General features: G+C 39.4%; 2 protein-coding genes and 1 long non-coding RNA gene across 4 annotated transcripts; 2 read left to right on the top strand and 1 right to left on the bottom strand.

Annotated features, from left to right (window-relative positions):
- Positions 1–20,393: 20,393 nt before the first annotated feature.
- On the top strand, positions 20,394–45,852 carry LOC101469570 (uncharacterized). Of its 2 annotated transcripts, none has more exons than XM_076877349.1 (7): positions 20,394–20,468; positions 26,222–26,268; positions 27,794–27,904; positions 28,653–28,766; positions 28,888–29,041; positions 30,050–30,210; positions 30,304–45,852. In XM_076877349.1, the coding sequence occupies exons 1-7, from the start codon at positions 20,411–20,413 to the stop codon at positions 44,923–44,925; spliced, it is 15,267 nt and encodes a 5,088-aa protein (XP_076733464.1). In that variant the 5' UTR covers positions 20,394–20,410; the 3' UTR covers positions 44,926–45,852. The 2 variants fall into 2 exon arrangements, with proteins under 2 accessions (XP_076733464.1, XP_076733465.1); XM_076877350.1 differs by lacking the exon at positions 20,394–20,468 and adding an exon at positions 23,813–23,938.
- LOC143413918 (uncharacterized) lies at positions 20,467–27,876 on the bottom strand. Its single transcript, XR_013094479.1, has 3 exons — positions 27,779–27,876; positions 22,376–22,505; positions 20,467–20,794 (listed from the first exon to the last, which is right to left on the bottom strand). It is a non-coding gene; the product is annotated as an uncharacterized LOC143413918 (long non-coding RNA).
- A 1,479-nt stretch (positions 45,853–47,331) lies between the features above and the next one.
- Positions 47,332–59,059, top strand: LOC101470134 (protein LBH). Its single transcript, XM_004554738.5, has 4 exons — positions 47,332–47,549; positions 54,841–54,919; positions 56,811–56,985; positions 58,007–59,059. Exons 2-4 carry the CDS (start codon positions 54,842–54,844, stop codon positions 58,072–58,074), a joined length of 321 nt encoding a protein of 106 aa, XP_004554795.1. The 5' UTR covers positions 47,332–47,549; position 54,841; the 3' UTR covers positions 58,075–59,059.
- The last annotated feature ends 13,030 nt before the right edge of the window (positions 59,060–72,089 follow it).

Raw genomic sequence — 72,089 nt, 5'->3', positions numbered from 1 at the left:
CCTGGATGGGATCGAAGGACAAAACATCACGGCATACAAACGGATAAAACCCACGATGTGTCAGATTAAAATGCAGCACAGTATGGATATTCTGCTACATTCTTCCCTCTCTCAGCAAAATTATGGGTTTGATCTCAGCCCAGGAGAGAAAGCAGTAGAGTAGATGTTGTGAGTGAGAGGCCTCTGGTGCAGGAATTCAGGGAGTGGCCACACACAAGGAGGAGCAACACGTGCACCACTGCACACAGCCACAGCCAATACTACCATTTTAACACACCAGAACTGCACATCCATCCATCCATCCATCTATCTATCTATCTGTCGGTCTGTCCACCAAACCAAAGATTTTGTGAAAGTATAACTGTGTATCTATGGCCCAGCAGAGTGCTGTGGTGTGTCAGTCTGGGTTTACTGTTTCTCTGCAGGCAGGCATCAGTCTGCTACGGTGCAGTAAACCCAGGCTTTGGCTCAGAAAGCCTCGGTGTACCAGGCTGACTCAGCACAAACGCACACACACTTACACACATTTGCACAATAAACCGCCTGTTCTGCTACAAAACAATGGGATGGACCAAAGAGCGATGGGCAGATAGAGCCAGTAGCACTTCATAATCTATTTTATTTTCTTTAATGCAAAAAAAAAAAATAAAAAAAATAAAAAATAAATCAACAATTTATGTGAGGTATGAGGTGCACAGTGGGACTGCATCTACAGTCTTCTCTTTTATTCTCCGCGCTTAAAATGCATAATGGAAAATGACTCAACCAGCAAAAGGCTGTAAGTTGTCCAAAAAGCTGTTAATGCTTGTATGTTAATTAGTTTATACTATCAACACAGCAAAACAGTAAGCTAATAAATAATTATTATTCAGTGACATTCAGATATTTTTTCAGAAAGAATGCGGTGTCTAGCGGTACATTCCTCATATTGTAATTTTACAGACGTATTAGTCCTATATGTTTTCACTGACTGCACATGCTCACTCTAGCAGAATATTATTATGAAGCTAACTGACTGCTATTTTTTACATCAAAGCTCATACACCAGATGACAACTTCAAAAGAAAAAAGTTCTCTATTCTACTTTGTGAATTATACTTTGTATCTAATATGTGAAAAAAGCTTTATTTTTCTCCAGGAGTCACATGGATCAGGACAATTTCAAATCATTTTATTTATACAGCACCCAATCACAACAACAGTCAAAGTGCTTTATATTGTAAGATAGACCCTACAATAATACGTACATAGAAAAACTCAACAATTATATGACCCCCTATGAGCAAGCACTTTGGTGACAGTGGGAAGGAAAAACTCCCCTTTAACAGGAAAAAGCCTCCAGCAGAACCAGGCTCAGGTTCAGACAATATAGTAAACATAAAAATGAAATTTAACTCTTTACAGAAGAAATGTAGGCTATCAGTTCTAAATGACATAAGCTGTGAAACAAAAACACGTGTGCCTTGCATATAATTTGGCCCCAAAATTCTCATCAACCACACGTTCCCTCTGGGAATAAGTGAAATAACCAGCACGTATGCTGCATCAGTCCTCTGCACTCTTGTGCACCGTCACGTTCTTTTGCCTTCTCCTTGCTACACCACCGCACATGGTTATTCCCCTTACTCTTCCATCAGCAGACCACTCTTCCAGTTTTGGGGTTACACTTCCTCCTGCTGCTGTGACTACTGGGATCACTGGGACCGCCCACCTCTGCTTTTCTATTTTCTTGTGCTCCTTCTAACTAATGTTGGTATTCCCTGGGGTCTTCCTTGTCAACCACCACTATGTCTGGTTTGTTGGCCAGCAGCTGCTTGTTTGTCTGGAACTCTCTCATTGTGTCTCCCATTGGTACTTGGGACCTTCTAGTCTATTTCTACCACAGATGCACCTGTGCACTACCTCAGCCACTTGGTTGGTTCTTTTAGTGTGTACAGTCCTAGCTTGTATCTTACATCCTACTACTTTGTACTGCATAGTCTCTGGGGCACCAACTTGGGTCCTGTTGGCTGTGGTAGACTCCTGTCTCTATGGATCTGGGGCTTACGGCCTGTTCTTGTGCTTTCATGATCAGAGTCTCTGTGCTGTCCTTTATACTGGCCTCTAGCAACTTCCTATATCTGTTAAATGTACATCCCATGCAGGGGCTTGGTCATAATGATAATTCTTTAAGCTTCTGTGTTCTTGGAGGAGCTCATTTTGGTGGGAGGGGGGATCTGTTAATATTTTCTTGATAAATTTATTGTTTAAAGCATAAAATGCCAGGAAGCAGTTAAAACACTTTGTTTTGACTAATAAACATTCGTAAATCACGTAACTGAAAGCAAAACAGCTAACTCTTAAGAATGGATAATGGAAAATGGATAGTTCTTTTGTTTGCAAAGTGACTTAAACATCCATACACATATTCAAAGACACACAATATGCATGCTTACACATAACACTGCATATTCTTAAACATATTTTTATTTTGGGTAGGAATGTGGGGGATCAGAGTAAATAAGTGATTCGTGTGCTCTGCTTGAGCAATACTTGTTTTGATTCAGCCTTAGTGTTCAGCAGAAGGGACAGACCCAAGTAAGTAAAGTAGTTACACAGGCTAAAGACCAGCCTGCTAAAACTGTATCAAAAAGCTCTTTTATTCAGCTCTAAGGATGTAAAGTAGGTTTGTTAGTCAAAGAAAATATTAGTACAATATTACTACAGCAATTGTTAGCAACTATTAACATTTAGCTACAAGCACCATTGTGCTTACAAAATCAGAGATGTGTGTTACATTGTTAAACCCATTAATAATTATCTCTAAGCAGTTTCAGAGAGTCGGTACTGTTGAACTAACGACTACCTTTTTTCAATAAGACCTTGATTTGGCTCAATACTTAAAGGGATACAGCTGCACATTACACATCTCTACTGCTCAGTCTAATCAGTGCAATGCATTCCACTGAGCAGGAAATGAATTATTTCTTAATGCACACGACATGACTTCATTCTCCAAACACATAAAATCTTAACTGTGGAAAGAAACATGGTCAAACTCCTGCTGTGTCATGCATGATATGGATTGGTATGGCGGTGAAAAAAAGTCAGATGGTTTCCTTTAAGTATTGTTATTTATAATATGGTTTGTAATTAATTAGCAAATAGGATTTCTAGTATCTCAAAATATTATATATTGTCCTAATTTAGTATAATAATCAATGATTTAAAGTTCTATAATAGACTTTTAGCCAAGTCAACATTTTTATCTGTATCAAAGGTGAGCTGGCCACGACCATTTTATACAGATTTGCATTCTGAGAGCAGCATCTTAACTTTTCTAAAAGGAAAACAGTGACTGACATCTTTTTACTTGCCATTACCTCTGCAGGCGATTTGAAAAGGTTAAGCATTTTATGCCGTTATTGTTGACTGCATTCAGGTTTTATTGACAAAGAAAGCTAGACAGGTGCACAGAAAATGGTCCAAATAACTCTTTAACCGCCCCCTAAAGGGTGTAATGACTTCATTTTAACGAGTATAGTCTCAAAAATACTCAACCTGCAGTCACTTTTGTCACCATCTCTCACGTGCCTACTTTATGTTGGTCGGTGACACATGCTGGTAAAAACCCCCAAACATCTGTTATTTGAATGTGTCTCATCTACATGCGACCACTGGCAGACATGGTAATAGCTTCTACTCTGCCTTTAATTACCCACATTTATAATTCATTTGCAGCTAATTAAATTGAACTGAGTAGCGAGTAGCAGGCATGCATGCAGCACAGTATCACTCTTGTTCATAGACTTTGGTTGGTTTCCAGTCAAAACCTTCCATCTTCATCATTATTACTGTCATCATGTGAAAACCATGTAACTTGATTCTTATGGATTCTTATGTTGTAAATTTGAGAAATCCTACAGCTGTTGGTTTAATTAAAATTAAAATATCACAAGTTAAGCGGAAAACAAGTCAATTTAGAGCAAATAATCAAATAAGCGAGTCGCTGACTGAAAGAACATTAACTGGAAACTATTTAATTAACCCTTGAAAATACATCTTCAAACAAAATTACCCCAAATTTGCTTGATAATTTGATTTTTATTTTATTACTTTATAATTAAAAATGAAATAAAACAGCTGACTTGTGAGTTTGTAGTCTTGTAATCATGTTTGAACCTCAGGGCTTTCATGTTGTAGCAACAGTATTGATCAGGGCTTAAAGTAGTTTATGTTGGTTTATATTAACTAACCTCAAAAGGACTTCTGTCCGTGCTATTAACACAAAACTAATGAGATCTTTTACCTAGATCGTGGTAACAGTATGTCAAGTTTAATTTACTTCATTGTGAGTGTAAGTCATACATTTAAAAAAAAAAGTCAAACATAATTATACTTAATGACACAACTCTTAAAAAATATAAATGTACACAATATCCAGTTACTACAACCAATACAGTTAGTAGAGACAAAAAGCAAATATTTCCATTTTAACCCTGGAGAACCCATGGGGTCAGATCCGACCCCATGGGTTCTCCAGGGTTAAATGTAAAACAAGTATAAGTATAATCACCTACAATTAACGTAAATAGTTGGGTAAATGTAAAACATCATAAACTGAAAATCCAACAATAAAGCTGTATTTCTTGATTTTTGTTTGTCGAAATGTAAATACTTTCTGGCAGGAGTCTTAGTGACTGACCGGGTCACTAACTTCTCCTTATTTCCCGCTTTTCAATTAGCTGGTCCACATGGTCTGAGGTCAAAACCTTTCCAAAAATGCCCTGTTACAAATCACCACAATCTGTGCTCTGTCTTACAGTCAGTATGTACTGGTAGTCTAGAAAAACAACATACCAGCAGCTAATTTGTTTCCCCGTGAAAAATGAATGGGGGTCTATTTATTGGGACGATACCCTTTCAAATGAATTTCTACTTAAACAGGAAAGGTCATGTTGCATCTTGGGCCTATGCTTGAATCAGCGCACTGTCCAGAGGACCTTGGCGAATAAGCAAACAAAGCGGAGTTTATCCTTCAGGGACATGAGGTTTGTGGACACATTCACATCGGTCTTCATCTGGAAAGAAGTCAAAAGTGAGGCATTACCAAGCGGGTCACAAGATTTCCGCTGTCACATACGGATACACTTGTTTCATCTCAGACTGGTCACCTGATTAGGTTTTAATGCTTTCCTGTTTTTGATTTTCTGTGATCGTTCAGTGAGTCGCTTTATTCATGTCACATTTGAAACCTTATGTATGTGTGTAAATGGATTTAAACCACATTTAAAAAAGAAAGTGGGGGAACGTTTCTTGAACAATGCATTTCAAAGGTACAGGTGCAAATAAAGGACAACGGGATGAAAACATCTGGAAAACTATTAGTCAATCAACAAACTAAAAGCAAACAAACAAACAAACTACTACATGTGATGCTGGCTTTCTCTGGTATCATCAGGTCTGCATTTCACACTAGCAACATGTTCTTCTCTGGGAACTGAAATGCACTCAGCTTTTCACAAAATTGCTCATTAACTGCATCAAATCCATAAGCACGGCTTCAAAACAAGAATTTGGCATCTTGAATGTGTCATGAGCCCAACAGAATGTGCTATTTTTATTTGTTTTAAATGTTTAAGATTCTAAAGTTGGTACATTTTCAACATTATCGCTTGAGTTTACTTGGAAATACTCTTTTAACTTGCACTTTAAAGCAGCCACAGTCATCAGCATATTAAGCTTATACTATACAAACAAATTTTGGGCCACTGTAACAAGGGCGGCTTTTTACGGCAGGATTTACAGTGAGGCATTTATTTGCCCATATAACTCTACAGCTATGACAATGACTCACACGTCAAGCCTTTTTCACAGCACAAACAATCACTCCTTCTAATGACAATTGGCAGCCTTAAATACTCTCAGCTGTTAAGGACTAACCCATTATTTTACTGTCAGGTGAGTTCACCAAATTCTAACCTTCCACCAACATTCTACATCACACCATTTTATTAAATAAATATATACATGCACTTGACCATTTTCATATGATTAAATATTTTACATTTAAACTTACACCTTAACAATTATTTTAAAAACACCAACAACCCCATGCACAGAGATTCCCCCACACTCCCTTAACCCGTGGTTCTCCTGGAACCTTTAAATGGTGTCTGGATCCCTGGGGGGAAGCATTTGCCCAAACACCCTGGAGAGGGCACAGAAACAACAGGTGAGTAATCACATTTCAACGGCCACTTCTTTGCACCACCTTTACCTCTCGACTTTGCACACTTTCTCCCTAATGGTAAACCTTATTTGCTCCCAGTGTGGAGGTAAGCATCAACGACACAGCTCTCAGTTCTCACTCCTTCTTTATTCGTCTCCAACATCAACTGCGCATATCGCGCCACAAAACACAGGAACACACTTCCTCTACACTGGGTGTGAGTGGAGCCCTCTAGTGGTCCACCACACATGCCCCCCCCCCCGAACACCCAGCAGAACTAGTCCAGGACCCGGGGCTTAAGCAAACGGCCGGAGCGGCTGAACTGGGCGGGTGGGGAACTGACAGAGGGCAACCCAGCCCGGGAGCGAGGCTGGCACTGGCGGTCAGAAAAAGCTGAAGACGACTCGGACTCCGTTGATTTTGGGTCGCTCCTGGGGGAAAAAACAGAATCCATCAGCCCGGTGGCAGGTGGGCGGCCGCGGCGAGGGGCCTGGGCCGGGACCACCTGATCCTCTTGCATAACATGTGCAGGCTTAAGTCTGTCGACAGAGACAACTTCCTGCCGACCGCCAAAGTCCAAAACGAAATGTTTGTTGCCTGGTTTAAGAACCCTGTATGGCCCGTCATATGGTGGACGCAGCGGAGTCCTATGGGCATCGTGCCTGACGAAAACGAAACGAGCAGAGTCCAATGAACTCGGAACAAAGGTGTCAGGCAGGCAGTGGTGCACAGGACCAGGAACAGGAAATGAGTTTCTTGGGGGGCGAAAAGGCAACAAAGAGGTATCGAAACATGGGGGAGGGCTCTCAGGTAAGAATTCCCCGGGGACCCGGAGAGGCTGGCCGAGGACCAGTTCAGCCGGGGAAACCCCGAGGTCTTCTTTAACCGCGCTACGCAAACCCAGCAAAACCCACGGAAGACGGTCGACCCAGTCGCCACTTGTCAAGGAAGCACGGAGCGCGGCCTTAAGTGACCAGTGAAACCGTTCGCACATCCCATTAGCTTGCGGGTGGTATGCTGTGGTGCGGTGGACCTTGACTCCCAGGCCGTCAGCCATAGCAGACCAAAGCTCGGAAACAAACTGGGGGCCCCTGTCCGAGGTAATGTCAGCAGGGGGGCCGAAACGTGAAACCCACGTTGACAAAAATGCCCTGGCCACCGTCGCCGCTGTCGTGGACGCCAGGGGTACCGCCTCCGGCCACCTGGTTGTGCGGTCCACCACAGTCAAAAGGTGCGTGAAACCCTGTGACTGCGGCAAGGGACCAACCAGGTCCACATGAACGTGATCGAAACGCCTACCCGGGACACGGAAAGGTTCGAGGGGTGCCTGTGTGTGCCGGTGGATTTTCAAGCGTTGGCATGGGATACAAACTGCCGCCCATTCTTTCACCGTCTTGCGAAGGCCCGGCCAAACAAACCTGGCGCTGACCAGCTTGACCGAGGCCCGGACGCCGGGATGAGAGAGGGCATGCACCGAGTCAAAAACACGACGACGCCACGAAAGGGGAACCACCGGGCGGGGGCGGCCGGTGGAAACGTCGCAAAGAAGGTGCGGACCGCCGTCCCACACAGGGGTGTCCTCCAGCACGAGGCCCGTTTTTGTTGACTGAAGGGCAAGGACGTCCGGGTCAGCACGTTGCTCGGCGGCCATGGCAGCGTAGTCGATGCCGACATACACCGGAGAAACCAACACACGTGAGAGACAGTCAGCGACGTGATTGGACTTACCAGCCACATGCTGAATGTCTGTGGTAAACTCAGAAATGGCCGCCAACTGGCGCTGCTGGCGTGCGCTCCATGGGTCAGAGACCTTGGACATCGCAAACGTCAAAGGTTTGTGGTCAACGTACGCAGCAAAGTTGCGACCCTCGAGGAAAAAACGAAAATGCCGTGTCGCGAGGTGCAGGGCCAGCAACTCCCTGTCAAAAACACTGTACTTGCGTTCAGCATCCCAGAGCGTACGACTGAAAAAGGTGAGCGGTTGCCAGAGACCTGAAACCCGCTGTTCCAACACTCCGCCCACTGCCACGTCCGAGGCGTCGGTGGTCAACGCGATCTCCGCCGACGGAAGCGGGTGGGCCAGCAGGGCGGCGTCAGCCAGCGCAGACTTGGCTGCGGAAAACGCACGGACGCGTTCAGGCAGCCAGTCAACCGGATCTTTGGCTGTTTTACCTTTTAAGGCAGCATAGAGTGGCTGTAGCAGGTGGGCAGCTCTGGGGAGAAAGCGGTTGTAAAAATTTATCATCCCCAAGAACTCCTGCAACGCTTTAACCGACGTGGGACGCGGGAAAGCCGAAACGGCCTGGACTCTGTCGGGCAACGGAACCACACCTTCAGCGGAAATGCGGTGCCCGAGGAAATCCAGAACAGGCAACCCAAACTGGCACTTGGAAGGGTTGATGATCAGGCCGTGCGCTTCCAAACGCTGGAAAACCTGGCGCAGATGGGACTCGTGCTGGCTCGCTGAGCAGCTGGCCACCAATATATCGTCCAGATAAACAAAAACGAACGGCAGCCCACGCAAAACGGAGTCCATCAGCCGCTGAAAGGTCTGGGCGGCACCTTTCAGGCCAAACGGCATGCGCAAAAACTCGAACAAGCCGAAGGGGGTAATGACAGCAGTTTTAGGAACGTCTTCGGGGCGCACGGGAACCTGGTGATACCCCCGCACCAAGTCAATTTTAGAAAAAATCGACGTTCCGGCGAGATTGGCAGAAAAATCCTGAATGTGGGGGATGGGGTAACGGTCATTCTCCGTGGCATTATTTAAACGGCGGAAATCTCCGCATGGCCGCCACCGACCGTCCGATTTGGGCACCATGTGAAGCGGAGAGGCCCATGCACTGTTCGAACGCTGTACAATGCCAAGGCGCTCCATGGCTGCAAACTCTTCCCGAGCGACGGACAGTTTCGCGGGGTCGAGGCGGCGCGCGCGCGCGCGCGAACACCGGGGGCCCGACCGTGGGAATATAATGCTCAACCCCATGCTTCGTTACCGTGCTAGAGAAATTAGGGACAGACAGCGATGGAAACTCTAAAAGCAAACGCTGAAAAGCATCCCCGGAGGTCACTATATTAGCCCGAATCAGGGGCTCGGCGGCCCGAGTAAAACAGGATAGCGAAGAAAACGAGAGAGCATCGATTAAACGTCTGTTAGCGACATCGACAAGTAGTCCATGAGCACACAGGAAATCAGCACCCAAAATAGGTACAGAGCTAGCAGCAACAACAAGGTTCCACTGGAAATCCCGGCCATGAAAACAAACAGTCACCAACCTTTCCCCAAACGTTTTGATGGGAGAGCCGTTAGCTGCAATGAGCTGCGGCGAAGGAAGAGGTGCTCATGCACGAAGAAGAAACCACCGTCATCCGGCCCGAGCAACGATAGCATGTTCTCCATGAGCTCGAGCGCGGTACCGCCACCCAAGCCTGACAGGTTGAGGAGCTTTTCGGCTCGTTCGGCGTCGGAGAGGGCATAGCGCCGAAGAAGCAGCTCTTTGAGGGCGGCGTATTTCCCTTGGGTGGGTGGGTCCCGGAGGAGCGCCATCGCGCGACGGGTGGCCAGCGGGTCAAGCGAGGCCACCACATGGTGATACTTCGTGTCGTCAGCCGAGATGCCGCGAAGGGCGAACTGAGCCTCCACGTGTACGAACCATGACGGAGGGTCATGGAGCCAAAAGTCCGGCAGTTTCAGCGCCACAGCGAACGTAGCTGCAACAGGAGGCGGAGGTCCGGCGGCCGCTGATGCATCCATAGCGGAGTGTGCGTTATCTACGGCCCGTTGCATGCTCGAGTCAGGGGTCACCAATGTGGAGGCTCAGTTCAGTTAACAATTCTTTCCTCCTCTCAGATGACCACCACATTTCTTGATGAGGAGCACCTGTGCAGGAACTGGAACTAAAGGCTACTTCCTAATTATTAAAATACTCAATAAATATGCAATAAACAATTAAACCTCTAGTGTGCAAATATTATTGATGTGCAAATCTATGCTTAAAGTGCAATGCTAAATAAGTGCTAGTTAAAGTGCTTTTAATAAAGTGCAAAGGTGCTCCTAAAGTGCTGTATAAGTTATAATACAAATAATAGTAGGTAAGGGAGTCCTCTTCCTTACATCACCTGCACATTACACCTGTGGGATCTGATTGGCCATGGAAACCCACACTATGAAGCTCCTGGTGCAGAGTTTTTGTGCTCTTCTGACACCATAGCTCCAAACTCTGACATTAACATCGTCAGAGTTTGGAGCTATGGTGTCAGAAGAGCATTGGTGACTCTGCCCACTATGCGCCTCAGCACTCGGTGATCATGCTCTGTAACTTTACGTGGTCTGTCACTTTGTGGCTCAGTTGCTGTGGTTCCTAAACACTTTAACATTCAGTAACACTACTTCAGTAAAACGTCTTATAAACACTCATCATATGTCTTTTTTTTTTTTTTTTTTCACAACTTAAGTATTTTTTTTTTGTAAAATATAAAATACAGTATTTACATTATGTGATTGACCAGTAGCACCTAGACTACTTATAGGTGTAAATGTGTCTCTCTACGTTTGAGTGACATCATGTCAGAATGCATCTCTTGTTAAAATGTAAGTTCCAGCTTTAACCACGACCTTCTAAAGGATAAGCAGGTGTTTATGTACGGATGACTACAAAATAAACCATCAAACTGCAGATTTATATTTCATTTTTGTCATTTGTGAACAAGGACTGGTAGTTTAGAGAAGTCCCAGTAAATGTAATTTGTTTTGCTTTTTTAAATGTATTTTTGCTGACCTACAGCTTCAGGCTGTTTACATAAAATCAATACTGAGTGTGAATGCTGAAGAGATTTCCAATAAAGTTGAATACTACAATCTGAGTGGTTCATCAGGTAGGGGTTCCTGCAGTTTGCCTGAACAGACAGTTAAACTGTACAGTGCGTAACAAATTTATTAGACTATAATCCAATAAAGCCACAGCTGCCCCAAATTAGCAGCACTGATAATTAGCAAAACCATGTTTATGCTTCTGTGATTATTAGTCCAGCAGTATGCATAAGGACTAAAATATATTCAGTGCTAAAGTATAACCATTGTTGTAATGCACTTATTTTAATAATAATAATAATGATAGTCATGACATTTACTTGCAGTCTTGAACAGGAAAAATAGTTTTAGTGGTCGGGCGTTATGGTTGATTAATTTATGACCAGTGTTGGTCAAGTTACTTGAAAAAAGTAATCAGTAACTAATTACTGATTACTTGAAAAAAGTAATCAGTAACTAATTACTGATTACTTCCCCCAAAAAGTAATCCCGTTACTTTACTGATTACTTATTTTCAAAAGTAATTAATTACTTAGTTACTTAGTTACTTTTAAAAACACGATTTACAACCTGAGCAGGTGATAAAGCGATAGATCTTTCAGCCCAATTCTACTTTTTCTACATAATCCATCATACAAAATGTAATCAAATGGAAAAGTCTCTTTTTAAAACTTGTTTTATTAGTTTTAATCTTTTAACTTTATGCATCAAGCAAAAATTTAATTATATGCAACATTCTCTGAGTTGAATAAATTAGTTTAACATTTAAACCTATTTTCTGCACATTCCAGCACATAAAATAAAATATTTTTTGTCTTTACACTCACTCTTTCAAATAGATGCAAGTAAAACACAGCAGAAAATAAATAAAGTCAAAGACTCAGCGGTCCTGTTGCTCTATTTTCACCTGTAAAGCAGGAGCAGGGTAGGCGGAGGTTTACCCTGGTGCAGGTGTGCCGCGGTCAGTTGAAGAATCCGCGAGTTTCTCTGTGAGTTTCCCATTACGTCGTTGCGCACTCGGTGCTTGTTTGGAAGTTTAGGGTTTTTTTCGCTGTAAAAAGAAGTTTTCTTCCCACACACGATGGACGCTAATGTTTTTGTCACTTTTTATGGAATCAAACTCAAAGTAAGGTCAGTACTTCCACGCTTTAAACGCTGCACGCTCATACTCTCTCCCACAATCGATATATGATCCATTGTTGATCTGCACACAGCTGTTGTCACTAACGTCGCACTCGCTTACGTCACTGTCGTGAGACATTCTCACAAAAAAATCACGGTTTTAGTAACGTGGTAACGCAGCGTTCCTACGGGAAAGTAACGGTAATCTAATTACCGTTTTTGCAATAGTAATCCCTTACTTTACTCGTTACTCGAAAAAAGTAATCAGATTACGCGTTACTGCCCATCTCTGTTGTTGACTAATTTATCGTTCCGTCTTTTGCTGCTAAAACCTGGCTGTCCTGTTGACCCCTGAAGATGTGCTGTGGTATCAACCAGAGGTGTGGACTCGAGTCACATGACTTGGACTCGAGTCAGACTCGAGTCATTAATTTTATGACTTTAGACTTGACTTGAAAAAATGTTCTAAGACTTGACTTGGACTTTTACACCAATGACTTGGGACTTGAATTGGACTTGAACCGGTTTACTTGAAAAGACTTGATATTTTACCCCAAATATAAAATTTAACATGCATATTATATAGAGATTGAAAATGTGACGTCATTCACGGGTAGAACCGCAAAGGATTCTGGGAACTCGTGGCAAGCGGTACTAGCGCACGCAGGCTTTCAATTAAAATCAGTTACACAGCGATAAAAAGAAACACAAAAATGTCAAGAAGCCGTTTTATTATTAACTGCAATAGCCGGTCGCATGACAGCCACGGGAAGCCGACGGGTAAAGAGATCGGTTGTTATCGGATTACGTCGTTGAAGAGAAATTGTTCGAGCCATGTTTCCGAAGTAACAAAGACGCGACGGATGGCCTGGATTGCAGCCATTCAAAGACCAAATATAACGTCCCAGAACCCTCCAGCTCACAGGTTAGTCTGCTCCAAGCATTTACACGAAGGTCAGTGTTTTTTAGTAGTTAATGCGTCATTTTCATAACATAATTGGTGATATAGGTTACAAGCAAGTCTGGCGCTGAACAGAAATTGTCGCGCTATGCTCCTTTATTTATTGTGCATAAATAGTGAATTGTCCTGACACAATATTGCGTTTCGCTTCTGTTATTATGGTACATTGACAAAAACATATACTTTTATTCACAGGATAAAACAGGTTTGTATCACTAATTGCCCAGTACGATTACAGCATACAGTCTTATTGTCACTGCTACATTTCTGTGATGCTACCAGAAATTATTTCCACTGCTAATTAATTACCGTTAAGCTCAAAGGTTATATTAATAAACGGTTAACGAATGTGTATTTATGACGACGATTTGTGAGACTGGTAAACTTATGATACGTACGATGGTCTTTCGTTCTACACGGTACATTTCAAGGTCCTGCACCCATCCGTTGGTAAACTGTACCTGGGCTTGTTGCAGTGACCTGAAGTTACTAAACTTCACGAGTGTATGCACTCACTCCAAGAACCGTATGATTATAAATATGCATATAAATATGCTACAATGAGATGGCTGACTTCATCTAACTAGCAAATGTTGTCCAGGCTACGTTGGTGATACAGTTTTTTTTAATGTGTATGATATTTTTGTCATGCGATTTTAAAGCCGGTCCTACAACCGCATCCAAGAATAACATGCAGCTTATCTCAGAACTGTCGGTGAAAATTATTCTTGGAGCTAGGTTTAATTGAGCTGCATTTTAAAGAGGTGCAATTTCACAATTTGTGTATATTTTCTAAGTTCACTATTTTGTCATGTGTTGAGAAAAACACAGATTTTAAAATTACATGGTCTAATATTTACATTTAGCATAACTGCAACATTATTTTTTCGTTTTTTTTTTTTTTTTAAAGACTCGAAAGGACTTGAAATTCAAAGTTTCAGACTTGTGACTTGACTCGGACTTTTACACCAGTGACTTGAGACTCGACTCTGACTTGCCTGACATTACTTGAGACTTGACTTGAGACTTGAGGATAAAGACTTGAGACTTACTTGAGACTTGCAAAACAATGACTTGGTCCCACCTCTGGTATCAACACCAAGATGCTAGCAACAGATCCTTTAAGTCCTGTAAGTTGTGAGATGAGCCTCCGTGGATCAGACTTGTTTGTCCAGCACGTCCCACAGATGCTTGCTTGGACTGAGATTTGGGGAATTCAGAGACCAAGTCAACACCGTGATTCATCAGACCAGACAATGGTCTGATCCCCTTATATTGGGAGTCAGCTGAAAAAAATGCAACACAAAAAATCAGCTGGACCAGGAATCAATGAGTCCCCTTGTACATTATAATGTTATGCTTAAAATAAGAATTGGGATGAATTGTAAAGGTGATTACCTGATGTGTTATGTAAAAAATGACATGGTCTGACTCTCATCTTTATGTCTCATGTAGCATACTTGAGATGTATACTAATACATATCTAGAAAATAGACAATAATCCTGAATGTGGGGGCTCATTTTCTTGGAAATGACAAAGAAGACTGCAGCTGTTTAGCTTGTGGTGAAGTTTTTTTTTCATCTTCTCTGCAACCAGAAATTGATTTAGGTTTGGAAATGTTTTTTTGAACCTGAGCCAAAGCTAAATGCTGTGTCATTTTGGCTGCTCATAGCCAAGAACACAGAAAAGAGATGCAGAAAGATTATTCCTCTGTCTGAACTTGCCCTGACTCGACTGTAGATTCAGATTTAAAGAATAAAAAAAAAGATAAAATGATGAAATAAAAAGAAACCTAAGCTACAATCAGGAAAGGGGAACTGTATCAGATACTTCCCTATTAAATTAGTTTTAGTGACCAGTGCTAAGTGGGATAAATTAATGGCAATTATTGTTGCTCAATCGATTCATTGCCATGTGAAGTAAATGCTTTCAAAGTGAGCAAAGATTAAGTCTGCACCTAAAAATATTTGTCCTGATACCTGATATCTTTGTTCCTTTGCTGGAGGAGACATGCCTATCCAGACCTGTAGACACTGGAAACATGATCTGGAAAAATTACTGCAGTCTTCGTTTTCTACTTGTTTTTTCAAACTATTCCTTTTCAGCTATTTTGCACATATGTAAAGCTGAGTTCTTTATCTGACACAGGACCCGGACAACCTAAGAAACCTGATACCTGCACTGCCAGTCACACAATAGTGCTGCCTTGCATTTCTGTAATATTGATCTGACTGCTTGTTCCAACAAGGCTAATGCACCACTACCTTCACTCTCAGGTCCAAATGTCACTTAGTGTTGACGATCAAGCACAAAAGCACCCAAGCAAGGGGTAAACGCAGAAGTCCTTTGGTCATATTTGTATGATACTGGCCAGCAGGCAGGTGAAACGTCCAAAGAGTCCTCGTAAAAACCTGATGCTGACACAGGGGATGTGTGCAAATTGAGGGATGTCAACCTCTGACGCACTACCTGGGAAAATATATGACCACATTAGCAACAACCTCCTTCTCCTAAGGGTAAGGGTTTCTGGACAGCAGCCATGTCTTAATTGCCTCGTTTTAAAAAGCTCTTAACCTGTGTCTTCTACTGATGTAATATCTCAATCTCAGTCACAAAAGGGACTCCTGTTTCAGTCTATATCAGGGTGCGACTTTGTGCTCTAATGGTTAACTGAACATCTGTCCTATGCTACAACCCCTCCCCAAAACAATGCAACACTAGCAAAAAACCAGGAAGTGTTTCTGCTATCTGATTTGTTCTATACAGTGGATAAGTGACATTAAATAACATCTTCATTATTTATTAATCTGGTGATTGTTTTCCAAATTTAATGACATAAGATGGTATGAAAAAGTGATAATGCCAAACTTTCCTTCAGCCTAAGGTGATTTATTACAACCTGCTATGAGCCACCAATCCAACATTTTTCACCTCAAAAAATGAATTATACCAGCGATAAAAATGCCATGATAGCATAACATCACAAAGTTGTTTAATAGCAACTGTGGACAAAGTAAGCAACTTAAAATTCAAACTACAGTTAGTTTTGTAAGAGTGAGATGTTTTTATATTGTCATTGATGCTTAGAAACATATAATCATGAGGGTCTAGTATAAAACGCTGCAATTGAAAAAAGAGAAGGGAGGGAGAGCTTTGCCGTGCTTACAAGATTACTACTACGCCGCACAACTGAAGCCCCTGGTAAACTGGTGTTCCCCAAACTATGAAGCTAAATGGAAAAATATGGAAATTACACAATTAGACTTCCCATTACAGTCTCTTTTAGGAAATAAGAACCAAGCTGAAAAATTTTACAAAGATTTGAACCATTTGACCCGGTTCACCCTGAAACTATGGTTCAGGGTTGTGGGGAAACTACAAATAGAAAAGCAGGCTAAGACCTTGAATTGGATAGCTTATGACCCGGAGTTTGTACCTGCCAGGCTGGATGGGACCTTTAAACAGTGGACTCTGAGAGGAATTACTTCTTTTTGTTCACTAGCAACAAATGGGGGATTCCAAAGCTATAAAACCATCTCAGATACATACGGATTGGCAAAGCACGACTTCTTTAGATACTTGCAGGTCAGAGACTATTACAACAAGACGTTGCTAATCAGAGATGAAAACGAATACAACCTAATTCATATCTTTCAAGAGGCATACAAGAGAAATGACTCTAAAAAGATGGTCTCGAAAATATATGGTAGTATACAAACCATTTTCATGTCTTCTGGGCCTGCCCAAGGATTCAGCCATATTGGGGGGAGGTGGCCCTTGAGATAAACAAAATAATTGGGATTAAAATAGACTATTCATTTGATACGTTGTATCTTGGCAAATTGCCTACGGCACTCCCACATAAAGATATTTATTTATTGAAAATACTTTTGGCTGGCTGCATGAAGGCCATAACCCGTAGGTGGCTAAAGGCAGACCCTCCAACTCAGGCCCAATGGCGTGGGATAGTGGAAGAAATTTTTGGAATGGAAAGGCTTACCTTTGTCCTTAGACTCGAGCTCTAGAAATTTAAGAAGCTCTGGGAAAAATGGGCTGTGTACTCCCCTTTGTACTGAATAAATGAATATTACCATGATGTAAGTAGATGCTATTACTGGAACTGTGAATGTCTCCCATGCTGACCTTAAGTTTTGTATTCCCATACTGTAAAATGATAAATAAAAAGTTATAAAAAAAAGAAAAAAGAAACATATAATCATTGATGCTTAGAAACATAGAATCATTGATGCTTAGAAATATATAATCATCTGTATGCTGATAAAAAATCATATCCTTATTAGGTCTGATAAGATTCTGTGTGCACTTGTGTACCATGAGGTGAGAGGAAGCAGCCTCGACGTTATAATTTCCATTATAGCTTTAGGAAATACACTGCTCTGTTCTAAAAGCGCAGTTTCACAACATTAAATGTTCGACTGAGACATGACCTATTGCAAGTTCCTGTTCTTATCATTTAGCGAGACGCTTACTTCTGGTTTTCTGCATACCTCATACACACAGTTTAAGTTCATTGAAAGGTTGTATGTCTATGTATGGTATAGCTGGAAATACACACACACACATGCACCTGCACACACACCCCCGCACACAGAATATAGACACTGATGTTGTTCAGATATGCCTGCTTAAGAATGTCACATGTATTTGTAATTGCATATTGATGAATGATTGCTTGCTGACAATAAAAAGGGCTGTAGCGTAGGAATCAGTCGAAGTTGGCTAAGTACAGGTGAAGGCCTGGGCTGACTTCCCTCACGAGCCACAAAGCTCTTTGTCTTTGTGGCTCGCGAGGGAAGTCAGCCCGTGCAGTTATTGAGTGTCTCGTGTTCCAGCGGGGTTTGTGCCTAGATAAACCCAACAAGTTTCCTTCCTAATTTATGTAATTCTCATGCTTTTGCACTGTCATCCTTATAATTAATAACATGACAAATGATAAAGGGGGGCTTTATATTTCCAGAGCTCACATTTTTCAATCTTAAAACATTTTAGAAACATCAATCAGAGGATGCTCAAAGTCCTCCAAGAACAAGTTTTACATTGGTAGTTATTTTGAAGCATGAACCTCATTAGGTGCAATTCCAGTAGTCACCAGGACATAAGCGCTGCATGTATAGCATCACCAGTCTGATAAGAACTGGTTCAAAGGTTTGCCAGTTTGGCTCAAGATAAGGTTTTAAAAAGGATTTTCTCCTTTTCACTCTGCTTTTGTTTCCATGCATTTCAATTCCAGATTCTTACAGCCACATCTCATTCCTATCATTTCTGGAATGTGTGCTTAGTTATTATTATAAGTTGACTAGGGACTCGATGTTGTACAAAAATAAAATACAGAAAAGGTCTTGAGCCAATCCTTATTTATTTTCTAGAAAAATGGGAAACAGATGCAGCAGTTTATTGAAACGTGAAAATATACATGCAAATACAGTATGAAAGGCAAAAACAGAGTTTGTGAAATTCTAACGATCATGAAAGTGAATATTAGGTATGAGCAGCTTTATTTTTAGGCAGCTTTCTTGTCATTTCTTCTCATTTTCTTTTCAGCATGATACTTTTTTGCATTCATGATTTCATAAATTTTGACAAGATCCCAAACACCAAAATTTCAAGTTTGGATTTATCACTCCATAAGACCCGTTGTCACTGGTTTTCAGTGATTTACAGTTCTTGTATAATTTTGCATACCTTAGCCTTTTCTCAGTGTTTCCCTTCCTTTAAGACTGGCCTCATTTGAAGCTACACTTCAACTGAGGCCATTTCTGATGAGGCTTTAGTAAACAGTGGCTCGATCAACTACAGGTCCTGTGTCAGTGCTTTCCTGGATTTCTTTCCTTATATTGTTTTTCTAGGTGTCCTCTGTTTTTCTAGATTCCTCAGGACACACTGCACATAATGCCAAGTTTCCAGCTAATAGCTTTTTGGGAAAACTGTGTTACCTTTGATATCCTTCACAGATTCTACTAAAGAAATGGGAACAAATTGTGTTTTTATGACAGGCTGCAAGTAACAAAGTGTTTAAAGATACAATTTAAAATTGTTTCTTTGCTAAGTTGTCTGGCTAAAGGAGTGAGCCGAACAACAAGGAGTGCCATTAGGTGCCAGTTTTTATGCTCGAATGACTCATGGGTCAGTGCTAAGTGGCTTAATAAAAAAAATCCCCAAAACATTAATCTGAAAATAGTCAGTTACAATGAGTGGAAAGTATTTATAAAACCTTGAAAAAGATCAGAGAACTATTACTCAAGACCAGTGGAAAATATAAGAAATAAATTTCGACGTTTTTTATAATCGCTTTGTTGTTTGAATCAATTAAAGTCACACTACACAAACCAAGCCTCCGTATTTATTTGTGTTTGGATGTTCTGAGCAGACAGCTGGGACTTCCACTCAGCCTGACCCCTAGTGGTTGAACGATTTCTCAAGACCACTTTTAAAAAATAAGAAATAAAGTCTGTCTCCTTATAAGCAAAATATAAAGAAATGAGGTTTGACTCAGTGCTTTTGCACAATATTATACTAAGAAATCACAAGAAAAAAATAGCAGCTGCACAGCTAGTGATTGAATTTGTCTCATATTCAATTCTTAATTGAATTTATCACTTGAATAATCAGTCCTGTAAATGCCTCCTGTGATCTATTTACAGCTTGTTCCGACCTCTCATCCACAGTTTATCAGCCTGGCAGACCAACATGACAGACTTTGGCTACATGCTACTATGTTCTGCTTTAAACTCTACAGTTTCCTGTCCACAAAAAGGGGTTTTAATTCAGTTATGGCTCCCTGGCAACTGTATGACCCCCCCTGTTATTGCTGGAACCAGAAACTAACATCGTGATGGTCCTTGTCAGATTAGGCCAATCAATGACACACTGACCAGAGGACAGCGGAAAAAGAGAAAGAGGAAGAGGAGGAGTAGAAGGAGAAGGAGAACCGAGGGATGCGCGTGGATGTGTGTTTGTTGAGGGAGGGGGGCAGCTCCTCCCATAATTAAGTTAGTGTGCTGCGCTGGAGGTCCATGTTTACGGGGCAGACGAAGTAGTTTCCTTCACTCTGTGGAGACTGCAGGAGAAGCTCTCTCACTCTCTTCTGTCTCTGGTTATTTCTGCAACTCATCCCTCACTGCGCTGCGACTGGCTGACCTACACGAGGACAAGACGGGGGGTGAAGAAGCAGCAGCAACACCTGCCTAATCCTTCACTGCTGCCGCCATCCCTCCGTCCGTTCCCGCTTCCTGCCCAGTCTTGGACCTCGTCTCCGCCGATCTCTCCGCCACCCCCGCTGCCATCATGTGCGACTGTTTCCACCTGGCCTTTCCCAACTGGCACGCTGCCTCCTCTGGGACGAGTGGGTATCGTTATCTTTACGCTCTCTGCTCTCCTCCCCCCCTTGTTTTTTCTCCGTATGACTTAGCCCGTTCTCCCCAGAGCAATTCGCCGATTGAGCAGCAGGGTTCAGTAGTGCAGTGGGAGAGATTTTGTTTGCGTGCGTGCGTGTGATGGAGAGAGGCAGTGAGCGAGTGTAAGGTGGTTGGTGCTGATGCTGAGCTGTGTTGCTGACCTGCAGTGAGTGCTGGGTGTGTCTGCAGAGCGCAGGGGAGTGTTTGAAGATGTCATCATCGAGAGGATGTCAGGCAGCTCTGCGTTTCTCTCCTGCTCTGTTTGAAGCGCAGCCTGAAAGGCAAACAGACCTGATATTTTTACCGTGGCAGTTCAGCAAATCAGGGTTAAAAATAGAAACATGACAACTTAGACTGAAATAAAAAAACGAACAAACACTGAAATGTGTACAAAAAACATGCCCAAAATTCCCAGGAATATCTGTGATGAAAAATGAATCCAACAGCTCTGTATAATTTAATCTTGCATCCTTTTTCCTACTAACTTGGTTACCATTTGGAGTTTAAATGAACCAGATATAAATTTGTTTGGGTCAGGGTTAGTGGGCTTGGACCATATATAGTTTATGTGCACATGTGAAATATTTTTAAATTAACATTTTGTAGGAAATAACCCTGTTACACATTTGCAACATGTATGAGTCATTCTGTGTTTTGAGTTGAGTGGATGTTTTCTGGTGCACGGACTTTCTTCTTAAAATGTGCCTTACAAGCATAATTAGGGAAGGTGTTCTTACCAAGGCTGCAAAAAGTCAAACAGTGTAATGAGTTTCAGCAACATAAAAGGCTGATCAGATATTCAGGGTCAGGAGAAAACGATAAGCACGCTTATCTGAAGTTTCTATCGGCCTAATTATGAAAAATGTGTTTATAATAAACAGGAAATCTGTGTTTTTCATTAGTGGACATCCACGATTACACGGTGAAGACATTCCTTACTGTCTTGAAAAATGATGAGTTAAGGGCTCAGCTGATGCTTGCTGTAAAAAGGAGCATGAAACATCACATTACTGCTCCCCCTTTCTATTTCCCACAGTTCTCCTCATTTACTTCCATCTCTACTCTGAATTAAATCTCCCTCAAAATGATGCGAGGTTTGTTTTGCTTTGAGAAGCTTCAGGCAACGCTCAAGGTCAAAGAGAGAGAGAAATAAAAAAAGAGAGACAGGGAGGAAGTTATCCGGATAAGTGGCTGATCAACAAGACACTGGAAGCCAAAACGAACAATCCTGATCCATTATGGAGTATCACGCCTGAGTTGGACAAATTCATTTTTAATATGTGTGGACTGTTCCCATGTTTATTTTTGTTTAACAGCATGTCGCGGGAACACGGGCAGATTAGGATGCAAATTCCAGAGCTGTGACGAAACTCGCTGTAAGTTTGAAGCAGATTAATAGATTGAAAGCATGCGCTTTGGAGTCTCATGTTAATATAATCCATGCAGAAAATCTAATTCAGCTTTTTTTCCCTCCCTTGACTAAAATCCTATTATATTTTGGATCCCAGCAAACTGCTTCCAACTAAAAGGAGCTTGTGTCTGACTGTTGCACAGGAAAAAACAAACAAAAACGGAGAGGAATCCAAATCCACGAGCACAAATAATGAGCTGTATTACTTTATATTAGTTTAGTGAAGACTTCAGGGAGCTTTTAAAACAGGAAACACAAAGTAGAGCAGAGGGTGGTTATGTAAGAGATGAGCTGAGGACAATACAACACGATACAGTTAGGATTTGCAATGCAATTCTACAGTTTAGATTTTTGTTTACGATCTTATTTGAATCTTTACCCACATAAACAAGAATATGTAGGTTTATATGCCATTGCATTGCATTATTTAGTTTAAGTGCTCACACATCAGTGTTGCTTGAAAGCAGACACGCCGGCCTGAGCCCGCAGAGATCAGCCACACCCAAATCCAGCACCAAATCATGCAGGTTCTGCACCACAAACGGCTTACTCATCTATGGAGGGTGCTTTGAATCTGAAAAATATAATAGAAAGTCAGATTGAAACATTAGGCTTTGCTTTCCTCTAACTTCTGATAAGTCAAACAAAAAATAAAAACTGTGCTCTCTGATTTTATTTTGACATGTTTAGTTGCAAATGTTCGGTGAATATGTGGGAAAGGAGTTTCTAAGAGTGCAGTGCCCGTAGCAGAGGCGGGAATAAAGAACATCCACCTTAAGTGGTGAATAACATAAGGAATGTATCAATCTGTCATTTCAGTCCCCCCGTAGTGTACAATGCACAAACACATCGCACACCATCCACAGTGAGTTACAGTTTTAACTGTGGATGAAAATCCAGATCAAATACTCCACAACACCATCACTGTGTTTCTGTATAATAACAGCACCAGGGTCTAGCCATGCTGGCACCTAAAGGCTGTATATTAAGGATGTAAGTTAAGGATGTGTATAAAGCTTACTTCTAGTGTAACACATGATGCTCACAAAGACAATTAGATGATGATGCTAAGCAAGCATCCTCTGTTTACCATCCCAGTTTTACATGTTTGTGTGCTATCATCTGTTGATTAGCACTACAATCAAACTGCAGTCAAGGTTAAAAGGCAGTCCTTCTATTAGCTGTTCAGAAAGTATCAGACCTAAACTGGTTGCCCGATGATGGATGGCACTAGATGGAAACTTCAGGTACTGCAAAACTTAAAATTAGCTGTGCCACAGCAATGGGAGCTCTTTTATGTCTTTACCCAAAAATCTGTTTACAGAGACTTCAGTGATTAATGGATCTTTAATGTGTTTGTGCTTAGGTTTGTTTACAGAAAAGACTCAATAAGAACTTATCAAGAATCTACTTAGTAACTCTTTTAACTACTTTAACTAATTCTTCTGATTTGTCAGTTTTTTTTTTAACCCACAGCTCTGACCAAACTGAACTTACACCTTGCAGTTTAATACTTATCACTGTTATTAATTTATTTACAATTTCTACCTGCGTAATGTGCTCTTACATATTTACAGAATTGTGATTTTTTTGTATACATCATGCAGTGTCAATAAACAAATCTTAATTTTCAGGATCTATTTCGTAGCTCTTCGATGATTAGCAATGAAACGTAAATTAAGTTTATTAAAGTACAAATGGTCTACATAGAGTTAGTGCATTACATATTCTCAAAATCTCCTTTTTTCTCTGAGTAACATGCAAAGAGTTAAATCTCTGAACCAAAGTTGTCTTGGGGGTTCTTGGAAAACAATATAGAGTGACACAACTTGAGGAAAGGTGTGACTGCGACCTTAAAGTGTCCCGCCTCCTTTGTCCGTCTTAGGCTGAAGAAATCATTTTATCCACTTCAGCAGCCACACTCACACCAGGAATGGTTAAGAGCAGTTTGGAGCTTTTCTTACTGACACAGTTTACGTTCAGGAGTTCAGCAAACAGCAGCTTAAGGTAGGTCAGCTGCTTGCTGTAACATCATGGGAAAATCTTTACTATTTTTGCCAGTCAGACCTGGTCTGAAAGAGAAGGATGTTGATGAGTGCATGAGAAGGATTCTTCTCTTTCACTCGCTAGTTCAGGTAATGGTGTAGGCGGCTGTAAGGACTCTCACATTTTTATGTTTTTTAACATGTCTAGACTGTGTTGTGCTCACTCACTGAGTTCACAGAGAAAATCTTTTGAGATGAATAGATATATGTTGATAAATGTCCTCTTATGCTATTTCTAATCACATGAATCCACAATGACTTTATCAGACGTGAAAAAAAGCTGAGCTGGATTGTCTTTTCATTGCTCTTAAACTGTCTTGAAGGCTTAACCTTGAGGCAGCAACACATCCTGATGCAGTAAGAGGTTTTTAAACCATCACTCTCTTGCCCGAACTTTCTTCTAATGCACTTACACAGGCTGTGAGAGCTCTTCACATGACATACATTACTGTAATGCAGCGGGTGGGGTGTCAGTGTGATGGTGAGTTGAGAAACTATATGGATCTACCATATACACAGGCCAAATGTTGCACATATTTCTGTTATTTTAAGTCATTCTGTTTTTCATTGATGGCTTTAAAAGAAAACTTACTACAATAATTTGTTTTTGCTTCAAATAAGACTTTTGCTTGTAAATTACGATGCGGTGTTTGCACTAATGAAGTTGACACTTTCATTATGGTTTTTTGAGCTCCAAATTTAGCCACAGTTTAGTGTTTTTTGAGGTTTTGTCCTGCAACATATCAGCTATGCCCAAATAAAACACCTAAAGCACCTAGACCAGCGTTATTCCTGCAATGAAAATGATTTGTTTGTCCATGTAGCATTAATTTATTCAACTTTAAGTTCTACTGACAGTACTTTTTTTTTATCAGTACTTATATTTTTTAGTCAACAATACTATAAAACTACAGAAATCATACTGTATGCCTGTGTAATTCTCCACTCGACAAGCCTTGTTTTAAATGTACAACATCCCTGAAACAAAGGAACTCTCAAAATAACGTTAACGAATGGTTTATTTAAAAAGGAATTAACTTGAATAGAGCAGGTAATAATTATAATCTGGTAACTTGATTAATTTGGAGTCAGACTTTCCCTTTTTGGCAGCCTTGATGGGCTAAGCTGAGAGGTTGCAAAGTCCAATCTGTGGGTCAATACAGTGGATCACTTAACAGAGGCAGCAGCTCCCTGGAGGGAATTATTGCCAGGAAGAACTCTAAATAGTCTAATCATCGGCTCCAGAGTCTCCGAGCCTCAAAACAACTGCCAGGGGTCAGACTGGGTGGAAGTCTTATGCTTTGTCTTTGTGCAAATCATTTCTGTATTTTTTTTTATTCATACAACAAAAGGATTATAAAACACAAGTGTGAGCTACTTTTACATGGTGTCGTTTTCATACGAATAGAGGACAGAGGACAAAGGACAGTGATCCCTCTTGAATCATCCCTATTTTTTTATATTTTTCATTTTTATGTTTTTATATCTGAACATTTTCAGGGGCGTGTCTTTTAATTGTCTTTTAACATGTCTTTTAAAGCCACTTAACACTGACCTATGACTTATTCAATTATGAAAAGGGACCCAACTCAAGAGATGAACCAGTGTCTTGATACTTAGCAAAGAATCAGTTCTTTAGGCACTTTGTTACAAAAACACATCATGTTTTTCTGACACCTGTCAGAGGATATTTCAAGCTATGTTTAAGAGTAAAGGTGGTCATCCCAAATATTCATATGCATTAGGATTGTACACACATCTGTTTTTTCCTTTTATACTGTATTTCCAATATATGTTTATACAAGTTTCAATGGATCTCTGCAGCTATTTCACATGTTCCTATCAAAATGTAAAGAAATGAAAGGTGGCTCAAGACTTTTGCACATTACTGTATAATCTGCTACAATTAAATAAATTTCAATATTATGAATCGTGTTCAGTGCATTTTATTTGCTGTTTTTGTAAACGGAGGAGTGTGATTTTTTTGCCAGGTGCCTTTTTGCATGACATATTTGAGGTTTTGTAGTAACAGGACAGACTTTGTTTAGCTGCTGTGTGACCGGACTAAAATCACTTAATGCGATTTTCTATTTATTTAGGGATTAATATGCAAAATATTTACGCAATAAACTTGTGCATGCAGAAAATGAAGCATTAGAGGTCAACAGTTTACGTTTAAAGTATTGCAATACACAGATGTCATATCAGATACTATGTTGTTGTGGTTTTTTTTTTTTCTGAACAGGACCTGGGCGACGGTTGCAAGGCCCAGAGCCTGCCACAGAGGACTCAGTAAGTGAATTTACTGTGACACAAAGTGACATGCTTGTTTTTTCTTCATTTCATTTCTTTGTTAGTTACTGTAAGTTTTGTGCTGTGACTTCATTTCATTCATTATTAATTTGAGCCATCTGCAGCTGGTGATATTGTCCACTTTAGTGCAGCTTTATATAATGATGTTGATTTTTTCAACATGAATACCGACATCTTTCCATGTGTCAGTATTCCTTCAAATTTTTGAAACCGGAGGGAAAAACTGTCACAACATAACATAACATAACATAACATAACATAACATAACATAACATAACATAACATAACATAACATAACATGAGGGCATTATATTGTGTAAGTAAATGTGTCACTGTGAATGAGTGACAAGGGAGTAGGTGGTCCTACTGGGTCATCAACACTGTGGAATAATAACATTAAAGCTGTTAAATCAATAGTTCATATACTTCAGACTATAAAATTTTACATTTACAGATGTGTGTATTATGTCCTTACTGTTTTTGTCCTGTTTTTATATTTTTCTTTTCATTTTAATCCCCCTTTTCCATATTTAGCACATTTTCACCAACAAACAGCTGAAATGTTTCATTCCATAGAAGGAAATCTACTGTACGTTCTCAACGTTGTCATATGTTTTTAGGATTTTGTATTATACAGTGACAACAGACTGTATGAAGTAACGCGTCTAGATCACCAAAGTGATCAACAGTTCAGTTTCTGTTTGAAGGCGGTCACATATTCCTGTGCCTTAAAACTGGATCCACCATGTTTGATTGATAGATTATGATGTTGATGTTGGAGTCTGAGCTAATAAATACTGAACAACAGTTATTTTAACTTTACAGCAAAGCAAATAGAGACAAGACTTAGTGCTAATGGAGACTTTGCACAGATAGGCAAATAACAACAACCCATTACAACTTACACTTTTTATCAGAGAAGAAATTTGTACAAATCAGTGTATAGTATTTATACAGATTGGCTGACTAATATTTGTGCTGCACTGAAAAATGATCACATCAGTCTAATATAAACAAGGCTGTCACCGATCATGGGCTAGCAGCTGAAAAACAACAACACACACACACACACACACACACACACACACACACACACACACACACACACACACACACACACACACACACAAAGTACACATGCACACAGTATTTTGCTCAAAGTGTTGGCCTGACAGACTAGCCAACGCTGCCATCTCAGGAAACACACCAATAATGTGACAGTTTTTAAATGCCAAATAGCTAAACACCCAGTCAGTGATGCTTTTGGCTAAACAAGGTGCTATCGCACTATCTGGGATCCAATTTTCCTCCATATCTTTTTTTTTTGTTGTTTATGCTGCAGGTGCAGCTGCATGAGTTTTAATAAGAAAACATTTTATATGCAGCTCAAGAAAATAGATGCTTTCTAGGCTTGATAATATCCAAATGAAATGATATGAAATTTCTTAGGGGTGATGATGAAAACAGGTTTGTTTTCATGTTTACTGACCTTATGTCCATGCAGATGTGTGATGAGCCATCTCAGTTCGCAGAGAGTGAGAGACCACGCCCACAAGGGTCATCTCCAGTTGAGGAGTATCCTGAGACTGAAAAATACAGTGACAGTGATAAAGAGGTACAGAGAAACACCACACATATTTTAAGTTACGTGTGCGCTTCATGTTTTAAGGTCCTACAACATCACTCGATCCCATATGAGTAAGCACTTGGCATGAACCAAGCTCAGCCCCCCCCCCCCCCCCCCCCCCCCAAACTTTTAGCTTGTTTAGTCTTGAAAATCCAGTTAAGACAATAGAACAGAACATTGTTTACAATACAACCATGTCCAAAAAAATCAGGCTTCTCTGGCAGAAATAACTGGCTTTCTTTTAATTCTTCACCTCAGCTGGGAAATTATAACGCTGCTACTTCACTGCATGTAAACTCACAGTTATTGAATAGTCTGCGTGTAAGTCAACGGTCTATTTTTCAGGCCAAAAAATAAATGAAGTTAGAAAAACAAACTTGTGACTGAAAGAAAGAAGTTTGTGTATTCGACTCAGTTATACTCACACGGCTGCATGTCCTGAAATGACAAAAAAAAAAGGTGAAACTGAAGAAGACTGTTTCTGGACAGCATCCACATGAAAATGTAGAAACTGTGAAAGATAACATTGTGTTTTTATTAGTTGTTCTATTACTTACTTTCTATTACTTATTTCTCTTTACAGATTTGTGTGCTAATGTGTGGTCCAAGATGAGCTCTGCATTGTATAATATTGCAATAACTTGGCTACTCCCCTGTATAAATGAATGTACCCTCCTGATCTGAGTATTATAAGATTACTTTTTAAACCCCTTTGCTCCTCTTAAACTCCTTTTAGTGTGAAGCAGAGCATGACCCACGCCACAAAGGTGGGACTGGAAAGAAAACTAAAAAGTCTGGGCTTGGGTCCATGTTTGAAAAGCGCTCTACTCCAAAGATGAGTAAACTCAAGGTGAGACATTTCTAGCTTTTCCTCTGTGTACTGCATTTGTAAATCCTTTCAAGCTATGCAACTGCAGAAAAAAAAAATCAGTGCTAAAGGTAAAATGACTGTCCTTTTTTTGCACTGGCAGGAAGCTGAGAGCCCTGAATCTGAGGTGATAGTGAAAACGGCCAAAGATGGATGTGCAGAGGGTCTCATTTATGGTGGAGGGGGAAAAGAAGGGATTTTCATTAAGGAAGTAGTGCCAGAGTCACCAGCCTCCAAAAATCTAAAACTGAAAGAAGGTAAACCTGCGGCTAAAAATTTGTCTCATTAAAATTATTATAGGTTTAAAGTCTCTATATTATTACATTACATTACTATGTATTATTACATTCTGTATTCTACTTGATTTTATGTTATGCTATTGTAGAATTTTTAATTTGCAATATTCAATTGACAATTACACTGCTCAAAAAATTAAAGGAACACTTTTAATAAGAGTAAAACATCAAGTCAGTCAAACTGCTGGGATACTGACGTGGTCAGATATGTAGCAGAGGGGCTTGCTAATCAGTTTCAGCTGCTTTGGTGCTAATGAAATCAACAACAGGTACACTAGAAGGGCAATGGTGCGACAAAACAGGAATGTTTTACAGGTTGAGGCAACCGAGATCCTGGGTTCCTCCTTGTAGGCAATGGTACCTGGAGGATGAATGAATTGATACCATTGACTGGTTCCTACACTCATCTGACCTAAATTCAACAGAACACCTCTGGGATGTTATGTTTCGGTCCATACAATGCTACCCCGTTGTAGGAACCTGGTAATGCCTTGGTCCAGATTTGGAAGGAGATCCCCCAGGACACCATCTGTTGTCTCACTGGAAGCATTGCCTGAATTTGTCATGCATGAATTCAAGCACAAAATGACACCCAACTACAACTGGCTGTCATTTTGAGCTGCTGCAATGAAATTTTGGCAAAATGGACTAGTCTGCTTTTTGAATTCAGCCCCCTGTAAGTTGATAATTTTTATTTCAATCAAATGATGAGGCCATTCATTCCTAACACATTACCCAGTTCTTATCAGCGTCGATATCCAGCATGATTTTTTTCCTCCCATTGAGATCTTATGTGTTTTCAAAGTGTTACTATAATTTTTTTAGCACTGTACGTTGAACACAAGCAAATGTTAATGTTATTCTTTATTTGATTTTTTTATTGAACACTTCAATTTTTATCAACTAAAAATGGGACTTAAAAGTCTGCTCATCAAAGTCCTTTTGAAATATTTTGTCTTGTCTACACAGGTGATCAGATTTTGAGTGCCACTGTGTATTTTGACAACATGTCATATGAGGATGCCATTCAGATTCTGGAGCATGCTCAGGCATATAAACTGAAGCTTTGCTTGAAGCGCAAGCCAGAGATCACAGAGACCGAACCAGCCATCGAATCTGACGTTATACCTGTAACTATTCTCAAAGTTGTCTGCTCAAACTCTTTGTTAGTTATTTTTATTTGTTAGTAACGACTTACCTTTAATTTTTATGCTTCTTAACAGGAAGAAGACCTCCACACTCCACAGATGAGAGAACAAGGAAAAACTAAAAGACGCGGAGAAGCTCGCATTTCGTGGCCCAAGTTTTCATCCTTTGGAAAAGGGCGAAAATCACGTTTTACAAGGTCTCACAGTTCCTCAGAGGCTGAGGAACAAAGAAAGCTTGAACTCAGCCCAACAACAAGCGACACAGAGTCACCAATAAAAACTCAGGATGCTCTCAAATACAAGAAAAAGCATAAAATAAAACTACCTGGTCTGACAAAGAGAGGCCGGATAAGTTCATCTGAGGAGCAGGACACAGATGTGCAAACTGGACAGATCAGTGGTGACACTCACCACACACAAGAATCTGATATGCTTTCACCTGAGTGCCTTGAAAGCCCCTCAGGAGAAATGCCTGAAGCCTATGTGAAAAAAGATCTGAAAGTAATGAAAGATGTGCAACTTGAAGAAACCAATCTAACGGTCCGTGAAGCTCAACCTATTCAACATAAGGTGGAACTTATCAGTATAGATAGCACTTTGAAAACAGCAGATTTAACTGTGGCTCTAGCAGATCAAGAAAGCCCCTCTCTTATCAAGTCCCCTGAGGGGAAAAAAAAGAAGAAAGAAAGGTCTGAATTAAAAATGAAAATTCTGGGGAAGGATAAATCACACAAGAAAGAAGCAAAAGCAAAATCGTCACCAAAAAGGCTAAAAACACTAGGGGCAAGTTTTGACTTAGCTGATCATCCTGAAAATGAAAAATCTGACTTAATCCCAAACTTTGAGTCACACACAGAAGATCCTGCTCTTTATGCTAAGGTGGAACATGATTTATCTGATGTTGCAGTTTCACAAAAAAATCCACAGAAAAGTGAAGCAAAAAGGCAGAAAGGCAAAGAAATCCAAGAAAAACACGAAGACAGAAGAACAGGGGAAACTGTCAAACTGACGAAACTCAGTTTGGGTGACGTTGGTGCTGAGGAAATCACAGATGATCCTTATAAGAGACTGGCAAAAAGCAGTGATTTCAGAACCCAACTTCCCAAACGGGAAGAGATTGAGATACCAGGTATGGAGGATAAGTCTGTGAAGACGAGCGCAAAAAGAATTAAAGAACCTAAGGTAAATTATACAGGACAGAATGGAGAATTTCAAGCGGAAACTGTGCAACTGTCAATTGATGTTGACAGTGTGAAAGAGGCAGTTTCTAAATTGCCTGGATATAAGCTGCCTAAAGTTGATACATCTGGCATGCCTATTCCAGAAGAAATTACTGTGATAGATGCAAATGCTCAAAGAATATCAGTGAAAACGCCTACAAAAGTGGTAGACACCAAAACAAAGCATGGAGCAAGTCTTACAAAGTTTGACACAACTTCTTCTCTAGAAATTTCCAAGACTACAGTTAAGCTGTCACAGATCACAACCGGGCAATTAACCTCAGAGGATCTTTTAACTGAAACAACAGTAAAAACTTATAAGGAACATGAAACTAAGAAAAAACAAAGCAGCAAAGAGATTAAAACTGGGACCTATAAAAGAGAAGATATTATAATACCAGGAAAGGAAAGTTTAGAGAAAGTATCTAGTCTTCAGGCACATGTGGCTGATGAAACACGAGGAACAGAGGGTATCAACTCTGAATATGAATCAGATAAGAAATCAAAGAAGGCAAAGATGACAGTGCCTAGCTTTGGGATAGCAAAGCCAGACATAAGAATCCCTAATATTGGAATTGTCTTGCCAAAACAAAATATCTTTCAGCAAAAAGGGGACACAACAAAAGGAGAAAAAGCTGAATTCCTCCGAGAAGTAACGACATCAAAAGATGAAATTAAAAAAGAAAAGGGGCAGAGTGAAGGAGTTGTATGTGAGGTTGTGATTCCTGAACTCGATAGCATTGAATACATTGACTCAGTAGATGGTTCACCAGCCAAAAAGGACAATGGCATTAGGCTTACAGGTTTTGATGTAAATCTTGAGTCAAAAACAAACGTGGATATTTCCCTGGCAAAAAGTGCAGAAACTGAAGAGCATGCAGTTAAATTGCCTCAATTTGGAGCTATTACTACATACATCAGTGTAAATGTGCCCGATGGAGATAAGCCTATAAACACTGATGAAGCTGAGACAAAAACTCTTGAAAGAGAGGGAAAGGGTAGCAAGTTTAAAGTGCCAAATGTTGGTATCTCCATGCCAAGGGCGAAAGGAATAAAAACGGATTCAAGTCTATCAAAGAAAGGTGTAGCTGTGACACCACCGCCTGAGACCGACGTTACACTTGGAAGTGTAGATGTTTGTATTGCAGAACGAATAATGGAGGCAGAAAAATATGACCAGGAAATAAAACATCCTCGGGCAGAAGGTGATTTTGATAGGCAAGGAGGCAAGTTCAAGATGCCAAAGTTAGGAATTGCAATGCCGAAAATAAAAGGGTCTGAATTTGACTTCAGTGCATCAGAGAAAAATGAAGATATGAAACTGTCAGAAACAAAACGGAAGGTGAAACCCTCTGATGCCGAAATTAGAGCTCCTGAAATGAAAGTTGTAGAAAAGTATGTAGACGAATCACCATCAAAATTTAAGATGCCAACATTCAAGCTACCTAAATTTGGATCTCCTGTGGCCAACACCAGTCATGAAGTACATGATAAATTAAAAGACATTGAAATTTGTGAAACACAGCTGAAATCAACTGAAGGTGTCAATGTTAACATTCCAACACCAAATACTGATATTGTGGGATCATCTATTGATGTGAAAACAGTTGATGTCAAACCACAGACTGGAATTAAAACTAAAATCGATGTAAGTCTTGGGAGTGCAGAAGCTTTCTTTCCCCAGGAAAAGACTGGAGATGAAACCGAAGTACATGAAAGCAAGTTCAAATTGCCAAAATTTGGAATAACAATGCCAAAAGTAAAAGGACCAGAAGTTGATTTTAACTTATTGAAGAGAGATGTAGATGAAACACTTGAAGAAGCCAAAACTGATGCTGAACGTAAAAAACCCTCTGCTCAAATGGAAACCGAAGATCCTGATATTGAAGATCTGACAAAGGACAATGAGAACTCACTTTCAAAATTTAAGATGCCCACATTCAAACTACCAAAATTTGGAGTTGGTATCCCAAGTGCCACAACAGAAATACCTGATTTGGACACAGGTATCAAAATAGAAGGTGCTGATATTAGTATCCCTGAACAGGTTCTTGAAGTGAACATAGCAGCACCCAGCATTGAATTAAAAGAACATGAAGGCAAAGGAAGTAAGTTCAAATTGCCAAGTCTTGGATTTTCTGTCCCTCAAACAAAAGGACCGGACTTTGATTTAAATTCTTCAAAGAAAAGCATAGATATTACTCTTCCAGAAGCTGAAGTCAAACTCCCTGATGTTGAAGTTGAAAAAAATTCTGCTGAGGTTGAAATGAAAATTGAGACTAAGGAAAAAAAAGAATCACTATCAAAGGTTAAGATGCCAACATTCCACTTACCAAAACTTGGCATTGGTATCACAAGTGCAACAGCAAAAGTACCGGATATGGACAAATGTATCAAAATAGATGGTGCTGATATTAGTATCCCCGAAGAGGTTCTTGAAGTTAACATAGCAGCACCCAGCACTGAATTGAAAGAGCCTTCAATCTCCTTGAAAACCAGTGGATATGAACATGAAGTAAAAGGAAGTAAGTTCAAACTGCCAAGTCTTGGATTTTCTGTCCATCAAGACAAAGCGCCTGACATTGATTTAAGCTCATCAAAGCAAGACGTACATATTACACTTCCAGAAGCTACAGCTGAAGTCAAGCTCCATGATGTTGAAGTAGAGAAACCTTCTGTTGAAACTGAAATTGAAGCTCCTGAGTTCAAAGTTGAGACAAAAGACAAGAAAGGATCACCATCAAAGTTTAAGATGCCTCCATTCCAATTACCCAAATTTGGCATTGGTATCACAAGTGCAACAGCAGAGGTACCGGATATGGAGAAAGGTATCAAAATAGAAGGTGCTGATATTGAGATTCCTGAAGAGGTTCTTGAAGTTAACATTGCAGCACCCAGCACTGAATTGAAAGAACTTCCAATCTCCTTGGAAACCAGTGAATCTGAATATGATGGAAAAGGAAGTAAGTTCAAGCTGCCAAGTCTTGGATTGTCTGTCCCAAAAAGAAAAGGGCCTGACACTGATTTAAGCTTATCAAAGAAAGATGTAGATGTTACACTTCCAGAAGCTAAAGCTAAAGTCACACTCCCTGATATGGAAGTGGAAACTGAAGCTCCTGAGTTCAAAGTTGAGACAAAAGACAAAAAAGGATCACCATCAAAGTTTAAGATGCCAACATTCAAATTACCCAAATTTGGTGCCCGTGACACAAGTGCAACAGCAGAGGTACCGGATATGGACAAAGGCATAAAAATAGATGGTGGTGATATTAGTATCCCTGAAGAGGTTCTTGAAGTTAACATAGCAGCACCCAGCACTGAATTCAAAGAACCTTCACTCACCCTGAAAACTACAGGAGCTGAACGTGAAGGCAAAGGAAGTAAGTTCAAACTGCCAAGTCTTGGATTGTCTGTCCCTGAAACCAAAGTACCTGACATTGATTTAAGCTTATCGAAGAAAGACGTAGATGTTACATATCCAGAAGCCAAAGCTGAAGCCAAACTCCCTGATTTTGAAGTAGAGAAACCTTCTGTTGAAGTGGAAACTGAAGCTCCTGAGTTCAAAGTTGAGACAAAAGATAAAAAAGGATCACCATCAAAATTTAAGATGCCTACATTCAAATTACCCAAATTTGGCATTGGTATCCCAAGTGCCACAGCAAAAGTACCTGATTTGGACACAGATGTTAAAGTAGATGGTGGTGATATTAGTATCCCTGAGGAGGTTCTTGAAGTCAACATTGCAGCACCCAGCACTGAATTCAAAGAACCTTCACTCACCCTGAAAACTGCAGGAGCTGAACATGAAGGCAAAGGAAGTAAGTTCAAACTGCCAAGTCTTGGATTGTCTGTCCCTCAAGCCAAGGGACCTGACATTGATTTAAGTTTATCAGAGAAAGACGTAGAAGTTACACTTCCAGAAGCCAACGCTGAAGTCAAACTCCGTGATGTTGAAATTGAAAAATCTTCTGTTGAAGTGGAAATTGAAGCTCCTGAGATAAAGATTGAAACAAAGGGAAAGAAAGGATCACCATCAAAGTTTAAGATGCCAACATTCCAATTGCCAAAATTTGGAGTGGGTATCACAAGTACAACAGCAGAGGTACCGGATATGGAGAAAGGCATAAAAATAGATGGTGCTGATATTGAGATTCCTGAAGAGGTTCTTGAAGTTAACATAGCAGCACCCAGCACTGAATTCAAAGAACCTTCACTCACCCTGAAAACTGCAGGAGCTGAACATGAAGTAAAAGGAAGTAAGTTCAAACTGCCAAGTCTCGGATTGTCTGTCCCAAAAACAAAAGGGTCTGACATTGATTTAAGCTTATCGAAGAAAGACGTAAAAGTTACACTTCAAGAAGATAAAGCTGAAGTCAAACTCCCTGATGTTGAAGTAGAGAAACCTTCTGTTGAAGTGGAAATTGAAGCTCCTGAGATAAAGATTGAAACAAAGGGAAAGAAAGGATCACCATCAAAGTTTAAGATGCCAACATTCCAATTTCCAAAATTTGGAGTGGGTGTCACAAGTGCAACAGCAGAGGTACCGGATATGGACAAAGGCATAAAAATAGATGGTGCTGATATTAAGATTCCTGAAGAGGTTCTTGAAGTTGGCGTTGCAGCACCCAGCACTGAATTAAAAGAACCTTCAATCTCCTTGAAAACCAGTGGATATGAACATGAAGTAAAAGGAAGTAAGTTCACACTGCCAAGTCTTGGATTGTCTGTCCCAAAAACCAAAGGGCCTGACATTGATTTAAGCTTATCGAAGAAAGACGTGCATGTTACACTTCCAGAAGCCAAAGCTGAAGTCAAACTCCCTGATGTTGAAGTAGAGAAACCTTCTGTTGAAGTGGAAATTGAAGCTCCTGAGTTCAAAGTTGAGACAAAAGATAAAAAAGGATCACCATCAAAATTTAAGATGCCTACATTCAAATTACCCAGATTTGGCATTGGTATCCCAAGTGGTACAGCAAAAGTACCTGATTTGGACACAGATGTTAAAGTAGAAGGAGCTGATATTAGTATACCTAAAGAGGTTCTTGAAGTTAACATAGCAGCACCCAGCACTGAATTCAAAGAACCTTCACTCACCCTGAAAACTACAGGAGCTGAACATGAAGGAAAAGGAAGTAAGTTCAAACTGCCAAGTCTTGGATTGTCTGTCCCTCAAGCCAAAGGACCAGATATCAATTTAAGTTTATCAAAGAAAGATGTAGATATTACACTTCCAGAAGCCAAAGCTGAAGTCAAGCTCCCTGATGTTGAAGTTGAAAAACCTTCTGTTGAAGTGGAAATTGAAGCTCCTGAGATAAAGATTGAAACAAAGGGAAAGAAAGGATCACCATCAAAGTTTAAGATGCCAACATTCCAATTGCCAAAATTTGGAGTGGGTGTCACAAGTTCAACAGCAGAGGTACCGGATATGGACAAAGGCATAAAAATAGATGGTGCTGATATTGAGATTCCTGAAGAGGTTCTTGAAGTTAACATTGCAGCACCCAGCACTGAATTAAAAGAACCTTCAATCTCCTTGAAAACCAGTGGATCTGAACATGAAGGAAAAGGAAGTAAGTTCAAACTGCCAAGTCTTGGATTGTCTGTCACAAAAACCAAAGGGCCTGACATTGATTTAAGCTTATCAAAGAAAGATGTAGATGCTGCACTTCCAGAAGCTAAAGCTGAAATCAAACTCCCTGATGTTGAAGTAGAGAAACCTTCTGTTGAAGTGGAAATTGAAGCTCCTGAGTTCAAAGTTGAGACAAAAGACAAAAAAGGATCACCATCAAAGTTTAAGATGCCTACATTCAAATTACCCAGATTTGGCATTGGTATCCCAAGTGCCACAGCAAAAGTACCTGATTTGGACACGGATGTTAAAGTAGATGGTGGTGATATGAGTATCCCTGAAGAGGTTCTTAAAGTTAACATAGCAGCACCCAGCACTGAATTCAAAGAACCTTCACTCACCCTGAAAACTACAGGAGCTGAACATGAAGGAAAAGGAAGTAAGTTCAAACTGCCAAGTCTTGGATTGTCTGTCCCTCAAGCCAAAGGACCAGATATCAATTTAAGTTTATCAAAGAAAGATGTTGATGTTACACTTCCAGAAGCCAAAGCTGAAGTCAAACTCCGTGATGTTGAAATTGAAAAACCTTCTGTTGAAGTGGAAATTGAAGCTCCTGAGATAAAGATTGAAACAAAGGGAAAGAAAGGATCACCATCAAAGTTTAAGATGCCAACATTCCAAATTCCAAAATTTGGAGTGGGTGTCACAAGTGCAACAGCAGAGGTACCGGATATGGACAAAGGCATAAAAATAGATGGTGCTGATATTGAGATTCCTGAAGAGGTTCTTGAAGTTGGCGTTGCAGCACCCAGCACTGAATTAAAAGAACCTTCAATCTCCTTGAAAACCAGTGGATCTGAACATGAAGGAAAAGGAAGTAAGTTCAAACTGCCAAGTCTTGGATTGTCTGTCGCAAAAACCAAAGGGCCTGACATTGATTTAAGCTTAACGAAGAAAGATGTAGATGCTGCACTTCCAGAAGCTAAAGCTGAAGTCAAACTCCCTGATGTTGAAGTAGAGAAACCTTCTGTTGAAATTGAAGCTCCTGAGTTCAAAGTTGAGACAAAAGATAAAAAAGGATCACCATCAAAATTTAAGATGCCTACATTCAAATTACCCAGATTTGGCATTGGTATCCCAAGTGGTACAGCAAAAGTACCTGATTTGGACACGGATGTTAAAGTAGATGGTGCTGATATTAGTATCCCTGAAGAGGTTCTTGAAGTTAACATAGCAGCACCCAGCACTGAATTCAAAGAACCTTCACTCACCCTGAAAACTGCAGGAGCTGAACATGAAGGAAAAGGAAGTAAGTTCAAACTGCCAAGTCTTGGATTGTCTGTCCCTCAAGCCAAAGGACCAGATATCGATTTAAGTTTATCGAAGAAAGATGTTGATGTTACACTTCCAGAAGCCAAAGCTGAAGTCAAACTCCGTGATGTTGAAATTGAAAAACCTTGTGTTGAAGTGGAAATTGAAGCTCCTGAGATAAAGACAGAAACAAAGGGAAAGAAAGGATCACCATCAAAGTTTAAGATGCCAACATTCCAAATTCCAAAATTTGGAGTGGGTGTCACAAGTGCAACAGCAGAGGTACCGGATATGGACAAAGGCATAAAAATAGATGGTGCTGATATTAAGATTCCTGAAGAGGTTCTTGAAGTTGGCGTTGCAGCACCCAGCACTGAATTAAAAGAACCTTCAATCTCCTTGAAAACCAGTGGATATGAACATGAAGGAAAAGGAAGTAAGTTCAAACTGCCAAGTCTTGGATTGTCTGTCCCTCAAGCCAAAGGACCAGATATCAATTTAAGTTTATCAGAGAAAGATGTAGATATTACACTTCCAGAAGCCAAAGCTGAAGTCAAGCTCCCTGATGTTGAAGTTGAAAAACCTTCTGTTGAAGTGGAAATTGAAGCTCCTGAGATAAAGATTGAAACAAAGGGAAAGAAAGGATCACCATCAAAGTTTAAGATGCCAACATTCCAATTGCCAAAATTTGGAGTGGGTGTCACAAGTGCAACAGCAGAGGTACCGGATATGGACAAAGGCATAAAAATAGATGGTGCTGATATTGAGATTCCTGAAGAGGTTCTTGAAGTTAACATTGCAGCACCCAGCACTGAATTAAAAGAACCTTCAATCTCCTTGAAAACCAGTGGATCTGAACATGAAGGAAAAGGAAGTAAGTTCAAACTGCCAAGTCTTGGATTGTCTGTCCCAAAAACCAAAGGGCCTGACATTGATTTAAGCTTATCAAAGAAAGATGTAGATGCTGCACTTCCAGAAGCTAAAGCTGAAATCAAACTCCCTGATGTTGAAGTAGAGAAACCTTCTGTTGAAGTGGAAATTGAAGCTCCTGAGTTCAAAGTTGAGACAAAAGACAAAAAAGGATCACCATCAAAGTTTAAGATGCCTACATTCAGATTACCCAGATTTGGCATTGGTATCCCAAGTGCCACAGCAAAAGTACCTGATTTGGACACGGATGTTAAAGTAGATGGTGGTGATATGAGTATCCCTGAAGAGGTTCTTAAAGTTAACATAGCAGCACCCAGCACTGAATTCAAAGAACCTTCACTCACCCTGAAAACTACAGGAGCTGAACATGAAGGAAAAGGAAGTAAGTTCAAACTGCCAAGTCTTGGATTGTCTGTCCCTCAAGCCAAAGGACCAGATATCAATTTAAGTTTATCAAAGAAAGATGTTGATGTTACACTTCCAGAAGCCAAAGCTGAAGTCAAACTCCGTGATGTTGAAATTGAAAAACCTTCTGTTGAAGTTGGAATTGAAGCTCCTGAGATAAAGATTGAAACAAAGGGAAAGAAAGGATCACCATCAAAGTTTAAGATGCCAACATTCCAAATTCCAAAATTTGGAGTGGGTGTCACAAGTGCAACAGCAGAGGTACCGGATATGGACAAAGGCATAAAAATAGATGGTGCTGATATTAAGATTCCTGAAGAGGTTCTTGAAGTTGGCGTTGCAGCACCCAGCACTGAATTAAAAGAACCTTCAATCTCCTTGAAAACCAGTGGATATGAACATGAAGGAAAAGGAAGTAAGTTCAAACTGCCAAGTCTTGGATTGTCTGTCCCTCAAGCCAAAGGACCAGATATCAATTTAAGTTTATCAAAGAAAGATGTAGATATTACACTTCCAGAAGCCAAAGCTGAAGTCAAGCTCCCTGATGTTGAAGTTGAAAAACCTTCTGTTGAAGTGGAAATTGAAGCTCCTGAGATAAAGATTGAAACAAAGGGAAAGAAAGGATCACCATCAAAGTTTAAGATGCCAACATTCCAATTGCCAAAATTTGGAGTGGGTGTCACAAGTGCAACAGCAGAGGCACCGGATATGGACAAAGGCATAAAAATAGATGGTGCTGATATTGAGATTCCTGAGGAGGTTCTTGAAGTTAACATTGCAGCACCCAGCACTGAATTAAAAGAACCTTCAATCTCTTTGAAAACCAGTGGATCTGAACATGAAGGAAAAGGAAGTAAGTTCAAACTGCCAAGTCTTGGATTGTCTGTCCCAAAAACCAAAGGGCCTGACATTGATTTAAGCTTATCAAAGAAAGATGTAGATGCTGCACTTCCAGAAGCTAAAGCTGAAATCAAACTCCCTGATGTTGAAGTAGAGAAACCTTCTGTTGAAATTGAAGCTCCTGAGTTCAAAGTTGAGACAAAAGATAAAAAAGGATCACCATCAAAATTTAAGATGCCTACATTCAAATTACCCAGATTTGGCATTGGTATCCCAAGTGGTACAGCAAAAGTACCTGATTTGGACACGGATGTTAAAGTAGATGGTGGTGATATTAGTATCCCTGAAGAGGTTCTTGAAGTCAACATTGCAGCACCCAGCACTGAATTCAAAGAACCTTCACTCACCCTGAAAACTGCAGGAGCTGAACATGAAGGAAAAGGAAGTAAGTTCAAACTGCCAAGTCTTGGATTGTCTGTCCCTCAAACAAAAGGGCCTGACATTGATTTAAGTTTATCAAAGAAAGATGTAGATGTTACACTTCCAGAAGCCAAAGCTGAAGTCAAACTCCGTGATGTTGAAATTGAAAAACCTTGTGTTGAAGTGGAAATTGAAGCTCCTGAGATAAAGACAGAAACAAAGGGAAAGAAAGGATCACCATCAAAGTTTAAGATGCCAACATTCCAAATTCCAAAATTTGGAGTGGGTGTCACAAGTGCAACAGCAGAGGTACCAGATATGGACAAAGGCATAAAAATAGATGGTGCTGATATTAAGATTCCTGAAGAGGTTCTTGAAGTTGGCGTTGCAGCACCCAGCACTGAATTAAAAGAACCTTCAATCTCCTTGAAAACCAGTGGATATGAACATGAAGTAAAAGGAAGTAAGTTCACACTGCCAAGTCTTGGATTGTCTGTCCCAAAAACCAAAGGGCCTGACATTGATTTAAGCTTATCGAAGAAAGATGTGCATGTTACACTTCCAGAAGCCAAAGCTGAAGTCAAACTCCCTGATGTTGAAGTAGAGAAACCTTCTGTTGAAGTGGAAATTGAAGCTCCTGAGTTCAAAGTTGAGACAAAAGATAAAAAAGGATCACCATCAAAATTTAAGATGCCTACATTCAAATTACCCAGATTTGGCATTGGTATCCCAAGTGGTACAGCAAAAGTATCTGATTTGGACACGGATGTTAAAGTAGATGGTGCTGATATTAGTATCCCTGAAGAGGTTCTTGAAGTCAACATAGCAGCACCCAGCACTGAATTCAAAGAACCTTCACTCACCCTGAAAACTGCAGGAGCTGAACATGAAGGAAAAGGAAGTAAGTTCAAACTGCCAAGTCTTGGATTGTCTGTCCCTCAAACAAAAGGGCCTGACATTGATTTAAGTTTATCAAAGAAAGATGTAGATGTTACACTTCCAGAAGCCAAAGCTGAAGTCAAGCTCCCTGATGTTGAAATTGAAAAACCTTCTGTTGAAGTTGGAATTGAAGCTCCTGAGATAAAGATTGAAACAAAGGGAAAGAAAGGATCACCATCAAAGTTTAAGATGCCAACATTCCAAATTCCAAAATTTGGAGTTGGTGTCACAAGTTCAACAGCAGAGGCACCGGATATGGACAAAGGTATGAAAATAGATGGTGCTGATATTGAGATTCCTGAAGAGGTTCTTGAAGTTGGCGTTGCAGTACCCAGCACTGAATTAAAAGAACCTTCAATCTCCTTGAAAACCAGTGGATATGAACATGAAGTAAAAGGAAGTAAGTTCAAACTGCCAAGTCTTGGATTGTCTTTCCCTCAAACAAAAGGGCCTGACATTGATTTAAGCTTATCGAAGAAAGATGTAGATGTTACAGTTCCAAAAGCCAAAGCTGACAAAGCTGGTAAGGCCCCTGAGGAAGACATCAGCATTGATGTTCCCGGAGTTGATGTCATACTACCAGAAGTCAAAACAGATGTACATCTTCCAGATACCGACCTTAAAGAATCCTCACATATTATCATAGAGGGGGGAACCGATACAAACCTTGAGGCTAAATTGAAAAAGCCAAGATTTTCATTGCCAAAATTTTCATTTTCCAAGCAAAGTGTAAAAGACCCTGAAGTCGATATCAGTCTCCCAAAAACTGATGTTATTTTTCTGCAAGGTGATATAGTCAAACAACCTGACAATGAGTTCAGTATGGAAGTAAGTGATGTGAATAAAGGAATTAAAATTGATGCAGCACCCGGCATTGACTCTGAAGGTTTAGCTGTAGATGTGAAAGCTAAAGGAGGTGAGATATCTGGAAGCAAGTTTAAAATGCCAAATCTGGCCATCTCAATGACCAAAGTTAAAAGTCCTGAAACAGATTTAAGTTTATCAAAGAAAGATGTTGATATTTCCTTACCAGAGGTAACAGCTGACATCAAACTACTACATATTGAAGGCAAAGAAACTGAGGGTTCTACTTCATTACCGGAAACACCTACAAATGAGGCCGAAGTCAAGTCAAAACGACCAAGTTGGACATTTCCAAAATTTTCCTTTTCAAGGACAGCCGATAAGGCCCCAGCTATTGATGTCAAAATTGAAACACCCAAAGCTGAGATTATATCAAGCAAAACAGAAGTCTGTCTAGCAGAAGCTGAAATCAAAGGACCTTCAATGGAAGAACCACCTGCTGAAGAAACTGAAACAAACTTGAAAAAACCTAAATTTTCACTTCCGAGATTTTCTTTTTCAAAGTCAAGTATTAAAGAATCGGAGTTAAGTGATGAGCTTCCACAAGCTGATGTTTCTGTTTCAGAGGGAGAAATAAAAGTTAAACAACCTGAAATGGAAATTAAAGCTCCTGAGAAAGAAGCTGGGCAAGGAAGCCCATTTAAGTTCCCAAATTTAGGCATTGTACAAACAAAACCAAAAGGACCTGAAGTGGATTTAAAATCATCAATAAACAATGTTGACAGCAAACGGCCAGAAATAAAAGCAGAGGTCAAAATCTCAGAAGAAGTCAAACAATCGTCATCTAGTTTGGGAATCAAGTCTTCTGAGACAAAAGCAAAATCAAAAGATGCTGAAGGATCCCCTTTAAAAGAAAAAATTTCACCACTGAAAATGCCAAAATTTAGCAGTGCTTCCTTTGACGTTACCATGGAAGCACCCAAAACAGGAAAAGTAATTGACATTCATGGATCTAAACCTAAGGAGGATATTTCTGTCACCGACAAAGATTCGATTGTTAATATTAAAATGGATTATTCCAAAGGTATAATATCAGAATCCGAAACACCCAAGACTGAGACTGATGTTGTGGGTCTTCCATCACCAAGTAAATTCAAACTACCATCTTTTAAAATGCCCAGGCTTAGCTTCTCAAAGTCTAAACCTGAAGAGGAACAGCTTCCTGCTGAAATAGAAGATAAAGAAGCTCAACTGGAAATGGAAGTTGAAACAAAAGGAGAAAGTAAATCACCAAAAATGATTCTGACATCATTTGGTGAGATCCTAAAGACTATTGATGTTGAATTTGATGTTCCAAAAGCAGACCAAGTTGAAGAAAATCTTGTAGTCTCAAAAGAAGTTCAAGAAATAGGCGAACATGCTGGAAAGCAATTAGAAGCAAAGGAAAAAGGAACAAGTACCATACAAGATATTTCCAAGAGTCCCGAGAGGACAGGTTGGTTTAAATTTCCTAAGTTTGGCCTGTCTTCCCCTTCAGAAGCCCCCAGTGCTCCTGAGAAATGTGAACAAAAGGATGAAAAGAGTCCAGTAGGGGGAATGGGGGACGAGGAAATTAGCCCCACCTTTTCTGTCCAATCATCGGATGCCTTCGCTGATATAAGTTCTGCAGTCACAAGTGAGCATGTTGGCCCATCCATATCTTCCCCAACAAAGGTAACTGTCAAATATTCTGATCCAAATGTTGCTACTGAGCTTGAAGAGACACACAGTAACATCTTTACTTCGGCCACGAGGACTGAACTGATCTCAGTTCAGCCTAACTTACCGGAGAAAATCACTATTCTGTCCTCTGGAATATCATCGTCATCAGAAGACACGTGCAGATTGGAATCGAGAAAACTACACGTCATTACAACAAATATACAAGCAACCCCAGAAGCACAGCATGCCCAGTTACTAACTGATATTGAAGCTGAATTAGCTGAAGGCCTTCCCTTAAAATCAGAAGCTAATGAAACTACATCATGGACTGTGGAAGGCTCAGACAGTGGCAACAGAGCGGTGTTTGAGAGGCACTTAGTGACGAAAACCTCAACTGAAAGAAGTGAAAGCAGAGAGACAATTGTTATAACCAAACAAATTACTCATGTATTTGACTCTTCTGAGCCCATCTCTGGTGAGACAGCGTCATCTATACAGCGACTGAGAGACTCTGTGCACTCTGAGAAAATGAGGTTCTTTGACGATGCTGAGAAGTGAGGCAACTGGAAATAATTCATGTGTAAAGATACTATTTCTCTTTGCCTAGACCTGAATGTCAGAGGAGACAAGTGAATGAAAACATGCTGGAAACTGGGAAAGGAAGTTAGCATGTTTAACTTACCGATCACAGAGAACAATCTGTCAGTGTTCAGGCATTACAACATGATGGTGATGTGCTGTGCTATGATGCTGACCTACAAAAGAAATATGCATTCCTGTAATTCACGCTGACAGTCTGTTGAAGATACTAACAATGTGTATAACTGTGTCCTTACTTCAAATTGTAGCAAGGCCTTAGCAAATATCCTTGCTCAAGATGCAGAATGTTTGACTTTTGCTTACCAAAATCTCTAAAACTCATTTTGCAGTTTTTCACTATTGACTAATTTACTTGTGTGTGTACTTTACAAAATGATAATCACCAGTGCCGTCAACTAAAATTTCTGACTGTTTGAGACTGATGCAAAAATCAATTTATTTTACTGACATTCCAAATTGTGTTTACAGTAATTTCACTATAACGCTTACAGTATATACAAACTACAATAGCATAATGCAGTTAAGATAGAACAAAGAATATGTACGTATTGCACCAAGATACTGTTGTCGCTGTAGCTAAAATGTAAAGAGACAATAGCAATGCAAAGCTGAAATGAAAAGCGTATGATCAAACAGAGCAAATGTACTGCTAAAACTATATTTTTTATTAATACTTTGCTACTTTGAACCTAATTTGCCACACTAGAAATCTGTCTGGACTCTGTTTTCTTTCCATATCTCTGTACAAAGTGGGGCTATTGAACCGGCTATATAAATAGCTTTTAATGACCTTTGAAATTTTATTGGATAACTGCTCATGTTTGTATTCTGATAGGCTTTAACTTAACTTGTTTGCAAAGTTATAGACAATAAATGCTATTATATCCAAAACTATGTTTGTGTGTGTGTTTGTGTGTCTATAGTGAAATTAATAAAAAGCACAGTTTTCAATCTGTAGTCAATATGTTTGCACACTAGATGGAGACAAAGTTCATAACTATGGTAACATATCATCACGAATATGCTTCATGTTATATACAGATAATTCACAGTTTACTGTGTGAATAAGTCCCTGTGCACAGTGTGAAACTTCTGTGTTAGCTTAACTACAGATTTCCTTGTTATGGCCTTTTTTACAGCAATTGAAATTCCTTCACAAACCTCATTTAAATATCATGAAATATACAGAACAAGAAAAAAAAGCTTCTTCCACTCCAACTTTGAAAATGTAAAACGTATCAGTATACCTTACAATTACACCATAGCGTGCCAACTATCAAGCACTCACTCGTTGTCTACGCTCACCGAATTGTTATGTGCTGCCTTCAAGAGCGTCCCGTCACTTCCTTCTTTCTTCCGGAAACGATGTTAAAATTATTGCTGGTGCAGGTTTCTCGCGTCCTGTGTTTCACAGAGAAACTGCATGTGTATAAAATTAGACCCTAATCACACATTGGCCATAAATGTGTCTCACAGCATCAAAATATTCATCAACTCTAATTAAAACATAGTTTGTCAAATGGAAATATCCAACAGACTCTTGTAGGAAATTTGAAACGAATGTGTCTTGCAAGTCGTTTTTCTTTGTCATCTAAGAAACATCAACTACACGTATGTGGACATGTGTATCAATAATATGTACATCATAAAGTTGTTTCCAAATTTATTTTAAAACCATGTTCTTTTAAAAGAACTTACTGGTGTCTATCTTTCATCTAGACACTGAACCTATTTGCAGTGACTATTTAAGTCTCAGAAACATTAAACCATCTACATCAGGAATGCCAAACTTATTTTATATCCTGGGTGTCTCAAACATAATAAATATAGCAGAGAGTAAAAAAGGGTAAAAACCCTTTCTGCTATTTTATCTAATATTTAACTACTACGGCAATGCATGGCGATGGGGGACATCTGCATCAATAGGAAAAGCTGTTAAACTATAATACAGTTAAGTTCAATCTCTTTGACATTTTCCAAAAGCTTTCCAGTTGCTTGGATTGGAGTCTTTCCCTGGCTGATTCTGGCCCGTGGGCCTTATGTTTGGCATCCCTAATTTTGATTACCCCCCCCCCATCCCCACCCAAAAACAAAACAAAAACAAAAAGCTACACATTCTGTGGAATAATACTAATTTTGGGTATTTTAAAAGTTATTATTATCATTATTATTATTATTATTACTTAGATACAGTAGTTATTTATTGCTATTCAGTTATTTTCAGGAATGTAATAACCAAAAAATAGAAACATAAAATGTAAAGCAGAGGTGCCCACGTACTTTTTGACATACAGTCTTGAACGAGATTCTCTCGATAGCCCGCCTTTTCCCGACAGGCTTTGAAGGCAGCACTAGCTCCGCTTCAATGCGCAGGCTCTGAACACTTGACTGCAAGTGGTAACTTTACCACAGAGCCTTGCGTGCCCCTCCGCCTGTCGCCCACAACAGTCAGCATCATCATCGTCATCATCATCATCACCATCATCATCATCAGCAGCAGCATCAGGAGCAATATCAGTGTGATGAGGCAGCTGAGGACGGAGAGCCTCCTGCTCTGAGACACTGGATCAGCCTGCAGACAGGTACGAAGCTTTCATCCGCATTTTAGCCAACTTGGACGCGTTAAGCCCCATTCATTCTTTATTTCCTTACTAGAAGTAGCTTAATTCACTTTTCCTAAAAGTAACTAAATTACTGTTTATGTAACTAATCTAAAGTGCACCTCGGAGGTTTAGGAAAATCACAAAACCTGTTTTGCAGAGACTTTCTGAACTGGAGTTTGGGGTTGCGGGCAGAAAAGCGCAAATCAGCCCGTTTCCGTGTAGGACGAGCTGTTTTAATCGTGTAAATCTACTACCTACCTGTTGTATATCATGCAGATGAACCTCTGCTCCAATACAGCACAATGTGTATATTTTAAATACCAGTTTTATTTAAATAATAATAATAATAATAATAATATTAATAACAATAATTAAAGCATCAGCTGAGTGCGCCTTAAAAACTAGAACAGGAAATGTGAATTAGGGCAGCAAACACTGGAGAAATCACATTGATTTCCAACTGAAACTGAGCAGTGGAGTGTTTTTAGTAAGCTGTATGAGAGAGAGAGAGAGAGAGAGAGAGAGCATCACTATTTTTGACCGCGGGTTGGATTTTTCCTCTTTCCTTGGGTTGTGAAAACTTGCTGGATTTCTGCAGCAAACCTGCATTTGAGGAGGTGCTGCTGCTTCTGGCTCTGATTTAATAGCAGAAATGGAAAAGGTGTTTGAAGTGAAGCTGGCGCGATGAGAGAGGAGAGCGCGGAGAAGACATTCCACCTTAATACACCTTTATATCTGCAAAAATGAAATTGTGGAGTTCAAGTGACTGCTGCTGAACAGCCTCTGGGAAAAGACAGTTTGGACAGTCTTCACCACGATGAATCTACTGATGGACATGAGCGAGAGGAATTTTTATCCCTGACATCAGACGTATCCGTTTCACCCAAAACGTAAATGGAAATGATAAAACAGGAGACAGTGGCTCTTGTCTTTCTTAAGATGTTGGGTCTAGTCCACATTGAAATCAGGCATTTAAAATATACTAGGAGGTGGGAACATCAGGCTCCAAACCTTATTCTGTTATTTTAACGCTAATGAAGAGGATTTCTTTCTGGAGTAGAGGCTCACTGAGCCTTCCAAGTGACGAAATCTACATAACTGCTACATGAAATGCAGCATCCTACCCAATGTGGTGACGGTGAGGTAGAGCCAGCCGGTAGGAGATTGAGCCATTATTAGTAGAGAATAGTAAAAAATCCTGAAACTGAGAACAAACGCGAGACTTGGGGAAAATTACAAAATTATCCTTTTTTTAATGCAGTCTGTTGCTTTACATTTCTTTTACGGTTGTATTCATGTGCACTGGTAACAATTGTGGCAATAGTCATTATGTAATGGGGTTGTCATCCATCCATACCTGTATCCATCCATCTTTTCCCATTTTTTGTCTTGAAAGCCATAAAGGAATCTTTATTTGCGACCACCCCTATGTGCACTTACCTGATGAAAATTTGGTGGTCAGAGGTTTTTTTTAACCTTACAAAATATATTTTTCATATAAGTAACAGCAACGAAATTTCACACTGACTGACTGAGAGTGTAAAACAAAGTGACATTTTACATCCAAAAGGTCAAAGGTCAATTCTGAACAGAGACAGATGAAAACTGCATCTTGACTTTTTGGTGGAAGTACACAACCATCATGTAGTAATGATACTGTTGATGCCGCCTGCAGAATGGTGCCATTTTTACTTGACAGAATTGCAGTGTGTCCCTAGGTCTGCCCTGGAGCCTCTTCCTGGAGAGGTCATGCTGGAACACCTTGTGTAGGAGGCATCCAAGAGGCATCCTAGTCAGATGTGCTAACCCACCTCAACTGGCTCCTTTTGATGTGGAACAGTAGCATCTCTACTCTTGAGTCCCTTCAGAATGAACTCCTCACCCTATCGCTAAAGGATAGCCTAGCCAGCTTTCGGAGGAAACTGTTCCACTTGTATGCACTTGTATCTACAGTTTCATTCTTTGAGTCATGACCCAGAGCTCTTGACCGTAGTTGAGAGTAGGAACGTAGATCGACTGGTAAATCGAACTTTCTTTTCACGCTAAGCTCTCACTTCACCACAACGAAGCGGTCCATCGCCTACATTGATTGAGACATGGCACAATGACACTCATGAACAAGACCCACCTGGGGTAGCAACTTATTCTTGACCCAGAGTGGATGGTCCACCCTTTTCCTACTAAAATTCATGGCTTCAGACTCTGAAGTGCTAATTCTTATTCTTGTTGCAGCAAACTACACCAGTGTGTTTGCTGCAACAAACACACTGGTGTTTGTTGCAATTTGAAATGACATTTGTCAGCCCTTTTATAATAATTGACCATACAGAAAATAGTTTATACAGAATTTATACAGAAAAAACAGAAACTGTTTTTTCTGTATAAAGGCAGCAGAGTCACATCATCTGCAAAAAGTAGAAAAGAGATCCTGCAACCACCAAAGGGGAGACCCTCTCTTACATGGCCTAGAAACTTTGTCTATAAACATTATGAACAGAATCAGTGACAAAGGGCAGCCCTGGAGGAGTCCAACACAAACAAGAATGATCCTGAACTGTTGTTGCCAATATGGACCAAACTCTCACTGTGGTTGTACAGCAACCTAATGGGCTGTAACAATGGGTCAGATACCCCATCCTTCCAAAGTAGCCCCACAGGATCCCCAGGAGAATTCGCTCTCCAAGTCCACAATGTGCATGTAGACTGGTTAGGCAAATTCCCATCAACCTTTAATATCCTACAGAAGATAAAGAGCTGGTAAAAGATTTTTCTACACCTAGGAAATTCTGGACTAATTCCTTTAAGTAAATGATCTGGATAAATCTTAGACCTTTATGATTTTTGTGGCAAGAATTAAACTTGCACCCCACTCAAGACAATTATTATTTCCAGTAATGACGTAATAGTAAAAAAATACCTTAATTCTTTCATTTAAACAGTCTAACCAGCTATCCAGAAACATTTAGATTTACTGTCATCTATGATGAGGAAATGCACTAAATAGATTTTTTGCTTGACTCGTGATAATAGTGACTTTTTTGCATAATCAAAAGTTTTTCTTATATTTCTGTTTATTAGTAAGGCAACATATCACTGCAGCTCCATCTCCAACAGAGGCAGTAAAATCAGAACATATTAATACTGCTTAATTTTATAGATTAAAACTTTCTTGTATTTAAATAATGTAAATCACATCAAATATTTAGAAATAAACTTTAATTTTAGCCCTAATTGTTTCTTAATACTTGTTTTTTTCTTTTGTTGCATAAATTGAAAAGCATCTTAACAGTTCATGTCTCTGCTGAGGCAGAAGTGAGGTAGCTTCCTGTGAACAAAGACATTAACACATGGATAATCCTGTTCAGACCTAATGACTCAAATAAGAAATAATTATTCCGCTACCAAAAAAAAGGCATGACTGAAGCGTCACGCCTGGCAGCAACATTTAAATTCTTGTGTCTGTTACGCTTCACATCCCTGCAGAGTGAGTGCACTTCTCGAAACAAGATCAGACTGAAATCATGCGCAGAGCTCCACAGGCCTCTCCAGTTGATACCTAGAGAGCAACACAGCTTTTCTTTTTGGTTTTTTAACATAAGACTGACTGGAGTGACCGCACAGATTCCCTCCAGAGGAACAATAGGAGCCTCAGAGGAGGAATAAAGGCTGCATTGTCTCTTCACGGAAACGATGATGAAGGGCAGCAGCAATTCCAGGTTTAACAGAGAAGTCTCACAAACTGCACAACCCCGTCCTGATGGTGGTAATTGCTGCATATCGGCACACATGAATACCCCCAAATCAGCCCTCAGCCTTGTGTGCAAAGTGCACTACTCAGACAATCAGAGGAATAAAATCTCAATCGCTCGTCCCCATGGCAACAGGAACTGCCGGTCTGATTGTATGGAAAGTGGTGTTTCTGATAACTTATCACACGTAAAGTCTGCCCTTCACCACCAACCAGAACGCTGTACTTGGATGTTATTAAATGGATAAGGAGTGATGTCTTAATATCTCCATAAAAACAGAATCAGGCTTGCATTATAGTCTGTAATCAGGTGTTTCAACTTAACAAAATCATAGATGCGGCAGAGGTGAAGGGTGGTATAATTTTGCATTGTGGTCTGCTGCTCATAACAGCGGTTAAACCAGATATAACATATGTATAAGTATCAAATTCCAGCTTTCGGAGCTTGATTGTAAGTTTTAGCTCATTGCTCGTCTGGCTACAGCTTTTCTGGTTTGGTTCATGCTCACTGCACTCAAAGCACCAATTTTGCTGTGGCCTTTGCCATCCTGGTGTTTTGAAACTAGAAGTATTGAGCGAGGGGTGGATCTGACTCAGTAACCAGGTGACACTGCGCACTCTTATGTTATTGACTTTTCAAGGTAGCCTAACCTGCTTTGCCATCTGTTCTGTTCTAAATGGGGCCATTAAAACAAAGAGAGCATCATATTCTGGTAAGAAAGAACTGAACACATGAAAACATGTTGGTAGCTGGTTGATGCAGTTATAAGTAGTAGTGTTGAAGCGGTGTGTGGTGAATACTAAACATCAGTCTTCATTTCTCCTGTTTTTGGACCATACCTCCAAAAGGTTCTGCTGAAGCCGTCTTTAACCTCCTAACATCCTAACGTTTTATTGAGAAGACGACGAGATGGGAAGTCATTTTTTTGTTGAACCCTTGCAGGGGAAGAAAATACTTCTTTTACACCCCTCTTACAAAATAAGGAACTAACTGTGCTATCTTGAAATAGTTTACACCGCTGAATCATAAGGCTTACATTCAAACTATGCCACTGTAGCAGAACTTTCACTCGTAGTGTTTTTGGCCCAACAGTTGTGAAGTATTGGTAGGCCAAAATATTTATAATGGAATATATTGGGTAGTTTCTTGCAGTAGAGTTACTAATACTTGCAATATTGCAAGTATAAAAACAGGTATACTCTAAACAAACCTGGCTTATCAGAGTTATTACTCCTTGACTCCATGACAGTGAAGAAAAAGAAACTCACCTCAGGGTTAGGGGAGAGAGCTAGTTTAATGAACTGGTAAAGTACACTGGATAAATATTAAACACCTGCTTTTCAGAGCTACCTTTTCCTTCACTTAAACACATTATTTATTGTTTTTAAATAATAGATGTTTATCTTGTGTTCTATTAATTGAAGCAGAATAGCTGTACCATGTTATTATGGGGAGCATATTACAATTTTATCATCATACTTATATTACAAGTTACTCCTACACCTGGTGTCCTAGTGTTAATCAAATTTAATTAGACACACTATATAGATAAAAGTACTTGGCCACCTACATATTAAACTTACAAGAGCTGCACAGTGATGGAAACCCATGTCATGAAGCTCCCAGCACACAGTTTTTGTGCTGATGTTAATGTCAGAGGAGGTTTGGAATACTCTGAAGTGCTGTCAGCCTTCGAGTGTTGAGATGACAGAGTGTTGGCAACTGTTACATATTAAGCACCTCTGTGACTTTACATGGTCTGACATGAGTCGCTGAGGTTCCTAAACACCTGCACTTTGCAATAATACCATTAAGAGCTGATTGTAGAATATCTGGGAGGGGAAACAATTATTAACTGACCCAGAAATGTAACTTTGTTCATCTAGTCGAGAAACATTTCCTCACTCATCCAAGTGACTTCTTCATACTTAGCTGACTGCACCTTTACCCACCTTATCAGCAGTAAATTTGCATAATGACCAAAACTAGCATGATGGGCTGTGACGTCAGTGAGTTGATCAGTTATATAAAAATTGTCATGACTATAGATTAATGGCCATTAGTGCCATTCAAAGAGAGTCAGGGAATGGCTGCAGTCACAGCACTGTAAGACGGTAAAAGATGTATCCTTAGGTTCCCGGCTCTGTTCAGAGACGATCTTTCCCTTTTCACATGAATGGATCCCTTGACCTCCTGCTCGAACTGGGAACTGGTCTTTAGGTATAAATAGAGTCGTTGCCTGACAAGGTATCTCTTCTGTGTTGTGCCATCTGCTTAGCCAGAGTTTGTTTAATCCTCCAATCCCCCTAGCACTTGACAGCATACATTATATTACTGTTTGTACCCCGGGAACCCAATCCTTGGGGTGCACATATTTTTGGTGTTTCTGTTTTAGGGTTAGAAAGCCACAGAGATGCGTTGTATTGAAAAAAGTGCATCTCAGCTTTTCTAATATGCCTGACTCATAAGTGGTCACTAAAGGCTTTTGTTTAGGTGGCAACAGTTGTCCTTGTTCTCTTCTGGCTTGCCTGGAACATTCTTTAGGTGCCTTGCCAGCTTTGACGACTACCCAGCTGGGATACCCACATTTACAAAGGGCCTTTTTGATATGATGCTCTTTCGCTTCCTTGGCTTCCGTTTGTGTGGCGATGGTGTTTGCTCTGTTTTGTTGTGTCCTGATGAAACCCAGTTTGCTCTTCGGTGGATTACGAGAGTCAAACCCTAACTCCTAATACAGTTACATTCGTTCACGGCACACATCAACTTTCAAATATCCTGCAATAGTGATGGGAACTTCACAGTCAAAGAAAGCTAACCTTTTATTTTCTTATCCTCCTTCATATATACTAAGTCAAGTTCCTGGTGAACTTGAAGTGTTAATCAGTGAATTGTGGTTAGGGAATGATGCTAGTTTTGGTCATTATTCAAATGTACTGTTTATAAAGCTGGAGAAAGCTGCAGTCAGTTGAAACTGAGGAAGTCATTTGCATGCGTGACGAAATGCCACTGAAAACGCTACATGAAACCTCCATAGCCGTTGTTTTAGAAATAAAACATGTTGGTCCTAGTTTACCAGAATTACGGAAAGTACATCAGACTGTATTGGATAGTGTTATACATGTTACACATCGAGTTGCTAGTCAGCCGTTGCTGTCAGCCTTCATTGTTGAGCATTTGTTAATCACCACTGCCTGACTTTTTTTTAGTGTTTGTGACCATTAACACTAATTGCCCATTACTGTTAGCCAGTTAGTGCCAGAAATAGGGGCGAATCAACCTAGAACAAACTTCTGTATTACCAGAAACACTGTTAGTCCTATTAGTCCTATAAATAATCTCCTAAGCTAAAATTCGACATAAGTAACTATCGTGAAAAATGCCGTTTTAACGCAGAGGGTGCAAGTAAAATCAGAGAACCTTGAACAGACAGTGTGTCACATAACCCAGCTTAAGACAAAAAAAGGAAGGAAAGAGCAGAGAAACAAAGTGAAGACAGTTTATTGACTTGTGATTTTCTCCAGGATGACTGAGGTGATGAACTCTCTGGAGCCGGGGACAGAGGACTTCAGCGGGGGAGGAGCAGGAGGAGATCAGGCCACAGTATCCTTTGCTTTGTGTGTGCGAATATGTGCAATTAGACAATTTCAAACCAGTCTCGTTTCATTTGAGCAGAAAGCAGAAAGCAGAAAGCATACAGCGGTGAGTCACAGAAGTGATGAGCAACCATAAAATGCTGGTTGATATGACAAAGGTCATTAGCTGGACTCAGTGCTGCTTTGAACAAATGGTAAATGGCGTATCCAACAAATGGACAGCTAAATTATTGACTGTATAATATCAACAGTTTAAATAACATATTTTGTCATAATGTGTTTCATTAACTATTACTTGTGGTTAGATTTATGGCTGAGTCAGTGAATACATGTTATTAGCTCCTCCCTGTGTTATTTAAATTACTAGCCATATTAGCAGCATAGCTAATAACAATGTTTGTTTGATCCACATTGAAATATCTGAAAAGTAATACATGAAGTCCCACGAAGAAGTTACACACTAAATATGAACATTACACCCTTTCAAATACCTAGAGAATGGCTAATTTATTCCACTGGAAATAAAATTTAAAAAAAAAAGAGGCGCCACCTTTTTTGTTTCAAGTTCAGACGCTGTCATCAAGACGTCACCTTTTGGTTTGTTGACCATTTTGGAACCACGTTGTTTTTGTATGTAGATGTTTTTCTTTTTGATCTTTTTATTTTTAAGTTAAGTCATAGGAGAGGTTAGACCTGAGAAGTTGTCATTTAAGGCCAGCACTAGCTAACTAGCTGTGTTAGCTAGCTAGAGCAATATTAAACGGCATGCTGACAATGGATAAATAAAGCATGTTTAAAATTATCAACTCTTTAGACTGTCTTTTAGCAAAACTCAACTGAACAAGAAAAAACAACATCCATACCCCTAATTATTCATCACTTTAGGCCTTAATATCATTTAAATGCATTTAGTTGTCAGAAAGGGGGGAGATTAGCTGTAAACCCGTTTCAGACATCTCCGTTAATCTGATGATGAATGTGTCGAGTTCACGTGTGGATGAGCACCCTGGTCAGCTTTCCATTCTGGACCTGCAAACATTAATCCTTCACTTTCCGCACAACACAAGCCTGAATGAACGCTGTTAAGTTTGAGGTTAGGTGGTTAGGTGCAAACAGGATTGCAACTGCACATGTTGCATTCTTTCTGAATTTCTATAAATTGCCCAGATCGCTAGAAGACTGACTGTCTTTGAAGCCTTTTGAAATAAAAAAAGAAACAACAATTTTTTTGGCAGAAGATATCTGCTGTGCTAGTTGTGGTTAAAAATAAACTAAACAGTTTATAAGTTATAGCTTAATAATTTTGTCTGATGCATTTCCTAAGAACTCTCTAAGTATAGGATTAAAGTATCAAGAGTAGATCAAGTAAAATATAGCCATGACACATTTATGTAAAAAATAGCCTGTATCTGAATGACTGAAGGCCAACACTTGAATAGACTAACAGCTGTTCAGTGGCATTTGAGAAACTGCAGTTTTGGCAGTTTTGCATTGCAAGTGGAAGAAAACCTCAAAGACCTGCTGGCTCTTTAGAAGAACCAGTGTTACAATGTTACAGGGTTGCTTTTCTATTCGTGCATTGGCGTTACCAGGTAACCAATTCCTTGTTTTCTCTAAGCCAGACGACCAGTCAGAGCAGACTGACCTTCATCTACCATTTACCATTCATCATGTTTTTTATGTTAAATCCAAGCATGTACCTATGAAACTTCAACTGAGTGTCATGCAAAGACTTTACACGAAGTCTGTCTCAAATCTTCCATCTGATGCAGACAGTTTCTGTTTTTTTAATCCAATTTTTACCGCATTATTGTTCTTTCACATGTGGTACCCACAGTGACCTTTTCATCCCCACAAATATGAAGCCCTCGTTTTAACCTTACATAAACTTTAAACAGATCTTCCCAGATACCCATGAAAGGTATCCAAAGTTGTCCAAGAGGCTTCCCTCTATAGTCGTGGAGCCAACAGACGGAAGTGAGGTGGAGAGTGGAGAACTCCGCTGGCCCCCGGATGATCCGAGCTCTGCAGACGCCCAGACTGAGAGAAAGCGTACGGATGAGCAAACTGAAGGTGAAAAGGAAAGAGAAACTAACATTGCCTTGGCTTTTTGGCACAGTTAGATTCGAAGTGGTCTGATAAGAAGTTGTGTAAATAAAAGTCACATGCACGTAATTAGAAGACCAGAAGGTATTTGGCTGTTGGCAAAAGTGTACATATACTGAAACTTCACTTAAAGAAAAGTACCACTACAACAAATTGAAATGACTCCAAGTCAAAATGAAAGTTGTCATTTAATATCCTACTCAGGTCAATCATAGTGTGACAGCAGTATTTTTACACCTTACTGAGGTGCCAAAAGTACAAATACACCAAATATATATAAGTTAAAGATTCTTCAACTTATATATAGCACTGAAGGGCATATAGCCCTACAAGCAGCTGAGACATGTGAGTTATTTGCATAGTTTCCCCTGACTTGCCTTAAGAAATGAACATCAGTTGCTTATAGCATCACTATAAAAGGTTACTTCCTGTAATGGCTTCCTGTCATTGGTTCTTTATGCTAAGTGTACACTTTGCAGTCATTCCTACTTCATGAGCAGAACAAAAATGAGGAAACACTCAAGAGCAGACATGCAGTGATATGCGCCACCATAATATCGTGATTATATGCATCAGTGAGGTGAAAAACGAATGCCGTTATCGACTCTGTCTTATCAGCTGGCTCCTGGACAAAGCACGAAGTCATACAATTCAGGATAACAGCACATTTTTTCCACTTACAACGAGTCATTTGAAGGGATAGTTTTTTACCTCAGTTTATGCCACTGAGTATGGACCTACCTCTGGTTGGTTACCTCTTGTCAGTAGCACTTGATGTTGTAAAATGAAAGCAGAAGAGCAGCATTAAACCTCATGGCGATGACAAGACTACATGTGTTCCAGGCTGCTGGCGAGCGCACCATAGCGATAGTAATCCTCTCATCTAATTCTATCTTAAACCTTTAGCTTCAAATGCACAGAAACACAGAAATGAAAGTAGCCTGTTAGAAAAACTGATGAAAAATCCTCTATGTGTTTTTTTTTCCAGATGAGGAGCAGTCCAGTGAAGGTGGAGCTGAAGAAGCTTCAGGAGTGGAAATGCAGGACTCCAACTGAACAAACTCGCTTCCTGTGATATAAACTGTTACTATGAGTGTATCCAGACTTGGAATGAATGAAAACGAGTCAGATAGAGGAGTGCAATGTGCGGATAGAAAGATCAGAGAGACAGAGTAGGAAGGGTAGAAAACAGATTCCCAAACCCCAGCTCACGGGCTTGGAGCCAGTTACTTCAGCACCTTGAGAATAAAGACGCCGAAGGCGCTTTTTTGTTTTTTTGTTTTTCCCCAAATCTGTATCTTTCCATTACATCTGTAATGATGGAGCTTGTTTTGACATGTGTAAACTAAGATTTATGGGGACAAAGATGGCATGTTGAAGCATTTTCCAAGAAAAAAAAGTTTTGGCAATAGGTTTTAATTTGAGAATTCCCAGGTCTAAAATGACTGTTTTGACATTTCCAGCTTTGTAAATATAGATTTTGAATTAAGTTAACAAATTTCCTCTCTCTGGCTCCAAGCCCTCACCATCCAGATGCCCACGGAATCATCTGCACATGTGATCTGGACAGATGTTTCTAAATGCTGTATTAAGTATTTAGCTCATGTGTGCCATACTACTACTAATAAAGGTAGCTACTGTATTTACATTTAGGTGCAGATTACATCACTGTTTGTTCGGTGCCGACTGCTGTAGTTTGGGTGATCTTGGTCTCACTATTAACTTTGTAATATTAGCTTTGAGTATTTGAGAATTTCACAACAGATCCATTGCTTTATTAGATGTTACAATATTCATTAAAATATTAAAGTATGTAATCACTGTCTTCTTAGTTTTAAAGGGAATGTAACTGTTGTTTTATTTAAGATATTGGAGCAATATGGTCCCAAGAAATCAAAGGCAGTCCATTTTGTTACAGACTACAGAAGTAAAAAGAACCAGTGTATTTTAGATGTGTGTTGCTTGTCACAGGCATATTTTTTAAAAATACTGGAAGCCTAAATTATTGCACAAGTAATAAACCTTTTGAAATGTTCTTTAATTTGTGGTCCCAGTGGTTTTACTGCTTATGGGGAAAGTGAAGTTTACGTTACTTTCTCAAAAATATTTATGCATTTTTGAAATGTAAGATGTTTTTGATAGATCTAGATGACCTTTTGCATCCCTGCACAAAGTCTCTCAGCTCAAAGTTAAATTGATGGAAAGAGGAAAGTAGAAGGAGGAAAAAGCACAAAAGGTTTCAACAGATATAATTGGTTGTCAGATTCAACTCTCCATCTCTCTGTGTGGATATGATGCAGGTCTCCCAAAACGAGCGAATTGCTGCTCCTTGGACTCTTGCTGTCTGGATTTTCCCCACTACATTAGTGGAGACTGCAAGCTGGCAGATGCTCTTGTAACATCGTTTACAGTCAAAAACACCTGTGAGTCTGGGCCCAACTCCCTATCAGATGACTGTATACCCATTACCTCTTCCTATTTCCACTTTATGCTCGCTGTTTTTATTTAGAACTGGCAATACTTAAAAGTTCAACTAAATCCCACTTAAGGGGATACAGTTGTTTTATAGAATTGAAGTTTTTTGTTGGTTGAGCAGCCCTAGGAAGTACACTATTAATAGTGCAGACTTACACTGGATACATTGTTACAAGAATACATTTTTGGTCATACTCATAAAAAACGGAACAACCAGCAAACAAGAGCAGTCCCAAGACTGTGTGTCTTGAGCAAGGCTAAAAATTCTCTCTGGATCATGCAGGAACTGACACACTGGATCAAGAAGGATAACCGGATTCTGCATAGTTTGTGATACTTTTGTGGGATACAGTGTCTCTCTTTTTTATTGTCAGTTTGAGATGTATTTCTGAAAGAAATGACCATGACCATAAATCAAAGTAAAATATGAGCATACTAGCTAGTCATTCTATCCAAAACGGTACTAGGCATGCAACAACATCAAAGCAACAAGGTGTGCAGTTCCCTGGGGACTTCCTCAGTCAATACTTACCCGGAGGTAGTCTCCAGAAATGTTCTTTTGTGTTCTACATTACTGCTGAAAAAGTCTCTAGTGCCTCAAGACAATTTAGGATCCAAAAGTGCTACCTGCAGCACAACAAAAACCATTTAAATGGTAGGTAGAAGACATGAAAAATCCCCTCTAAAGCTAGGTTTAAGTTTATGTAAACCCTGATTTAATGCCTTCGTCATGACACATACCGTGGAGAGGGAAAACTGTGGTAAATCCAGTTGCCCTCTTGCTTGATGTTGCACACATTTCTCTCTTGTGTATTTCTTTGTGGGCCTCTGCTTCCCTTTTGCAAGACGTGGCAAAACCCAAAGCAAGATCAAAAAGACCTTTGCAGTGTTGGATTTACAAAGGCTTCCTTTGACTGTGCTTTTTTGACACAGAGCGTTCGATGCCTGTCAGCAATTTCAGTGTTGTTCAAAACTGTGAAGCAATAAACTGGTAGGTGAAAGCCTCACATTTCTGTTTCTCAAGAAACCAGAGTGTCAAACTCTGCGAAGAACAACACCATCAAGGCTTTGCAGGTACATTGTACTTATGCCCCAGTTCATCTGAACACAATAATAAAGGAGGCAAAACTAAGATGAACAAGAAGGAGAGGTGCCAAACCACAATGTGACTAAAAATGATTAAATGAAAACAGGAAATCAACAGAAACCCAACATCATGACGATATTTCACTAAGGTGCAAAAGTACGTGAATGTCAAGGATTAGCAGTAAATATGAACGTGTTAAATTCAGATGAAGGTTTAGGTCGTATATAAAAAATTCACAAGAAGGAAGAATATTTTTTTGGCACCTGTATGTGCAGATGGGTATGGTGATTGGGATTCGGTCAGTCAGAATTTATCCAGCTCCTTATTTTCCAAAGAAATAGAAAGCAGAGGTGAATAGCGCAAATTTAGTAAGAACAGCTGCATTAGTAGCCAGAATGCCACTTTGAGACACCACTGTGGGCTCTGCTGTGGACATTTTGTTGCTTTTTGCTGATTAAGAAAATGCATTATTCCAAATATTAAATGAATTTTATTGCAGCTCTAAAAATCTCAATCTTGAGAGTGACTTGGAAAAAACAGTAGCTATAAAACTGCACATTGACTTTATTAAGTCATAGAAAGTGTTTGTGTAGCTCTGCAGTGTTTATTCTCTTTTTTACAGTGAAAGAAGCTCAGGTGTGTTTATTCTTCCTTGGAGCTGGAGGCTGTTCCATGAATACCCCGTTCTCATTTTAGGATCTGATTTATGTTTCTTGCCTCATAGTTATTCAAAGAATGTAGACTCAACAACTACCTTACCCGCTGCTGCATTTCACATCCAGAACAGGATGCTGTTTTCATGTATTACTTATGGGACTACATCCAGTCCAAAAAATTCTGATAAAAGTCAACAGCTGACAAATAGCACGGCTCACCTTTAGACATTAAACTTTTTCAGTGCATCTCACAGGATTGTAAAGAAAGGTTGTTTATACGTTTTAATGATAGGGAAGTTTGTTTTACTGCTTACACCTTTACAGCAATGTGACCCAACAGCAGTCAGCACCTTGCTCTGACTGTGTGACAGAACACAAAAACTATTATCTTATGCCATCATAAAGGGCATAAAATATGTAATTAGAAATGTGTTAGATACATGTGTAGTTTTTTGCGTGTGAGCCATTGAGGATTAGACAAGGACATAAATGATAGCTCTGTCCTTTTTACATTTTTTGAAACAAATTCCCGCAGTGAAACCTTTTCGCTGTCAGTTTCACAGAGTAAACAGATGAGACGTGTTAAATGAACCCCTGTGTGCTGTTTCTCATGTTTATCAAAAGTAAAAAGATGCGATTTATCATCATTTTAACCACAGACTCCTCAGCTTTCACCGATTTTGTGTGAAGGACGTATAAAATAACACATTTTCAGTGGCTTCACACTATAACCCACTCCCACACTTTCATTTCACACATGTGGTGTTCGTGTCCCCTGGACCCACAGGTCATAAAAGTGTGGAGGTGCCGTGTCCCCACTCTGTCCTCCTCTTACATGGCCTGCTGTTAGTGTGTGTGTATGTATTGTCTTTTTGCCCCTTGTTTTCCTGCAGAAGGTTCCAGCACTGTTACATTTAAAGCACCTACGCCTGCCTGCTTCCACATTACTGCACATTTGACCCACATTTGTCTTTTAGTAACTGTTCTATATTATCTGCAAACCAGCGGTAGAACAAACATCAATAGCCTATCCAGTGCGGCTGCTTATACAATACAATACAATACAACTTTATTTATATAGCACATTTAAAACCGAAGGTACACCAGAGTGCCGACATAAGATATAAGATAAAAGGCTATAACAGATTATAGATCTAGATGGCGAAAAGATTCTTTGCTCAGTGATTTTAAAAGAGGTAGATGACAAGATCTCAGAACATGAGTCCTTATTGGATGGAGGAGGGTGGAGGGATAGTTAGGGAGAAGGCCACACAGGAAATGGTCCGGTTCAAGCTATTGTCATCTATGCATCTGATGTGAATTCTGTTCTCTAGGACCTGTAAAAATAAAAAGAAGAGCTGCAGTTTGTGTGGAGGCTAGAAAGATGTGATAGATGTGTTTCAAGTGCAAGTAATACATATGCAACATACACAGGAAAACACATGGTATATGCTGACAACAGCCTCAACAGGGCTCTTTTGCACATTTGCAATAGCAATGTTATTTTTGTGTGTGTGATGGAGACATTATCAACACTTTTTGGTTAATTTAAGAATCAAAGAAAATAATCAGAGGAAAAGTTAATAACCCGATAATTTATTTAAATATAGTAAATGCACTGGTTCTTATATAGTGCTTTTCTACTCAAGAACTCAAAGCACTTTATACAACATGCTCATTCACCCATTCACACAAGCACTTTTTTCCACGCTGAAATGCTTTCTGCCTGCTCAGCATCCTGAGTTACGGCCATCACAATCTTAGTCTGTCCACATTCTCAGTTTGTGAGGATTTACTGGTTTTATATGAGTGCTGACTGGAGATTTTGGGCTCGTGATCAGACTCATAAAGCAATTTGAAGATGTCACCTGTGGCTCCTAAAAGCTGTGATTGCCATTTATTGTACAGTAACTTAAAGGTGTTTTCAGCCGCTCCCTTTTTTCTCAAGGGGTTGCCATAGTAGATGGATCCACACATTTCACAGATGCCTTTCCTGAAACAACCCTCATGTTTATCCATTTATTAGCTTTGTTGTGAACTCTAATAATTTCATGCTGTTGTCCAACAACTCGATTCAGCCGGAGGATAAGATTTGCATATATTTACTTTTATGAAAATTCACATGACAGCCAAGTTCTAATCACGCGTTGTTGAAGATCAGAAGCGCTGTCATTAAAAAGCTTTCTGAGTATCTGTTTCTCTTTCTTTTTGTCTTGTATACACACTCAGGCGAACAGGCAACACGAGCAGCACTCCCACATGCACTTTGACAGCTTGTTGAAGCTGATATAATGTTAAAGGTCAGGCTGGTGTCTTGATCCAGACAGCGAGATGGATGACGGGATCTCCATCTTATTTCTTCTACGGCCCCTTCTCTCTCCAGACCTGACCTTTTGGATGACAACCTCGTGAAGAGCACTTCACGGGAGCGCGCCGGGTCACTCCTGGGAAAATGAAGGGCTACAGGGAAAGAGGCTGTGAGGGCTGGAAAAAAAATGCAGCGTCAATTATCTCTCAAATGTCACAAGCTGCTTTTCAGAGGAGGGAAAACTTGCACTTTCGTCTGCTCTTAAGGATGGCTTGCACTCACAGATTGTGCCATATTTTACATATAATTCACACAAAGGTGGAAGCTTTTAACACTCGCTTTCTTTTTTATTACAAATCGGCACAAACAAGATTTGCTGATGCAACATTTACATGCCACTTGATACAAATGTGTCTGCCTTTGTGATGAATTTCAAATACACTGTGCTACAGTTTGGGACATTTTAAAACAGACTCAAGGTCCTTTTAGCCCTCTAATCCCAAGTGTATCATATCTGACTTTTTGCGACGTCTAAACCTTCAGTGTGATAACCAGCACAATAATGTTTTATGAACAAATGAAAACTCATATTTGCAAAAATTTGTTAGAACAATAAATTAAAAAAGTGGATTTTCTGGCATTTGTTTCATGGTTGAGGCTTTACAGGGTTAAAACAGCACATGTACTCAGTACACCTGCAGTACAGTACACCTTTCCTTCTGTGGATGTAGTCTCGGTGTCATCGTGTCTCTTCAGACTGGCTCTGTGGCCCCAGCATTTCTTGCCAGACTGATTCCTATTCTTATGGTTGAACATAACTCTTTTTTAACAGAACAAGAGATTTTTAACAAAGGACTAGTTTTCTTCAGAAAGCCTAAATTATTTCTATTTGCACACAATAACAGAATTATTTCAGAAAAAACTAAAATGACTAGGCTCAGTAGTATTGGCCCCATGAAAAATATAACACAAACCATTGCTTTCCAATGATGCACTTTAAATGGACTGGTTCTTATGGTGAATGAACTGGTTCTTATACAGCGCTTTTCTACTCTGAGTACTCAAAGCGCTTTATACAACTTGTTCATTCACCCAATCACACAAGCACTTTTCTAGACTTTCAGTGCTTCCTAACTAACATGGATGCATCGGAGAGCAACCTGGGGTTAGTATCTTGCCCAAGGATAATTGCAGACTGGAGCAGACTGGGATCAAACCAAGAACTTTCCAGTTAGTAGGTGACCCGCTCTACTACCTGAGCTACAGCCACCTACTTTAACCATGTAATGGTCAAATCTTGTAAAGTCAAGGTAAAGCTATACACTCTGTAGATAACAAGCTTCAGGCTGTTAGCCAGCAAAAGGACACATAATCGACTAGTACTGGAGAGGCTCATAGTTTTGACCCTGGTAGTTTTTGGCTTCTCTGAATAAATTCTGTGTGCAAAGTAATATATATATATATATATATATATATATATATAAAAATAAAGCTAGGATGTTTGGAAAAGCTGTGTTAAAAAGTCCTTATTCTATTTAACAGCACTCTGTAATTACTTAAAAAATTCTTTTCATTCACTCAAAAAACAAAAAAACTGCCCCAAATATTGACTTTACCTAATTTTATTTTGTTACATAAATACAATCTAAAATGTTACATTTGATGGAATCTGGTCAAATTTCATTTGACCAGATTGTTATATAAGCGTTGTACTTGAACAAAAAAACCCCTTGATTTTATATATTTAAGTTGCATTTCCCTCAGAATTATTCCTAATGTTTTTTGAGGGTGATGAATCATGTGGGCTAAAAATACCGTCCTCATCTGTAAGTCAGTATAGATGTTTGAGCGCATTGTCATGCTGCGGCGTGCATCTCATGCCTCATGAATCACATGATAGATGGGAACAAAATGTCTGCAGCGCCTTAAACCTTCACAGCGATCAACCGCTGACAGGTGAGGAGACAGAGCTATTGTGTTTTGTTGGAAATCTTCACAGGATTTAGGAATAAACGTAATGATGGATGTTTATGTAAACGCTAGGGTCCACAGTTTTGTTGATTTTGTTAATATACATCGACCTCTCTGGCAGTTTGATGTTCATTTTCTCTGATCTGTTGCCTGTTCTTCTGTAATTTGATCCTTTCTGACTTCCTTCCACATTTTCTCCCAACTTTTGCTTTTATTTCCTTCCCTCCTTTCTACTTCTTGTTATATTTCCCCACTTCTGTTATTCCCTTATCCTGTCCACCCCACTTACCATTTGCTCGCTTTCCCTTTTGGCTTCCTTCTCCTATATTTTGCCACATTTCACATATTTCAATTTTACTTCAGATAAAAAACATTTATAAATAATTAAATACATAAAATATTTATCTTTTTGCCCAGATGCTAACTTTCACTCAACATAAATAAGGGTTACTTTGCTGTACGTCCTCTGGCTGTGCTCCTCTTTTATTATGTTGCATTCATTCATGTTCATTTTGTAACAAAGAGTGCATAAATCATGCCAGCAGCCACTTGTAAATCTGTGTATTTAAAAGTACCTTTTAACACAGCCATTAGAGCAGCTGAGTGTTGTGAGGGAGTTGTGTTTTGATGATGTCAAAGTGTGCTGTGCCAGGACTTTCATCTCCCACTCCTGCTGGCTTCAAACGGATCTTTTAAATGTTTCCGTGATAGGCCGAGGTAACGCACACCCGCCCTCTTGCTTCAGCCCAGCGCTGTCCTCTCACAGCTCAATACGATGAGATAACAAAGTCTTTATTTATGGCTGCCAAGCCAGAAGTATCACAGACAAAAAGCTGAACTTTAATCTGGTCAATTCCATTTATCAAACACATTTTAAAAACAGCAAACGTTACTAAATGGCCATACGTTAGGTTCCTTAGTTTGACTGTTAGAGTCAAATAAAAGAGTCAGATAAAAACCCAGCACACATCCAAATAGATGATGAGAGAACCAGGTGACATGATAAGATAAAGTGTTTTTGACAACACAATACCAAAAAATACAGGAGGGAAAGGATCTGTTAAAGATGAGACATTTTCCTCCGAGCAAAAGTGAGAAACTAACTAATTACAGACTACTGTGATAGAAAGCTATAATAGGTTCCCAAAAAGAACCACATGACTCCCCACAGCCCTCAGAGCAGGATATTAGTCACTGTAAAGGTAATTAAATGAAAACTGTATTTTATAATTCAATTTTTACATTTAATTTAATTTATTTATCTTTTTTTATGAGAGTCTGCTGAGCCAGAATAGTTTTGATTAACCTAACTAGCTAATCTAGCACGGTGGAGGAAACCATAGCTCCCAGACAAAATCCAGTCAAGCACAGGGATAACATAAAGACTCCGAGGAGAAGGATCCTGGCTTTGAGGTGTTCATGAATGAGGAAAAAAAAGAGGAACAAGAGAGTTCATGTTTTTGTGTTTTAGCAAAAAGTCAGTCACCTACCATCACCCCTAATGCTGATGGATTATCACATGTAGTCTGTTTAATCGAGCCAAAAGCAAATGCATTAAAAAAATCAAACGGTGGTCGGATTATCTGCTAGGTTATCTAAAACAAAACAATATTAACTTTTGTTCGGGTCTTTAAAAGTAGATTCATATAAAAAAACCAGCTGGCACAAAAGAAGAAGGAAGTTTAACACATGCAGGCTTTCTTTGCATTAGCTTGCTTGACCTGATGGCGATCAAACAATAGATATAAAAATCTGTAAAGAACATAAAAAAGGCAACAGTAAATGCTGCACTGTTGCAAATAAGAAAAGAGATTAATGCTGCAGAACATGATTAGTCTTGGGATTTAGTTCACAGAGCGGTGAAGTAAACATTTTAATTTGAGTTAATTAGTTTAACACTGAGGGCACTCTGCTGTTTATCCAACATGACAGATGCACATTAGAGCTCTGAAAATTCAAATTGGATGCATTTAAACATTAAATGCTACTATCCCATCGACTAAAAGAGGAGACAAGAAAATTGTTTTAGTTTGTCAGCAGATGAAAGTGAAATTCATTTTATTGATTGATAGACATTCTGTGTGCTAATAGCTGCAATTCTAACAGTGTTGAAGTGACGTAGCAGCAGATTAGGGTTAGTACAAAAACATCTGTAGATTTTCTGCATCACCAACCAATTACATGTAGATACAGTAATAATGCTTTACAACTGGGCTTCCAATGTGATATTACTAAGGTATAGCTTTCTATATTGTATTTAAACCATGCTGTAAATAAAAGAATGAATGAAAACATGGCCTTTCCAAAGCATTAAAAAGGATCCTTAACAAAGGATATAACTGGTAAATAGTAAAATTCAACACATTACGTTAAAACGTAAAGATAAATGTCTGTAAAAATTAATGTAGAAAATTCCTTCATGCTAAAATCATATGTTTTTCTGTATTTTTACTTTATTATTAACTTAACTCTCAACCGGGTTACGCAATCAGCACAAGTTACAGTGATTTATCCAGGTAATTCAGAGCCATTGTCATGACTATATCTAATTGCAGCCTCAGTACAGCTTATTAGGCCATTAATCTCGCTTTGCAGTACATCCATCAGAAAGATACACTGCTGTTAGTGGATAAGAAGTATACTATAAAAAAACTATAATGAAACTCAAACAACATAAAAACTGAACACAGACAGCTTCTTGCTACTAAACTTTATTTTTTGTGTGTATTAGACATAAATTGCTCAAGCTGAGTTTTGTAAGCACAAAAAAAGAAATTGGGTGGTTGTTACATTTACAATTTATAATCTGAATAAAATTATTGTATGTTTCTATGGTGAATGTAATTAAATCATGTAGGATCTGCATGAAATTCAAGAACCTATTTGTTCTTGTTGTGATGACATGAACCCAGCAAGAGGGGCTAGTTGCTTGGACTTGAGATGTTACAAGATCACGCGAGATTTCAAACCACAGGAGTAGCATGCACGTGGTGTGTGTATGCTATTGCTATTTATTGTGGTTTAACCTGTCAAGGAAAAAATGTAAAGAAAATTCTGTGTAAAGCCTTGTAATCATAACTTTCCTATTTTCAGCATGGATTGGCAGCTCGGTGGTCGCGGTGTTCAGCACGGTTGCATCACAGCAAGAAGGTCCTGAGGCCATCATCCACCATCAGCCTTTCTGTGTGGAGATTGCATGTTCTCCCTGTGTTTGTGTGGTTTCTCTCCGGGTACTCCTAGGCAAACAATTACAGCTGACTCTCAGTATTCGTGGGGGTGAGGGACCACAAATGCCTTTAAAAAGCTGAAATACATGAATACATGAGAAACCCTTAAAAAATTCTTATAACTGCCTATGTTAATAGTTTAAATATACCTTAAACTATTATCCTAAAACACTTTGCAAACGCCAGCCTGTCAGCAGCGTGTCTATTAAGAATTCTGCCTATACGTAGTTCAGCTTCCCAAGCATCATTTTCTTTCTGAGGAGCTTTGCTTTTGTAATTTTAGCATCATTGGTGATTGTCTTTTAAGAAAAACAAACAAACATTTTATTATTATTTTGCTGTGTTTATACTAATATTAATATTTGATTTAGCAAATCATTTTTTTCTTATAAAAATTCATGTAAAAATAATGAAAATAAATGAAAATAATGAGGAAATATTCTAGATTTCCTCTGCAAACAGGTGAATTTTCTGTGAATAATTTGAAGTTGTGTTCCACAGAAAAATCAGTGAATATGTTAATCCATGAATGCTGAACTGCAAATAGGCGGGGGTCGACTGTACTTTGTTACTTCACCTAGCTATATAAAAATCTAATGTGCCTTTAAAAACAATAAATTCCTGAGCACTTTACTTTTAAACGGCCAACTTAAGTTTGTGCACAGAAAGGATGAAAAATGGCAGCGCGATCTACAGCCAATGAGGAGTGGAGATAGACATGGTTCTTTTTCTTATTCCACAAAAGTGCTATAACCTGATGATAAGGGGCAGTCTGCACCCAGAGTGATTATTCACTGCTGGAAACACCACAGAGTCTTTGCAATAACAGCATGGCCAGAATGATGTTCACGGTAAGTGTATGACAACTCAAACCAGAAGCAGGGAACAAAAGCAGTGATGGTTTCTAACCTCCATCTGTAGCTTCACGTGTTTCTACAGTAGAATCAGTGTGGCAATCACTGTGAAGTGCTGAAACGCTGGTTTAGAGCTTTGCATTAATACTTAAACACTAAGTAGTAGCAACCCAAGTAGTGTAACAAATGACACTCTCCAGAGATTAATTAAGAAATGCAATGCAGTCCTTGTAAAACAACAATGTGGTGTTTAATACATCACTTTTCTAAAGTAACATCTTCCAAAAGTAGTTATCTGCCCAACTTTGTTAACTGTAAGCCAATGAAAGCACCTGTTTTACAAACACTGCTGCCTTTACTGCAAGAGTTTATGTGCTGCTTTGAATGAAGCGAACCTTTTCAAAACAAAGGTTTGGTCTCATTATTTAGAACTGAATTTGATAATGTGCCAAAAAATCATTAAGAGACAAGAGCTGTCTTTAAAAGCTGATCTGATGAAACGCGGCCTGAATTTGATGTAACACTTGGATGTGCACTGACTAAATTAAAGAGCAGCGAGATGCAGCGTGTTTGATTGTATGAAGAGCTCTTACTGTATGGACGGCAGCCAGCGAGGAGCTTCGTCTCCTGTGAGCCCTCTCATCCTTCTAGTTGGACACCCACACAGTACAAAAACACCTCCGTACTAAACTCATCGTGGCTGCCCAGCACGGCAGTGCGACTGGAAATGTTTAGCAGAAAATTGATGTAAACACTTAATTGTTAAACTTGCAATAAAAAAACATCTTTTTAGGTGACTTAAAGTGGAAGATGTACGTATAGTACAATTATTTGTTCACATCTCATTTTTTATTTTGTTATTATGATTGTTATTGGATATTTGTAACAGTGGTGAACCTTCCCAGGAATGGTTGGCCTTACAAAAAATTACTCCAAGTGCATCACTACTCATTCAGGAGGTCACAAAAGATGCCAGAACAACATCCAAATAATTTCAGGCCTCACTTGACTCAGTTAAAGTCAGAGTTCATGATTAACAATAAGAAAGAGAATGATGGCAAAAATGGTGTCGATGGGAAAATTCCCAAGGCAAAAACCACTGCCGACAAAATAGATATTAATAAATATCTTGATAAACCCCAAGACCTTTGAGAAATGTTATGAGACAAAATTTCCACTTTTTAAAAGTTCTGGCTTAAAAAAAACAAAACAGACTTACTGCCAATTATTACAAAGACTTGATTCCAGTTATTAGGTTTAAGCCAGTTATGTTTTTCACATACAGTTGTGGTCAAAAGTTTACATACACTTGTAAAGAATATAATATAATGACTCTACCGAGTGTCCCGTTATTTCTAAAACTCTGATTTTCCTCTGATAGAGTGATTGGAACAGATACTTCTTTGTCACAAAAAACATTCATGAAGTTTGGTTCTTTTATGACTTTATTATGGGTTAACAGAAAAAAGTGATCACATCACTTTATTATTATATTCTTCTTTATTATATTCTTTACAAGTGTATGTAAACTTTTGACCACGACTGTAGGGCCAGGTATGGATAACCCATTTTCCATAATAAATGAAATCATTTAAAATCTGCATTTTATAATTACTTGGATTATCTTTGTCTAATATTAACAATCAGTTTGACAATCTGTGTGGCAAATTTGCAAAAAAAAAGAATAAAGAATAAAGAAAGAAAGTCCAATCAACTCCTTAATAATCACCTCCAGAATCTAAGCGAGTCAGTAACATATGAATGTCATTTCTATCATACAAAGTTAACAACAACAGATGAAACAGGCAGATAATAAGTGCTGAGAGGAGAGCGTTTAATAAAAAGGCGTTGGTTTAATGAATGTTAAGTGTTTCAGTCATTATGTCAAAAGAATGAATTAAAGAAGACGACCTCAGTGTTCCTGCCAGCTCTGCTGTCAGTCAAAATCATGCACCTGCTCATCCATTTAGAGGTTCAAAGACGAAAGACCATTTGAATCAATGTCCAGCTACCTTTTAGTACTTTTCCACCCTTAAAAGATTTATAAATAATCTCAGTGGGAACAGGTAGGGACTTTTAAGGTGAACAAAACACTGAGGCGCTTGATTAGAATTGCCAGCAGAATCCATTGAATGTAATACTGGGGCACATCAGACAGCATTATTATGCTGGCAACGTTTCCCAGAGTTTTACAGTTTTAATGAATGCCCACCAGCTAATCGCTGCCGTTTACCATTTCCTGCTTTTTGATCAATAACAAAACTGGTCTCAGAAAAAAAAATATCTGAAAACCAGGTCAGGAAGGGTTTAAAAGTTTACCTCAGTTTAAATACTGGATGTTTTATGTAAAAAGAGCTTAGTCAAAATACCAGATCATGGATCTAACTGTAATTATTTAAGCACTGTGTGGCGCTTTTTTTTCTCCATCTCGATCCTTTTCGAAATATAATCAGAGTAGAGTAAAAAATCATGAACCCAGCCAAACACATGTTG

Source organism: Maylandia zebra, linkage group LG19 (assembly GCF_041146795.1).
Source record: "Maylandia zebra isolate NMK-2024a linkage group LG19, Mzebra_GT3a, whole genome shotgun sequence".
NCBI classification, from domain to species: domain Eukaryota; kingdom Metazoa; phylum Chordata; class Actinopteri; order Cichliformes; family Cichlidae; genus Maylandia; species Maylandia zebra.
Note: the sequence above shows the minus strand (reverse complement) of the source record. Positions and strands in the feature narration are given on the sequence as shown.

Excerpts from the sequence above, each read along its gene's own strand:
- LOC101469570 (XM_076877349.1), top strand. The coding sequence starts at position 20,411 with ATGTGCGACTGTTTCCACCTGGCCTTTCCCAACTGGCACGCTGCCTCC. Across the intron at positions 28,767-28,887 it reads CAAAGATGAGTAAACTCAAG|GAAGCTGAGAGCCCTGAATC; the intron begins GTGAGACATTTC and ends TTGCACTGGCAG. Across the intron at positions 30,211-30,303 it reads TCGAATCTGACGTTATACCT|GAAGAAGACCTCCACACTCC; the intron begins GTAACTATTCTC and ends GCTTCTTAACAG.
- LOC101470134 (XM_004554738.5), top strand. The coding sequence starts at position 54,842 with ATGACTGAGGTGATGAACTCTCTGGAGCCGGGGACAGAGGACTTCAGC. Across the intron at positions 54,920-56,810 it reads CAGGAGGAGATCAGGCCACA|ATCTTCCCAGATACCCATGA; the intron begins GTATCCTTTGCT and ends AACTTTAAACAG. Across the intron at positions 56,986-58,006 it reads TACGGATGAGCAAACTGAAG|ATGAGGAGCAGTCCAGTGAA; the intron begins GTGAAAAGGAAA and ends TTTTTTTTCCAG.